General features: G+C 37.3%; 1 long non-coding RNA gene across 1 annotated transcript; it reads left to right on the plus strand.

Moving 5' to 3' along the window:
• The first annotated feature begins 25,976 nt into the window (after window positions 1–25,976).
• Window positions 25,977–52,258, plus strand: LOC110482352 (uncharacterized). Its single transcript, XR_002467403.1, has 4 exons — window positions 25,977–25,993; window positions 44,489–44,536; window positions 45,304–45,398; window positions 52,247–52,258. It is a non-coding gene; the product is annotated as an uncharacterized LOC110482352 (long non-coding RNA).
• The last annotated feature ends 19,831 nt before the right edge of the window (window positions 52,259–72,089 follow it).

Raw genomic sequence — 72,089 nt, forward strand, 5'->3', positions numbered from 1 at the left:
GATGCCCTGCCAAGAGGGGAGAAAACAACAGTTCAGTTTTATCACTGTTTGGGACCACAGTCCCCCCATTTTCCCCTGGGGCCGAGGGTCCAAGAACAGAGATCTTCTTCTCTTCTCCTTCTTTTGAAGACAGGGGGCACCACCACAAACCCCCTACCTTTTTCTCTGTCCACTCCACTTCTGTCTTTTCCCAGCTGAAGCAGGTCTCTTGACTCACTGGCATCCTCCCAAAATACAGTCTCTATTAGAGGAGAAGATTGGTTCAGTTCGTGGCCAACATGGAAAAGTCCAGCCAAAAGCCACTCTTTGTCCCCCTCCCATCTAGAATTTCTCCTTCTAACATCCCAGGGTCCAAGGTGTCCCTCTTTCTCTCTTTCCACCCGAGGAGGGGAAAAAGAAATTCACAAAGCTTTCATTTCTCATGGAAGGGTTAAAAGTCCGAACTCCCAGGATGGCTTGATTCCCAGACTCCAGCTCCCACGCACTGGGCACCTTGCGGCCCCCACCCAGCTCCTCCTTCCCCACGGTGGAATTGCCGCTGTCTCTTTCTCTCTCGGGAGAGAAACTCTGGTGGGGGGGCGGGAACAGAGACATCCCAGATTTCTCCACCCTTCCATCTGCAGGGGGTTCCAGTCCCTCCACCCTTGGGCCCACCTCAGTCAGGCCATGGGCCTTCCCCTCCCCACCCAGCCATGGCCGGGCAGGGGAGAGGCTGCACTGCGGCTGAGCGGAACCAAAAAGAGCGAGTTCTCCTGGGAATTCTGCTTTTAACCCCTCTGTGTTCTCAGAGGCGTGTCCACATTCAATTGGTCAATATCCAAATTGACCTCTTCCTTCTGGAAAAAATTCTTTTTCCGTGTCAAACCACAACACTGCACCAGAGAAGATGGTAGAAAACAATGTTAAAAAAGTAAACATATCCTTTAATATGAAGCACTCATTAGATATAAATGTTTTGCATAACATGAGCTATTTATTAAATTCAGATTAAAGTTCATATTGGCACAAGTTGAGATGTATCTGTATATTTCAATGTCAGAAGCCAATTTGTTTCAATGTCAGAAGTCAGTGTCAGAAGCAAATTTATTTCCCTAAAACTGATATTCTACTTTGCTTAATGAGAATGCTCTTGTGGATAACTGCTGACAAGCTGGGCTAATTTAAAAATTCTTTAATGTATATCTATCTCAATGAAAGCTTACTACAAGATTTTCATCACAGAAACTATTGTACAGACAGCTGATAACTTAGATCACTTAGATCACCTCAGGTAATTTCTTCATTTTAACACAAAAATTAAAGGAAAATTAAATATATTTATCAACCTATTGCTTTTACTACAATCACAGATTTCTATCTAGTATTTTTCTTAGCAATAAAAACTTTGAAATTGATTTTTTTACTGTCATAGTAGAGCAACTATTTTCTGCATTTGAACTGAATTTTTGCACTGGTGCACTTGACACTGAAGGAAATTTTGAGGAGAGTAGAGATTCTTTTAGATATCTTTTTCAGTAATCAAATCCTAAAGATATCGTTAATCTGACTAAATCAAAATAATTTTGATTTCATTTTTCATCAAGTATGCATAATGTGGCAGCTATCCAGGAAATGAAAATTTGTTTGGAGTATATCTATGTGTAATATAGCTGTGAATAGCATCAGTTTTCCTAGGTAATGAGAGAAGGGGACTCCTATTGTAAACTGAAAATTGAAAAGAAACTTAAAAACCTAGTTATAAACAATTTGTTTGCCATGGGGAGATTTTTGTTGTTATTCTTCCTGTTTGTGCCTTACAAACCAACTATATCCAGCTTTTATATATTGACTGAAAATTTAAGCAGCTGGTCTTAAAAATATTAGGATGGAAAGTTGTTGTATTCCTATTTACTTCATCTTTTGACCAATTAGTCTGAATGATTCCTGTTGCTTGTAGAAATAAAATTTAAGAATCAGCATTCTAACAACTTACTTTTCTCAAGCAGCTGTGTTTCACCTGTTGTGCTACTGTCTCAGAAGGCTTTTACAAATGAATGTAAACAAAACTGCAAGCCAACAGTCTATTAATGGCTGTTTCATCAAAGACAGTGTGAAAATTGACTTTGATTTAAGAGTGAATAATTAAGGAATGGAACAAGCAAAGATCAAACAAGTTACTTGCTTACAGACTAGTGGACCCAGAACAGCAAAGCAATCACAGAACACAAAGATCTCTGACCTGCATCTTCATGCAACATTTTAATTTCTAAAGTTTTCAGCCCTAAGCTCTTACACCTGAAAAAAAAGACTCCGGTCACATGTATTATTTTAGTCTGGTGCTCATGAAAACAAGTTTTTAAGATTGCTTTATTTTTAATGCTACTAGATGCAAATTGGAGATAAATTTAAAATTGCCTGCTGAAACCAGGAATGCCAACTATGTGATATGAGCATTTTAAAAAGTGTAACTGCTCTGAAATGCATGACTCAAGTCCTGCTGAAGTTTTGGTCATCAGTTCTTGCTACTCCCAGCCATTAAGATGTTTGATTGGTTAAAAAAACTCCTATGTCCCACAGTCCAGTTCGCTAATAATCATTCTGCCATTCTGTGATGGTTGAAGAGCCTAGTCAAGACCATAGAAATCATAGACAGTCCATAAACTTCCTGAAGTTTTGGGGGTTTTATGGTGTGGCAAACTCTATGGCAGTCTAAGCAGTAACTGAAGGAATGATTTAATGCAAGTTCAGGGATCACAGAATAACAGAATATGCTGAGTTGGAAGGGATGACAAAGATCACAGAGTTCAACTCCTGCACAGCACCATCCCCATGTGCCTGAGAGTACTGAGACCTCACATACAAAAAAGAAACACAAGGGAAAGGGTAGAGATGTTGACCAGGTGGGCTCCTGCCTGGGAACCTATATGGCTGTAGTGGTGAGACTTCTAAGGTATGAAGGTATGTCAGCTGTCATCTGACCTTACTAAAACGTTCAAGAGAGTAATTTCCGCCTCATAGTGTAAAAGCAGATTTCTTTGAGAGATGTTACATTTCTGTTTTAGAAATGCCTACTCTTGCCCTGTGCCGCATCGTGAAACTTCCTCTAATTTTCGCAAGGCAAGGGAATAGTTGGTTTCTTATCTGAAGCACTAAGTTACTTACATTTTTCCTCTGTGATGGGTAATAAAAGAAAACAGGGACTATTCCACACACTGCTAAAAGTTGTTGAATTGAAACACTGTTTGAAAGAATGTAATTAACTGCTTGAAATCTTGTACTGAGTAAGTAGGGAATTTTTCATCATTAATACATTAAATTTTCATTCAAATTGAGCATATTTTCTTTTCTTTAATAGTTTTATAGAACATGTGATAACAAATGGTTATTTACAAAAAAATGTAAAATTTCTTTAATAAAATGTTTGGATTTTTATTTTTTTTTAGATGATATTTTACCTAATTCCATGTCTCTAATCACATTACACAACCCAGCTCATTCATTTTCTCAGGATTATTCCAGTATACTATGAACTGGTCTTATTTTGCCTCCAAAATAATCTTGTGGAAAAAAAATTAAGTCCTGGAATGCCATAAGAAATCAAGCAGGCATAATCAGCCTGATTGAAAACAGAATGGAATATCCACTTATTTACAATTCGCATTGAGCAATGCACCCTATAGACCTTCTAGTGAAATTAAACATTTACATAGCTCAGATGATTTTTTCATTAGAACTGGGGAGTAGTTTTGGATGACTCAGTGTACCATGACTACCCACTGGAGGGCAGAAGCCTGAGAAGTTTCTTTCTGAAATAAGAGTAAAATAGCTCTCAACTAAGGCTGTGCATAGTTCAATATTATTAATGTCTAGCAACATAATCCTGCAGAGTATGGATGAGGGTTTGGTCATGGAAATTTAAATTAATTTAGGCTTTGAACACTGAGCTATTTTCCTTGCTCTATGTATTAGTGTTTGGAAAAACACATAATCGTGGGATATGATTATATGCAGGTGCTTTTATTAAGAGCTCTGGGAATCAGGGGTACAGACCCAAATCTGACTCCAACATGGCTTTCGAGCTGAACGTATTTTATATTCTATCGTTACACAACTCACATATTAATTATTAAACTTACATTGTTCTGTTGTATACATTGACATGAGTTTCTTGTGATCTTTCTTAGGTCACTGACCAGAGTTTCTCATGATTATTCTTATGATTAAACAGTAATTATATTTAATTACTAAACAATCATCAATTATCATGTACTAGCTACACCGTGCAGTTCTAGCAAGTACGAGTTCTCTATGTACTTAGAGTGTTTGTTTTTCCAGGGCCTACTAAGCTTATTTTTCCTTTTAACCCTTAATCCCCATGATTTTAAAACCCTTTTACTATCATATGGGTAGATATATCATAGAGATGCTTGGCAGGTGTCCTATATTTCATCACTCTGGTCAGGATCTTGGTGAAGTCAGAATGTACAAGACACTAGAATCTATATGTGCAGGCACACACATTCAAGCTGGGCACCACAGAACAAAGGTGAGACCAGTTCCTGCCCAAAGAACTGGCAATATAATTTCAATATAATTAAGATAAATTAAGATAGATCATACAATGAATTCTTGGTGTCATAAATATTCTTATTTATTGACTTCCTCCCCAACTATGTAAATTTGATTCATGATCCTAACCATGAAAATACAATTTTATACATCAATAGTAGCAGGATAGCAATCTGGATAAAGGAGAGAGGAATATGAGTTGCATCCCCACTGCAGATTACAATCCAGAGAAGCTAACACAGAAAAAAAAGGTATTCAATGCAGATTATTTTGTCATACCATGGAGATACAGTCTAACAAATGAATAAAATTTTATTGTGAAGCCGTTCTTACAAAGTGAATTTTCCTCAGCCTTTCATAACATTTAGTTTTAGGCAGTAAAGATGTTTTTAAGGGTCATTACACTAGCTTCTGGGCATGTGAGAGACTTCGCTGTAACAATGAAGAGAAATAAACGCAGATCACTGAGGTTCAGACAACATGTCCTTGACAAAGTCAACATTCAAAGTAAAAACAAACTGCTGTAACCCAGCTTTTCTTGGAGTACTCCATAGTTCCAACACCACTGTAGTGGGTTTTCTTGTATTAATCCACACAGCTATTCAAAAGCAACAGTGCCTCCAAGCCGGTTTTTGACACTGTTGAATTTACTTTAGTAATGTACAGCAGAGGAAAATTATGTATTACAACAATTTATTTAATTTTTTTAAATTAAGTAACTCAGTGAGTGAAACTCTTTTTTAAGCATCTGCAAGCTTTTTTATTTGAGTGAGATGGGGCTATAGTCTTCAGCTGCACAGAGCCCTGCGTGACTCAACTCTGCTTGCACAAATTGTCAGATACAAAATTATGTCTCTTGTTTGTTTTCTTATCATGCACAGAGATGTTTACTGCTTCATATTTGTTTTTCCTAAAAAACTAATATACATAATATCAGCTGTGCTACCAACAAATGTTTCACCAAAAACTATAGTTAAAACAAAACTAACACACAATATTTAAACTGTGTTTTTATATATTTACATTTTCTAGCAAGATGTTTTTGAAACATTTTGTGCAAGTTAGATGTAAATGAGAAATAAGTCTTCTTGTGAAGAAATATCTCCTATGACACATGCATTTTCTCAATTGTGAAAACATTTGCTTACTGAGAACAGCTCACATTTGCCAACTTCTGTAAAATTATAGATTATCCATATCAAGCCAAATCCCGGACTCTCATTCACTGGTCTACACTTTTCATTTACAGTGGTAAAAATCTAGGGAAATTCCTTTATAGAAATTTACTCTGATGACAGCTTTACAGTGCTTTACTGTGAGAAAGATTTTTAAAACTTTCAAGCCTCTCTTCTAACCTCATTTCCAAAGCATTGCCAGGATTCTGTTGCCCTTAGAGAGAGAAGAGTATAAAATTATAACAAATTGTAACATTCCACATAAAGATATCAAGCCCACTTATCCCAAAAGCTTGTGTGAAACAAACAGAGTTAGAATGACTTACCTAGAAGATGCCATTATTGACTAATATACTTTCCCATTATGCTGGACAAAATGAAATACCACACATTATTGATTTGTCTGTCTCTTTTTTTAAGGAAGACAAGCTGGCATTTTTCACAAGCAACCTGAAGTGTTTTGACCAGCAATCTAAATGCAACACAAAATGGTTTTCATACCTAGACACAGGTAAATATTTGAATCTTACAGGTAATACTTAGAAAGCAAAAAGATGTTGAGCTGTTGGCATGAAATGACAAAGTATTAGCACTAAGAAGAAAGCAAAATCCTGATTTAAAGGGAAGTCAGTGGTTAACACTAGTTGTAATGGGCCAAATCCCTCTATCTTGACTTTCACTGGCATCCCAGATCTGCCTCAGGTTCCCTGTGATCCTGACATTGCTTGGCATTTGTGATGGCCAAAGAGAGGACAGACTGGGCCAGTACCATGACCTCATCATGGTCCACTCAGTACACTGGGGACCATAGCACAAGAGAGACTGTCGTGGCCAAATTCTCCATTTTTTGACAACTCTTTGTAATGGGCTCTAAAGCCTATTTTCATGTCTCTTCAGTTCTGGCTGTAGTTTTAGGCACCAGTTTGGGCTGGTGGCTGACTTAACTAAGTTTCAATGGAGACAGCAAAGTTAAGTCTAGATTGCAGGGGCAATTTGATTGCAGTCAGCCCACAGGTGCCAAAGGCATTCCCTAGTTGCCAATGAAGAGAAGAGAAAGATCAGCCTGCTGGAGAATTGCAGGTGTTTGTTGTCACTGTGAATTTTCAAGAAAGCTCTGAGGAGTTGAAATGTCAGCACACATCCTTTCTCCATATTCTGCTTTTTTCTGTTGAACAAACTCTTAGATTTCTTAAATAACAAGGTTTTGTACCAGGAGGGAAGGTCAGTGATGCTATTTGAGCACTGCAGACATTTGCCATTTAAGGGGAAAGAGCACAAATTAGAACATGACAGAAACAGAGACATAAAAAAAGGTGAGATTATCGCAAGGACAGGACAGACACACTGAAAGGACAATACCAGCTGTAGAGGGCAACTGTCAACCATGCAGATATGAGTAAGGAAAAAGCAGGAAAGATTGGCAAGGTAGTGAGGAGTAAGGGGAACTTTGAAGCTAATACAGAAAGCAATAAACAAGAAAGCTGAGAGATTCTTGTTGTTATTCTTTGGTTAAGAAAAAAAAAAGAGAGAGAAAACAATGGTACGACATTTATATGTGTGCATTTGTTTACACTTAAACAAATTCACATAGACAAGACCCTGCACAATCAAATCTTGGTCTGGGCTGCCACAAATAACCACAATTTTATCCTGGCTTTTAGATTTTCTGCACACAGCTCCTAAGAGAAAGCAGACTTTCTCCTGTCAGTTTTTGTGACCTGCAGTTAGCTTAACTGTAGGCATTATTAGTTCAGATGAATTTATCTTGTATAACATTTGTTACTTAGCATTAACAGTTTTTCTTTCTTCTTAATTTATTTCTCCTCCTTTCCTCCCAGCCCTTTGTGTATATGCACACAGGTAAAGATCCCACATTATCTTTTAGCTGGCTAAACAGGCCAATTTATTTTCAGGCTTTTCTCAAAAGACTGACCTTATTCACCTTGAGGGATTCAGGGCTTCCTCCTATTCCCATTTGAGCTTATCTCTTCTGAACACAAATGTCCTTCAAATTAGGAGCTTTATTAGATCCCTGTGACAAAAGTGAGTTTCCCTGACATTACTTGTATGTGATCACTTCAAAGTGAGAGTGAAAACTTTTTATTAAACTGTGACTTTAAAAACTGTCTCTTGGGTCTCAGTCTAGAGCTTCAGCCCAGGTAGTTATGCCAAATGTACAGTTATGATCTCACCATGCCCAAGAAGTACCTGCAGATACTCATGACAAGCCAGAGGCATTAAAAAAAATGAGTGAGATTGTAGTCAGAAAAGCAGCAACTACTTTAGCTGTGAAGAGCCATCTCATAATGTCTATAATCTATACTTTTGGAGTAAGATCAGCACATATTTGTAGGCAGTTTAGTGGCAGCTTATCTGGTAGCATAGGACAACCCATTCCTCTTTTGGCTTACATTTTGAGATATTTTATTGTGAGTCATCAGCTGGGATGTAATATAAGACTGAACAACTATATTTTATAATCATTTGCACATTATTCCCATCTCCCAGAGGTTTAAAATTATGTCTGTTTCCCAAAGGGAAAAAAAAAAAAAAAAAAAAAGAGACATCACTTGCCAATGAAAGGAGTGTCTGAATCAGGGGTCAGAAGCATACATTACAACTAGTAGTTCTCTAATGGTTGTGAAGATTCTCCTTGGAAGAACTGACTTGGAGCAGGCTTCTGGTTTAGTTCACATGAAAACTAGTGAGTGAGGTTTCTTAGCAAAATTTCCTTTGTTCCTCACAGCTAGAAAAGAGTCAGAAAAATGATCAGTTCAGAAGTTGCTTATGAAAATGATTGTTAGGATCAAATCTAGCTTTACAGAACAGTAAATGAATTAAAGCAAATTGAGTTATATGACTAAAGACCTGTAACAAATTACCTGACAAAGATCTCAGACAAGCAGAAATATGAGCAGTTCCAAGAAATTTTGAAGAAAGAGAAGGATAGGGAAAAGGATGATTCAGGCAATTAGCTAATTGAAACCTGTGTTTGTGGCTGGTGTAGAGTGTACAAATTACAGAGTCTGTATTTTACATTGTTCTCATTTAAGTTGGCTCATCATTTTTGCTAAGTGTTTTCCTTCTTTCATATTAATTTGACTATGATTTCCCAATCAGGTGTGAAAAAACTCTCCCCCTTATTGAAGGTGCTTCAGTAAAAGGGTTCAAGCTGGGCTGGAAGAAGAGTGTTAGAAGGAGTAAGGGAGATGTAGGGCAACTTTAATTGTTATCTGGCATTTCTGTCACTTTAAGACCACAAATGTATGTAAGCCAATTAATAAAATTATTGATTATTCTTATTGATTAAAATAGTTTGATTCTAATTATAATCAAAGACAGAAGATAATTTCATGCCCTTGCTTGGCTGAGCTTCTGTGACTTCAAGGTCAGAGACAGATAGAAAATACTCAGTGTATTCAAGTGAAAAATATCTAGTTCCAATGCATGAATTTTCCCGAGATTTAGTAGTTTTAAATTTTAATAAGGGAAGGATTTTTATCACTTTGAGGACTACTTCCACGGCACTTTTAACGGTACATCATATAAGGACTGTCTTCATAAGGAAATAAGCCAGCAAAAATCTAGTGGGAAAAGCATATCACACAGCTATGGTGACGTAAATCCCTATGCAGGCACTTTCTGCATACGTACCAGTGCTTTCAGTACAGTTAGACACTTTACCAAGTAATACTGAAATTCTGCTGGCCTTGCTGTTGCAATACAGTAATACCTCTGGAGTTCTGCTGCCAATCTAGCCTTAAAAATAAGACCAAAATTCTTCTACCTTTTTGGTGATGCAGTTACACTGGGGAACCTGATTTTGGCATCACTTCTACTAATCTACAATACAGAAATCAGTATAATGAAGCTAATGAAGCCACTCTACATGCAGGATCCCAACAACTCTCCTGCTACTTCCCTTATTTTTATAAATAATTTTTGTTATGTATGTTTAAATATAGATGCTTAGGAAACCAAACTGTGCTTAAAGTAATTAGCATCTTCATGGGTTAAAATAACTCAGCAGAGGAATAATCCATACTTCAGTCAGGTGCTCAAAAACCTGTCATTAAGCAATGAAGCAAGATGAGATACAAAAGTATACATTCACAGAAATAACAAGAATTACTAAGATTTTCAAAGAGTAAGTGGTATTGTGAAGTTACAGTGTATGCTGGTGAAGGCAAATAATGAATATATGAATTAATTCAAAAGAAAACAGTTTAAATACATTTTGAGAATGTCTAAAAAAGTAAGTAGAAATGTATAAGATGGACAGCAGGAAAAGAATAGTTGATCAAGTTACCAAAGCAAAAGGAGAAGTGATAGTTCTGGACTTAGGGAGAATGAAAGCTGTCTCCTGCTGGGAGCCACGGAAAGAGGGCAGAAGTGGGAACTTTACTACAAATAGAAATGGAATCAATGTGACAGCTCTTCGGGCAACAAGAAACAGAAATTAATTTCTGCTTTAAAAACAAAAAACTGGAGAAATTTGAAGAATAAATCAGGGGGGAAAAGCAGAGGAAAAAAGCTATTGATAAAGTGAGCAAAGGATTGAAAGCGTGATAGAAGAAGCAACTGAAGAAGGGAATCACATGAGTAATGCTCATTCTTGGAAAAGGCTAATTAACTCCAGAAAATGGATCAAGCTACATTTGCTTCTTCAATAAAATTGACAGAACTGTGGCATTACTTCCTAGAACTGAAGAAACAATAGAAAAAACAAGTTGTCCCTCACCGACAGATTCTGATTGTCCTGTAGAACTTAACTACCACATAAATTAGCTAAAATCTGGGCAGTCACAGTAGCATCCTTTGAATCTGCTAACTATTTGTACTGTTCATGGGAAGTGTACTCCATTGGGTGCAATTATGATTGTTTATTGAATAATTGCTGTCCTTGTCAAATGTTTTCTTGAATATTTGCCTGCACTGTATAACATTTTCACTGAGTAACTGTCTGCTGTGGATAATAGCTTCACTCAGTAATTGCCTACTCTGTTTTCACTGAATCATTTCTCATTCAATGTAATGTTTTACGGCATGATTTTCTTTTCTGAGTCATGTTAATGTAAGTTAGTTGCTGAATTACATATTAAGTTACAGTTGGATCAAATCCAAGTTTGTCTAAGTGCAGTGCATTTTGATAATTTCAAAGCCTGTGGTGGTGATGGTGTTATTTCCCTTTTAGGTAAGGTAGAAAGCGGTAGCAGCTGGAATTTACTGTTAGAGAGGCTGGAGATACAATGTGCTAAGACAAGGAGATTGCCTTCAAAGAAAGGGGGGGGGGTGGGGTGGGAGAAAGAGCAAAAGTGGGCAAAAACAGTAAGAACTTAGGGGAGATAACTGAACTCAGAGAAAGGAATTCTAGGATAAAGGAGAAACAGACAAAAGAAAGAAATTAAGACAGTCTGTAAATGAGTAGGCTAAGAACCAACCCGAGGGAACAGTAAAAAGCAGAATTAAATGAAAGTAATACATACCAATGATGCAGACCTAATGGTCAGCCTGATGTTCTCTCACTTAGCCTCTGCACTAGAGTAACCTTATAAAATTAGCAGCTAATACTTTGCAGTGGAGAGAAGAATAAAGGTGTTAAACACATCCTAAGGTACAAATGCCAGTGTTCTCATCACAAGGTTCATTCCTCCCTTTTTCTTTACTCAGCCTTGGGTTCTACTTCTGCAACATAAAGAAACTGGACTGGAAAACAATTGGGCTCCTGTGGAAATAGTTAACCTGCTGCTGTGGAAATAGTTAACCTGCTGAGGAAATTTTCTCTCAGCTTGGGAACACTGGGCTCTGACTTGCTCCTGTACATGTTGGTGGTTAGATTGGAGCCAAACAAGAACAGATGTTAGCATCTGAATATCCCTCCACTTAGGCTGATGTGTGCTTACATGAAACTTCTGTAAAGCTAACTCATTACACTTCATGTGTTTGCACATGTGTTTGCACATTTATTCCCTTCTTTGCCTGTAATTTTTCAGTAGAGTGGACTGAGTCAGCTTCCATAAATATGTTATTCTTTCCTGTTCTTTTCAAAGAGTGGAAGAATATTCCCTTCTTATATATAAGCATGCATTTTTAGCCCTTATTAGTTGGGCTATTCCTACTATAGGTCAATTGACCTTACACGACCTTACATGAGATCAAAAATAAATTTGTTCATTTCCTACTCTGAACTCTCTTGCATATGCTTTTGTAAATGAAGGCTACTTCTTTCTTTGTTTCCTGTCAGGGATGATATTGCTTTGCTTAGTTTTCTGATGTCTTGAAGCTATATTGTAAAATCACATGAAGAAATAACTAATATCTGAATGTCATTTTGACAAACAGTCTAATAATTATTCTCTTCTTTAGTTTCCATGTCTACACACTTTTATTATGGGTGTTCTGTAAACATTTTCACACAAGAGAATACTTCCATTGTATTGCAGAATTTAAAGATGATGGCTGTATAAAAGACTGAGATTTGGAGGTACCCAGGATGTCCAGTTCTTCCTCCATTGTTATCATATTGCTTTATAAATCACTGCCATAACCCATATGAAAAGAGAACAATGGCAATGTGTCTGATGACAAAGGAGTTGCATTGATATTAGAACTCCTGCCCATTTCTACCTAATTCACATTTTACAGCATAAGTTAAATATGCTTATTATTTTTGAATGACATTAATAATTTGTGAAAGCAGGTATAACAAGACAAGCTCTGAGAGCTTTGAAACAGTAATATTTAAGACAGAATATGCAATAAGTACCTCAGCATTTCCCACTTAACTATATGAGAACACCTGGAGCTGTATTCAATAAAAAGAAATTACATCAGTCTTCTGTACATTGGTCTTCTGTGCCAAGGGGCACAAGAAACCTTCTTAAAGATACATCATGAAGTTTATTATGATTTTGGTCTTCCTTAAAACTGTTGAATACACATCAGTAAATATAAGAAAAAATGGTGCAAATTTCTCTGACTTTTCTCTGCTTCCATCTCTTTGGAATATCTCACTGGAAGTCGATCAGGTTTGTATGCCGAGCTTTCAACTGAATATTTCTTTGTGCTATGTAATTTTTAATAAATAATGATAGCCATTGAACATTACCTTTATAAGCCATGACTTAATAGCAAAACTGAATGTTTAAAAACTTGTCATTTAAAATCATGACAAAACTTGAACATGACAAATCATGAACTTGACCAGAGGTCTGTGGTGGGTGGACATCACACGCCCACTAGGGAGCTTTATCTCTCCCCTCCCCAAATTGCACAGGGGAGAGGAAAAAAGATGGAAAATTACTCACAGGTTGAGATAAGGATTTTTACTGAAGCACAGTGTTCCTTGTACCACAGTAGGCTCAATACAATAGTGAAAATTGATGTACAGTGCTTCTCCAGCAAGGTTTGATCTCCACAGAGGAATAACATTAAAATAACATTTTACATTGTTGAAAGGCAAGAACAGAAATAGAAAATGCCAGAATATTCCTTAAAATACGATATAGTTCTCTACCTCTCACCTCATCCTCTATGAAGTAAAGACATTAAATGAACTTTTTGCAGTGTTAAAAGGCAAGAATGGAAACAGAAATTCTCCAATGCTCCTTCAGGTCTGCTACAAGTCCCACCCCTCATGCCATGCCCACATAATAGTTCCTACTGGAGTAATTCAATGCACAATTTCTTTTCTCCCAAAAATAGTGTTTCATTCTACCGAGAAAGCAGACCCTTTGGGGGATAGCCACCACTTCAACCTTAAGTTATAAAAAGCAAGGAAAATTTTTACATTTAGCCTAATTATACATTTTTTCAGAGCACCAAATAACCTCAAAGGTTATGTTTAGGACACAGAGACAACTGTGTGTGTAAGGGCATAGGACAGAAGAGGCATCACCTCTGCCTTGTGCATAAAGGCTTTACTTCTAGCTCAGGAAGTCCTTGACACACAAGTCACTACAGACTAGAAAGCAATCCCAGGCAAAGAACCACTGTATAGGTTTCTTAACTCCTGTTTGCTTAAATTGTATTTGGCTTGGTAAAACTAGTCTAGCTAAACACTTTCAGTCCTTCTTGAAGGACCAGAAAAGTACCACATTAAGGTCCTACCCACATAGTAGGACCACCACTAATTCCTGCCACAGGAATTGGTTTCAATTATATGCCAGATATGTTTGATTTGCACTTGTACAGGTAGTCTGAGTGTCCTAGATCTATAGAAATCAACTGTTCACAGACTTACTTCCCTGTTCATTTGTTGTTTGTTTTGTTTTTTTAAAATTTGAATTAATAGTTGTTGGATACCTAGGTTGCATCCTGCAGAATAGAGAGTAATTTAAAGGACCCTACAGAGCAGTGTTAGGTACTTTCTTCCTTTATTTTGCTTTCTTCTTTGGCATTCAAGCTTTTAACATCTGGCTAACGAATGAGACTTTTCTAAAAGTGTTGGTACCAAAAACTCAAATTCCCATTTTCGGAGTCTACAGAACTGAAGTGAAGTGTAAGTACTTTCCTTTCCTTCTTTCTGTAGAATATTTTCTGTTTTCCTGGAGATACAGGTATGGTGCAATCAGCTTTTCTTCCACATGATTTCAGTGTCCTTTTGGTTCCAGTTAGAATTTGTGTATGAGTGAACAAAATAAGGAAACTTGGCGCTGATAGGATAGCTACATATTCTAAACTTTAAATCTTCAGGCTTTTTTTTTTTTTTTTTTTTTTTTTTCTGAACCTGCCGATCCCTTAAGTTACTTATGAAAATAGGTTCCATTTGACACTTAGGATGTGTCCTATGACACAAGTGACTGTATGGATAATTAATGTACAATGCGGCAATGACACTTTTGGGAAATTGCTTGCAAAACACCTCTTTGTTGACAGAGAGTACAAATTGAAGTGCTTGGTGTGTTCACTTAAAATCATTCTACAGTGGAACTTCAAGAATAGGTAAAGAATTAGCCAGACTGAATTGCCAGGTGATCATATAGCTATGGCATTGGCAAGTGTGTTAGCATGTGCAGTCATACAGCCACCCATCCCGGCAGTGCCTGGATTCAGCTTTGCATAGGCCTAAAGAGAAAAAAAAAAAATTAAAAAAAATGAGAGCTTTGTAGCCTTGGCCACCATTTCTTCTTTGATACCATTGCTCCACGAGTTACTTTCACAGTTGTTTTGAAATATTCTCTTCCTAAAATTATATGCCACTCAGAAGTTCCTTTCTGATAAAAATAGATGGCAATTATTGTCAGTAGGCAAGTTCTGACTTTTATCACCATCTGTTATATTAAAACAACAGCAAAACAAACAACAAAAAAAGAGTCCTACAGAGAAGTTCCCTGCTTTTATTTTGGAGATTCAAGACCAGTTTTCTCACCAGCCTTGGAGGCCTGCTGTGTCACTCTAATAGTACAAGGAAACCACGGAGCTAGTGAATCCAGCTGGCAAAGGATTTTTCAATCTAAGGAAATCTCTTATTGGCTGTCAGCCAGTGTACAAAGAGCAGAAAGCAGCACTGAACAGAGAATGGTAGATTCACAAAGGATTTTGGTATCTTGTGGCATTTCTGATTTTTAGTGCAAAACAGTACGAAATTCTCTGCCAAAGAAAAGAGTGCCCTGGATCTAAGGCAGCCCATCAGGATTGCAGGAGGGGAGCTGGCCAAGTGCCTGATGATGTTTGACTGGAACACTATCAAGATTGCACCATCTCATTTCAAGTTTGATAAATCAACTTGATAAGTCTAGATAAGTCTACTAAAAGGAAGTTATGCTTGACTCTGCCAAATACAGCAAATGTAGAGCTTCCTCTTCCTTTGGCAGAGTGGGAGTAGGGAGTCAGATTGTTATTTGGTATTTTGAGCATCTTTTACACAGAGTTATTAGGATGCATCCTGTCAAACCTTAGTTGAAATGCTCAGTGTCCATTGACAGTGTCTTGCTAATAAGTCTTTTTAAGGTTAAGACTATCCATGAGGTATTACCTTTGTCTCAGTCAAGACCTTCTCCTTTTTATCCATTAACTTGGACTCATATATAGAATGTATTAGTTTCACAACCTCGTCCACAATCTGTCCTCAAGGGAAATGTCTCCACTTCAGAGAAGACAGATTCAGCAGCAGATGGTTAAGTGTTATTGCCATCCAGCAAAATCACAGCCATGCAACCCCGCCGAGAACTGAGAGCTGAACCAAGGCTCTTTCCTAGGATACAGCTGACCTCTGTATTGACATGTCTGTGGCAGTAACCAGCTTTCCTGTGTATTCAAATAATCTCTAGCTTGACCAGCTACTGATCCTGCCTGGAACATCTCTAATCCTATTAGTAATATGTAGTGGGAATTTGAAATTATTTGGATTCAATTAATTTGAAATTATATGGATTCAATTAAGGGGGAAAATAGTAGATTTCTGACTCCACATATCTACCCACATGTTCTAGGTAGAAAATTAAAGCATGTTAGTTTCTCCTGCAAAATTTAGTATCAATCAAATCAAAATTTTCTCTATGGCTCCTTGTTGTTCATCAGTAAGAAAATTGAGCTGGTATTACACCACTACTTGAGGATAAAACATATTGCAAATGGTCATCACTTTATTATAAGTCACAATAATGATGTTTCCTTGGTAAAGAAGATCTGCATTTAAATATGGAGGAATTTGTGTCTCCTAAGGATATATTTAAATCTGAGTAGTCTCAAACAACTAAAGTAGTTATCAAACTGACTACATGACCATTTTTCTTAGAGATTAAAATGTCATATTGATGATGATTACTGTAATCTCATTTTAAGTACCTCATAAAATGCTTGAGAGGTTTGAAGCAATCTTGAGTTCAGAAGTTTTCTTCTAATTATAAGCCCTGTATACAATTTGCCAAAGATGATCTACTGCCATTTCACTCTGCCCAGAGAAGAGCAATGTAAAGTAAGAAGGGTAAAGGAGGAACATTCACAGGCAGACCTGGATTCAGAAACAGAGAACTAATATTCATCTTTTACAGAATCTGAATATGAATAAGAGTAAAATTGACCACTTTTCTAAGGTCTGGACAGCTCTTCCAAGATCGGTGGTCCAAGTCCCTTCTAAAGCTGTCTATGATTCCTTCATTTAGTGAAATATACTTGAATAGAATTCAATAGAATTCAATAGAATTCACTGGCCAGCTTCCTTGCCAGACATGGTGATTGTCACCATTTTTCCTTAGACTATATGTTTTAGCAAACTGCTGCTCCATGACAGTTACCACTGGTTTTCCCTTATCCTTTAATTTCTGCAAGATAAGAAGCTGTTCATATAAGTGGGTCTATTTTTCTTGATGGGCAGAAACTCTGGGAATGTGCATGGCCTGAAGAACAGAAGATATAGCAGAGGCTAAGCAGCACAGATGAAAGTTCACCCTGGTCTTTGCATATAAGGAGTGTACCAATAAAGAGTTTTTGGACTTGTTCTTATATGGTTAAATTCAGAGAAGTTCAAATCGAGCAATTTCTTCTTCATCCCCTGCCCCCCACAAGATGATCATTTGGTAATATGAAAGTCCCCTTTTGGATTCAGTAAAATGGAGTATGTGATAAGACATATGATAACATTCCCTAGATAAAGGACTAACACTGATTTAGAATAGTATGGCTGTCCAATTCTATTAAAAGAATAAATTTGAATTCCTCCTGCCAGCTTACATTTCCAATGCTTTGAATAAAAACATGTAAGAGTGTGCTGTCAGTCTCCAAATCAGTTTTGCTACATCTATTCTTCTTGCAAACTATCAGTTTTTCATATTTTTTTTCAGTTTCATTTTGGGGTAGTGGGGGATGGATGTCCTATCTCATAACCACATTTTAATTTTCTAATTCCCAAATTACAAGTTCTTTCTGTTCGGGAAATATTTCTTTGAAATGGATCTAATGGAGACTTATAAACAAACAATAATGGGACTACAGGTTTGATAAAAATATTTATTCTAGACATGTTAGACCTTATAGCTTGTATTACTCTCAACTTAAACTCTTCCTTTTTATTTCTGCTGTTAAACTTGATCCTTTTCCAATTAAGGTTTGCTTTCAAATATATGAGTAGGGGGAGTTTTGTTTGTTTTCAGTGGTCAGACTGTGTATGATTCACTTGTGTTTTTTCTAAAACAGTTGTTTTGAGAGAGATAGCAGATTTACAGACAGCAGGTCATATGAAGACAGTCCAGATATGGGTGGCATAGTTTCCAAGTCCTTTTGATTTATGATGGAATAGAGTTTTAGACTGCCTAATTTTAGGATGAACTATGGGTCTATCATAGCACAGAGGCATAGCCTTGGCTAACAGCAGCATTGCAAGTATGATGACTTTAATTTTACTTGTCCAAATTGAATTGAGAAAAAAGAGAACCAATTGGAATTATTATAAACATTGAAAATAGTATTCCTTTTATCCAGTTAGCTGTTGGGTTGGTCTATCCAGTTGAAAATTCTCCTGTTCCAGCTTGTGCCTGTTGTGTCTTGTCCTCCCACCACACACCACTGTGAAGACACCAGCTCCAAAACCCCACTGCAGGTACCAAGGGCTGCTGGATGTCCCCAAAGTCATCTTGTCTCCAGGCAAAGCCAGTCCTGGAACCACAGCCTCCCCTTACAGAGCAGCTGCTCAAGCCCTGACTGAACTGCTGTCCCTCCACTTAACTTGCTACAGTTTACTGATAGCTTTCCCATATTTTGTGTCCCAAATCTGGGCGTGGTACTTCAAATGCAGTTTAATGAATCTATAAAGATGTGAAAAATTTCACGCATCAAGAAAAAAAGCAGATGAGAATGAGGGAATGTCAGTCTGTTCATTTATATGATTACAATACCATTATCTCTATAGTTATTGCTGCACCCAGACCCTACTATGACTGCAATCATTTTCTATATTCATCTCAGAATAATGCCTTGATCAAGAAGTTACCATATTAGGATCAAAGACAAAAAAATCTTTAATTTAAAAATCCCTTCAAAATATTTCTCAATAGTAAAAACAAGTTCTAGAAGTATTATGATATGAAATTTTGACCCTTTTCTTTCCTATCTTGTGTCAGATTTTCAGATGACCTTGTGGGGATCATCTCTGCAGGATAGATAGCAGGCTTTTCAGCTATACAGGTCATATTTCTCTAGAGCATTACATGGTTTCCAGGCTTGATGTCAAATCTTTGGAATTTTTGCACTTCTACTTTAATGAAAACAACAATTATTTTGTCTGATGAAACTCTAAATTCATGCAATGTATTTAAATTGTAAATAAACTGAATTCTGTTTTGACATTGCTGCATTGTAAAAAATTTCATTAGCTGTACATTTTCCTTGACTGATAGCTTTAGAAAAGTTTTTTGACATTTTGAGAGGTTTTCTCTTTTTATACATACAGCTTCATTACTTGGGAAAAAAAAAAAACAAACACAAAAACAACAACAACCAAAAAAAAAAAAAAAAAAGAAAAAGCCAAGGTCATAAATATCTCTCTAAAATCAATAAAAGTAGAAGTAATAAATTATTCTGGACCTTCATTCATACTAACATGATACTGTTTTCTAAAGAAAAAAGTTTTAAGTTCCATTGGAATCCTGGTATGAAAGCTGCAGCATCATGGACAGTATTAGAATAGTGTAGAAAAGCTGAGAAAATTAACTGCAGGATATTTATTCAGCTTTTTGAATTATCCATTCAAGAGCTAGATATAGAGTATTAACTCCTGCTGGGGAACCTCCTTAGTGCAAGCTGTCTCCATGACTTCAGTAAGACCCTACTTCTATAGCTTTCTTTGTAACTCTCATGAATGGAAAGTTACATTGCAGCTCCTATTACATTTCTTCAAAACCACAATTTTTTTAAAGTGGTAAAATCTCATGAACACAGTATTTTGAAAGATAAGACATGTCATGAGTCAGCTGATGTGAATTTCCCTCTAAACTGGGCTCTGGGCGCTCTGTAAACCTTCTGCCATTCAGCTTTAAGCTCTGTTTCTTTGGTGTTTGCAGATTAACTAGTGATGCCCACCTTCCAGATTTTCCCCAACCATCCCAAAATAATAGTGGTTTCTCCAACCACTGTTAGAGGGAGATATGTATCTGAAATTTATGTATACGCAGTTGAACTGTGTCCTCTATGTGAAGACAAAGTTGTTAAAAGTACAGAGACTCAGGCATGGACATTGAACATAGATGATGAATTCAGTTGAAGTCATGGATGACTTCACAGCATACCTGTTGTGTTGTGAAGTCATCTGGCAAGTAGTTCTGAAAAGCCCAGGGACTTTAAAATTCCTTAGCCAGTGCAAAGAAAAGTTAAAAATATTAATCTTATGTAAATATGTTATCAAAAGCCTGGCCGTGGATACATTACATTCCTACACAGTCTGATGTATAGACCTTAAAGGGATTGTTTAACATGGAGCCTAAAAGCTGAGTGGAAATTCCCCTGTCACTCTTGAGAATGAGAATGGAACTGAGAACAGAGAATGCAAAATATCTTACAGGATTGATATTCTAAACCCGCTTCCCTGAGAAGACTTTAAGATACACCATATGTTATTCTTTGCTTGACCACTTTTGAATATCTCTCTAATATCCCCAACAACAGCCAAGAGGATTTGCCACTTCTCAAAGTTATAGGAGGATTTTATAAACTAAACCCTGTGCTGGTAGCTGCTAAAAAAGCTCCCAAGAAGAAAAATACCTGCCTTATCCAATATCTTCTTGCTTCTTTGTGGGTTTTGGTTTGGTGTGGGTTTTTGTTTGGTTTTGGTTGGTTGGCTTTGGGTGGGTTGTTTTCTTTGGTTTGTTTTGTTTATGCTCAGCTGCATGAGCTATCTGAATTGTGCATAAATCTGAAAGGTAATATAGGTGGATTTATGAATATGAACATTTTGTATGGAGAAGCAAAAACATATGAGGAAAAGATTCTCAAAAATCTTACAATCTGAGGAAAGGACAATGAAAGATAATAACTCTCAAGGGCAGTCGGGGTTGGCAAGGAAGATGAATGCAAGGTTAGGCTGACTTAAAATCTGATCCATGGAAAGTCAGGTGAATTTAACAATAATTTTTTTTTGCTTTTGTTTTAAAAAATGGAACAATATAGCAATGGCCCACCCAAGATTGTATAAACATATAATTTAGAACAGCATCTCTGTGATCAAGTTCATCATCAATTCATCAGTCTAATGTGTACCAAAATCCTTCCTGTTAAGATTCACCTCAATTAAATGATCCTGTTAAAAGTTAAAAATTCAATTTAAAATTATTAACTGTAGATTCACCCCTAAAGGGACTAGAGGAGCACTGGGGAGTGCAGCTGTGAAGGTGATGAGAGAGACAAGAAAGCAATTCAAATCTCCTTCTTATACTCGAAAATCAGAGAGAAGACTATATCCCAGCTATCTACAGTCATGGGAGTGTTCAGAGTTGTATCAGTAAAGAGAAAGGTAAAATTAAATAGGTGTCGAAGAAATACAGTTTCCTTCCACCAAATTTGCACCTAAACAGCTATTCTGGAAACCAAGCCATAACTAATTGCTTATCTGTGTGGGGAGATTTTAAAGGAGACAGAGAGGATATTAGTCAGTAACACATGGTGCGGGTGGGGGAGTGGGATTCTGAGGTATTGTATATGAGGGTGCAAGCACAGAGCCCTGCATTAGTCCCAGGGGTGGATACAGTGAAATGGCCTAAGAAGGTGAGGAGGGCAGCAGTGAACTGGGAGACAACTTTTACCTTTGCGTTTTTTCTTTCAGGAGAGGGATGCTTTTTTGACACCCATAGTTTCTGAATCATTCAAGATATTCTGACAGTGAGAGAAAGAGAAACAGAACAGGATATGCCAATCACAACAAAAAAATGTCATTTTCTGTATTGTTTGCATGGTGTTGGTGCTCACTCTTGCCATTTTATATCTTTGTTAGAAGATGAAGAACAGTTCTAAGGAGTGTCAATAGATTGATCAATTATACGCCTAAAGATAGACTGATTTCTGTCTGTACTGTCTCCAGTCATGAGTTAGGAAGGCACTGTTGCTAGGAAGCCAGGAGCAGTGAGATTTCAGCTGCAGCAGGAAAACCTGGACACACTGTGCTTCAGTCTCTAAATCTCTTTTTAAGTTCACAAAGAAAGCACATTTGATTGTCCAATCTGTGTATTTGTCTTTTTTTCTGACAGATATACAGAAAATCACCAAGGTTAATGCATGATCTTATAATATAATCTCTCAGCTTCAATTTTTAAAAAATAAATAATCTTCTTCTGAAAAGAGCACTTGTACCCTTGTTCCAAAGGTGTGGTGAATCTTTTCAGCACTACATCTGGCAATTATTTTAATAAGCTGATACCAGAAAGAAGAGAATAACCTGGGGTCTTAAAACTACACTTATGAACTAAATAGGGGTCTAAATAAGCAGCTGTACTATAGGTCAAAGAAAGAGCTCTGAAAATGAAACCATTCATGACAGTACTTAATACAAATTTGAAAGTCAATGCAATGTTTGAAAGTCAATGCAATGTTTGAAAGTCAATGATAAGAATATTTTAAGTACTTTTAGCCTTAAATATTTAACCTTCAGCTCCTTCCAGATATGACCTGTTTCTCTACAGGTCCTGTCAGAGAGAGGTTGTTTTTTCAGAGTTTCTGAGTGATCTGGTTGGCCATGCTTTAATTCATGGACAGCCAGCTTTCCTCAGCAGGCCAAAAGTGCCTCAGATCAGTGTCACAGAAGGACGCACTTATCCTGAGTTTTAAGAGGTTTTTACATTGACTTAGAAATTGTGATTTTTCTTTTGGCTGTGATACCTCTGCTTCAGCATTGCTGTAGCAATAAGTAGAACATGATAATACCTGAAGAGGATATGAAGTCTGGCAGAGGAACCTGGACAAGGCTGCAAAGGTGCAGTACAGGTCCCACAGGGCAAAGCAGTAATTTCCTGCAGGAGACATAGATTCTGGCCATTTCCAAAACCCATTTTCCATTGCAAAAACATTTTCAAAGGCAAATATTGACCAGTCATAAAATATATTCCCAATCATTCCTTCCCAAATGTCTTCAGTGTATTCACTGTCATTGCTTAAAAACTCCCGCAGATCATCTTTCACTTCTATTATCAAACTCTTAGCTGGAAATCCTCTATAATCTATAGTATTCTGCAAATCATCTTGGAAAACATTAATCTACATGTTAATTTGCTCAGAGGATCTAAATATCACAATTGAAAGAAAAAAAGAAAGTGGCCAAGCAAATTAATTGTCACATTTGTTTTTATAAGAATAGTAAAGAAGTGGAAAGAAAGGACAGTTTGATTAAAGCATAATTTCAATGGTATATTAATGTAGGAAAAAATTTAAAACTATGCAAACATGTACAATTTGCTTTGAATCACCTTTAGGAGAAAGTGCTATTGAATTTCTTTTCTTTATAAAAAAATATTTATAAATCTTCGAATCATGCTCCAAAACTAACAGAGAATGTCTAGATGTCCCTTTTTATAGTTTCTCTGTGAAAGTTTGAATGTTATTACTGCATCATTTTTTTGAACAAAATTATGAGAAACTAAAGCTAAGCCAAAACAAATCATGTGTGACCTCTACAAAAGTTAATTGGTGTCTGTACATTTCTTTTTAAATTATATTTTGTTGGTTCCTGTGATCCAGATAGGCCATAGGCCAAGCTGAATCCCTCAACCTTAACTGAAGCCCAATTAACTAAGATAAATTGTCAAATCACTCTGCAGAGGTGATCAGCATTATTTAATCTTCAAAGTTGGAGCTGTTGGCCAAAATAGGTGTTGCATTGAGTATCATAGATCATGTGCTATCAAATCCAACACTTCTTTAGCTGAAGTATTTTGTGTCGCGGATATATCTCTAAAAATTGGGAAACTTCAAAAAGTTCCTAATGTTTCAGACCAAAGCAAAACAACCTGTGATGGCTCTCTATACAACATGCCCCATTTTTTTTCTCTGAGGACTTATTCTTTCCAGCTAATTTCTAATCTTTCTTAGATATATTTAACAAAGAACTCAGTCCTGCAGCATTCTTTTTCCAGCCATTTGCCTCAGCTGCATCAGTGGAGCTATACAGAGCTGGGGAAAACAGTGTTTTTATTTACTTTTCCATGCATAGTTTTTGATTTTTCCAGGCTGAGGTGTTAGACACAGGCATTTTGTCAACTGCATCTCTGCCCCTGCAAGAGCAACTTTGAACCCAACTTTCTTGCCCAACCCAGCTGAGCTACAGGGAACTGTGGGACTCCCTCAAACTTCACCCTTCAGACCTCGATGGGCACTGAGGCACAGGCATTGCCCATCTCCCATGGTACACTAGGGTATGTCCAATGTAAGTCACTTTTAATGGAAGTATTTTAACTCTCCCCATGTCTGTGCCTCTGGCTGCATCACTTTTAAATATAAAATATTCCTAGCTAATTGTGAATAGAAGTACAAATTTCTCTTATGTTGCTTCTAGAAATCAAAGAATTAAATTCCAGCTTCTCAAAAGACTGAGAAAGTTTAAAGATGGTTTATCTTTGGAATTGTATCTCTGACTATACCACCTCCCTTTTAATTGTAGTTTTGTCTCATATTTCTATTATAAACTCATGAAGCTATGAATGGAGAAAAAAAACCCTGTCAAGTTATGAAACAGTTCTGTTAATTTAGTAATATTTACTTTATATGGAGAAGGTGATAAATGACAGCTGAAGTACTAACATTAATATTGATTTGGATGTGCCCTGGTAGACTAGAAGAAATTCTGAAGACAAAACAAAGTGTCAGCCTAGGTTAATAGTTATAATTAAGTGAAATGTTTCCTTTTTCCCTTTTTTTTTTTTTTCTGCTGCAGCAATGGGATTCTTTTCACCTAGTTTTGCTTACTAGGAAGTAAACAGCTCAACAACTTCTGATTGAAGCCGTTTCATTCATTGGAGAAACCATGGCACAGTATCCTTCATTGCCATACATTTAGGATAGAGTCATCATCTTCTGTCTTTAATGACCACAGATGAAGGTTAGACAAATGGCTTAATCTACAGTGAGTTGAATCTTATTTTCAGTGTATAAATACCACAGCCCAATATCTGAAGTCTAGAACTGTCACTGGGAGCAGAATAAGTTGCACATGTCTTAGCACTTCTGATCACGAGGTTGTGGTGTTCAGATTAATTTATTTTTCTGAGAAGTAAGCATATACACCTGTTTTGAGAGTCTAGTTCACCATATGATACAAATAAAATGTCTAAAAGCAAGAATAAAAATGTGTCAAAAAATTATTTTTCAAGAACGTCACCAGTAAAAATTATACATTAAATTTTCATGAGAAAATTAAAACTTAAATTTAAGGAAAAAATAGTGTTGTATTTAAAGAGAAGAATTTAAAAGATCATAAGGTCATAAAGTCAGTGTAAAGAAGGAAGGCATTCAAGGCAACAAGCCAGAAGAAAAGATAGCTAAGTATTGAAAGGGCAATCAAGTTCTTTGAGTTAACAGAGTAGTTACGTGGACACATTTAGGAAAAGACTGGTAAAAAGAAGAGAGTGATTCAGAGAACATAAACTGTGGTGTAGGTAATTTGAAAGATCTGGGGAAGGGCAAATCATAAAAGATGATAATCAGGATGAAATATGTAAGAGAGCAAACGTTGTATAATGCAGTACACTATTAGAGAGTTTTAAAATTCAAAATGTCTCACCTTAATTACTATTATATTAATAAGGAAACACATATCTTAAACTGGTATATGATGTGGTAAAGGAAAGAGCTGCTTCATTTAATATGACTTGCTCTTTGAGAAGAACAAAAGCCTTTTGCCTTTATGATTAAATACTCTCTTTTTGACAAAAGCAGCCAATTAATTGCACTTATGTGGTATCCTACTGACAAAACCCAAATAGCAAATGCTCTCTGGGCAGACACTTTATGTAAGAGGAATAAAGGGTCTCTTAAATATGTAAAGACAAATTACTTCAGTGTCAGCTTCAATTCAAAGCAACTCTTCCAGAGATTGAAGACAATCATGACTCAGGGAATGGAAGGATCCAAACCCCAGCAAAGGATCTTATTTGTCAAATGAGTGATGCAATATAAATCTCTGGAATTGAAACAAAAGACATCAGTGAATCCTGCCTTTTAAAAAGTAAGTATCATAAAAATCTTTTAAATAACAAGTATAATTTTTTCTGTTTTCCAGATTTTACATTAACAAGGTAAGCTAACTCCCTGCCAGAATTATGAAAGTCCACCCCTGCTTTCTTCTGGACCTCATGTGGGTGAGTACTGATTCAACTACTGAGACTAGCAAAAGGATGGTTTTAATTAGCTCTTTTCTGCACCTTTTCAGGACATAATTTTTATTAAATTTATACACATTATTTATAGTCTATTGTAGAAAAAAACCCTAAAATCTGACTGAAATCTAAGAGGGAAGAGAATGGCATTTTCCCATGCCAGATTTGAATGATATGGAAGGCAATGCTATTCAAAATGCCAGCAGCATATGCCAGCTTCAATTAGAACATGAAAGAAAAATCTGTTGCTAAAATATAACAACACACTTTGAGGACCTTACATTGCTTATTGAGAACTTATAACGTTGAATATCTTTTAAAAATTCTAAATTTTGACATTTTGTTGAAGGTCTTGTTAAGTATTGGTCTTACTGCAGGAGTCTCTGAATGAAATACTGTGTCCTGTGCTTTGCAGAATTTCAGAATAGATTATTGGGCCTGAGAACCTTTCAGAATAGTCTGAGAAACTATTCATTAAAGATATTGCGTCTTGTCCTTCCATGTCACATTTCCCAGATAATTGTCTACAGTAGGAAAGAGCTGCTTTCCAGGTGGTTGTATCTGTAGGCTACTGTGCTCCCTCACATGCTGGATGGACAGTGAAGTGGAAAGAACTTTGTTCCAGAAAGCATGAGATGAATTCACATGCCATGGCCCAAACTATATTAGGCAAAAAAAGGTTTTCCCCTTTAGTTTCCTGTACTGCTGGACAGTCCCCATAGTGTTTCTAAAACAGCCACACAACACTGTATAATCCTGTCATGGTTCAACCCCAACCAGCTAGCAAGCACCAGGCAGACCATTCATTCATTCCCCTCCTCACCCCCTTGGTAGGGACAACAATTGGAAAAAAAAGGTAAAATTCTTGGGTTGAGATCAGAACTGTTTAATGAATCAAATTGAAATGAAATGAAATGAAATGAAATGAAATGAAATGAAATGAAATGAAATGAAATGATAAAATAAAATGAAAAAAAAATGTAATGAAGAGGAGAGAGAGCGAGAGAGATGACTAAAACCCAAGAGAAACCAATGATGCACAATATGATCACTCATCACTGACTAATATTTAGCCCATCCCTGATCATCAATCAGCAGCTCCTGGCCAAGTCATGAGTTCTATGATATGGAATATCCCTTTGGCTGGTTGTGTCAGCTGTCCAGGCTGGGTTACCCCCCAGCTTCCTGTGCAGCTTCTCACTGGCAGAGCATGGGAAACTGAAAAGTCCCTGACTTAGAGTAAGAACTATTTAGCAAGAACTAAACCATCAGTGTGTTATTTTTAGTCTTATGCTAAATTCAAAACACAGCACTGTACCAACAACTAAGATAAAAATTAACCCTATCCCAGATAAAACAAGGACAAATCCACAATTTAAACTGATGTATGACAATCTCATGTGAAACCCTCAAGCTGCCTTTTAAGCCAGGAACAGCTCAGGAATCCTTGTTCCAGTGATCTGGCACTCCCTTTGATGGCTTACTGCATTTCTTGGAATTGGTCAGGAGCCACAACCCATGTCTTTGAACATTTATTGTCTTAGACACCAAAAGTGTCTGGAATAGGCTCAGACTTCATATCTAGGATCAGTACCTCCTATCTAGGATATTTTCTAGGAAAAACTTTGGCTGATCTGCAGCTTTCAGAAAGTTTTTTTTAAAAGAGCTGACAGCTGTCATGGACTGTGGCTTAGTTCAAGCAGTCTAGTCCATAACAGAGTTTATAATACAAGTGCATCTTAACTACAGATATTTTTTATTTTTATGTAAAATACACACTGGACACTCTCTGTAGTGCACAAATGTTTTGTGATGGTAAACTGTCATTTTTTTCTAAAAGGTCCCAAAGTAGTCAAGGTTGTCATAGTTGGCCCCTTCCTGGTATTATAGGAAAATTTTCATATATTTAACATTAATTACTTTTAATAGTCAAAAAATCTAGAACAAAAAAAAAATCATATATGAAGTAATTCATTACATAATTTTTCTTCCGAATAAGTTTTTTAATGTGTCAAGGGACAGAAAAATTATTTCTAAGACTTTGGTTTAACATGACATTGCAGATGACCTTCTGGCCTTAATAGGCAGAGCCTTATTCTTGTCTGCTAATCTCCCAAGCACTCCTTTTCAGACTTGTTGGACAGTAAATATGAAGAAATACTAGTGGGAATATAAATAGAAACTAGGTATTTCTGTCTGAATATACACCAGAATACTTTTAGTCAACATTTAGATAAAATAAGCTGATTAAAAGATTTAGATTTTAAAATAAAGCAACCTAGTTTCCAGATCTCTGGCAGACAAGACTTTTAAAATATTTACCCTTTCACATACATGGGAGCATAACACCCCTTGCGCAGAAGCTGTCTGAACTGCTCTGTAATTGAAAAATATGTGTTGTCTTTCTCAATCTCTTTCTCTATGTAGCATTAGCAATGGTCCTCTCCCCCCACCCCCCATTCAGTGGTATATTCTGTTTGCCTGGTTTTATTATATTTTCTCATTTGCAAGATGTGTGTGTCATGCTAAGAATGCAAAGCTCCTGCTTTTACATCAGTGACACCAAATACAAAAATTATAAATGAGGCTAATCAAAAATCATTCAGAAGTCCTTTGCCTTCCCCAAAGAAAAAGGAGTTTTGAATATAATGGTCTGTAGAATCTGACTAATGTTGCCATTTTTCTTCTTTCCAATAGAAATAAAGAAAAATTAAGAATATCATTTGTGGGAGCATATTACCACCAAAATCTTATTTAAAATATAACTCCTGTGTGATATTGAGCTATCCAAATTGTTCATGGTCAGAATGCAGTACTCAGTTCCTGATTTAGGATTCTGGCCTTGTAGCTCACTTTCTCATTACCGTATCCTGAGTGTGTCTGCTTGGGCAGTCTCAATATTCTGTTCCCCAAACCTCTACAAGAACCCTTAGAAGAAAAGAAACAAGTTGAAACTTCAACCAGAAGATCAGGAAGTCTGAAACTTCAACTACATGTGGGCTCCAGCCATCAAGTTCAAATACAAAGTACCACCAGTCAGGAAACAAGAGCCCTGTTTTGGTGAGCATACAGGGACGGCATGCAAATCTAAGAGCAGGTGATAACTCTGCTGCATCTTCTGTTTCAGAGACAGAAGAGAGCCAAAGAGATGAGGTTTATCATTTTAAGTAAAGCAGCTTATTCTGTAATCAGTTTGGAAGTAAATGACTGTCTGTTGCATACACGGTGAGGAGATGCCTCATGTGCAGAGGTGCAAAGACACAAAAAACCCCCAGAGAAACAAAGGGAAATGAACTTTAATATAGTCAAGCTTAATTAGCGTCCAGTGTAAAACACTCAGACAGGTCCCAGTCAGCAGAAGGATGGAGAGGATCCTGGCAGCAAGAAAACAGTGCCCTCTTCAAACTGCAGTAGCTCCATCACCAAGAGGGTCTCCTCTCCAAATACAGGGCTCATGCCCTGGGAAGGCAGCCAATAGCAGATGGAGAAGTTACCCCAGTGTCATTGATCAAATGTTGCATCTTTCTGCAAGAAAATGCAAAATTTTTAATACTTAAGAAAACCAATCCAAAAGTAGACAATCAGGGAGGTGTTAGGGAGTTTTACAATCAGAATTTTGTTCAGAAGCAAACATTTTGAGTCATAAATTGGGATACCACAAGAACATAAGATTTTTTTGGTTTTGAGGGTTTTATGTAGACATCAACAATGCCCTATCTCATGTTTCTACATCCATGCTGCCCAGGGTTTAGGATGATTATTTTTGTTCTGAATATGTGAGATTGTTCTGTAGCCAAGAGACATTATGTTGGGGAAATGTTGAAAATGGACATCAATAAGCCAACACAGCATGCATGTGTGTCACGCTATGTCCTAACACCACCAAATATTATGCCAAAATTAGATGCAATTAGAACAGGAATTCTGTAAGGGCAGAAGACAGCACACTGAAGCAGTGTTGTGAAAATTTTCAGATATCTTTGTATTTGTTTCGCGTGAATTGTAGTTGTTAGTCCTTTCCTTTTCAGGAACTTCCTATTTCCCCAGGAGAAAAAAAAAAAGATATTGACAAGAAACAGTCAGTCCTTTAATAAGGAGTACTGAGCTGCCTTGTCAGGAGGCTGCAATGACTTATTCTTTTCCAGAAGAAAAATATGTGAGATGAATTAAGACACTCCCTTGCTTCCAGGACAGAGCAGTTTCATGTAATTAATACTGAATATCAAGATGAAAACTTGTCCTACTCTTGTTGTCTTCCTTTTAATCTGTGGGAAAATTGCATAGTGTTCTTAGCTACTAGAACCAAAACAAGGAATCTGGGAACGCTCAATGAAGATTGCCCTAAAACATCAGAATTCTCTCTATATTTTCTCTATTCAGGGCAGGGAATAAACCTGGTAGTTCATTACCAGGCTTAATACTGGGAAGAGGAAAGTGATGGAGCCCATAGACAGAAATAGTACAAATAGCCACAGAACAGATGTAAAAGAAGATATCAGCCCAATAGAGCCAGCTTGGGAAAAAAAAAAAGAGCTTAGATTTTGTGAAATATAACAGGAGATATTGGGATGGGGGGGGGGGGGGGGGGGGGGGGGAGGAGTACATATAGTTTTATTATTAAATTTTCAAATAATAAGATAATTTTGAAATACCAGAAAATGTATATGAATCACAGTTGATGGCCACAGCATAAATTTGATTCTGGAACTGGTATGAAAATAGCTTTCACTGTAATGAAACATTTTGAAATTTCAAGAAGAATTCATGATGAGTAGAAACAAAAAAAAATCAAAGACAAGAAATTACACTAAATCAACCTGAGTATTTTATTATAATAATAAATAAACAAAACATAATTTTATTCTCTTTGTATTTCTAAGCAAGAATACTTTAAAACAAAACAAAAAAAAAAACCTAGAAATTAAAAAAAAAATGTCATGATCAGACATTGAAATATCACCATATAAATATAGCTCTCATCTGTCACCAAACAGTTTGGTTCCACATGCAAATGAAATAATATGAATCAGCCATGGCCTGTTTTTTTACAGATCAGATTGCATCCTATGCCATGAAGTAGAGGTCCAGAATACTCCTAGTGGAACATCCTTGTATAACCAAAATTAGTTCCACAGATGGCACACTGAAATAGAAAAAGAGAAAGATGCTCTGTGAAGGTCATGGAGCATAATGCTAACTCTTCTGAGGATGACTTTTTTCAGTAGAGAATGGAACCGATCTGAGGGAACAGAGAAAACCTTGTGAAATAATTGTGCTGTAGTCCATTTCCATTGAAAGCATTCTACATCATAACATGTATTATAAGCTCCCCCCCCTCAAAATACAAGATGTATCTCAGAAATACTGAGACATCACATAAAAGAACCTTCTGCATTAATGAAATGGGTAAAATCAGATATGGCTAGAATGTGTATACAGAAAACAGACCAGTGGTGCCATTGATTTTTGGTGATCAAAGTAAAAATCAATGGATTAATGCATTTCAGTCTCAGTAAAAAACATTTTATGAGTCTTTCATTTAAAACATAGTGCTCTAAAATCCAATGGTCCCCTCTCTAAGTGGTCTTTTATTTCCATAGGACTAATTAAAAATGTGTTTCTGTATTGAAAAGGGCATTTGTCTGAATTCCAACTTGCTTGAGAGCATACTGGCACAAGATATCCTGCACAGCAAGTGTGGCGAAAAAAATATTAAGTGATCCATTTAGTTCTGCCTGTGTTCAGCCTCACATGTACAGAGTTACTGGAGGATATTCATGAGAACTGGAGACTATTTTATATGATCTAAGTGAAGAAGTCTTGTAAATATAGCCCAGCACTTTCATCATTCTACATTTCCTGAATCAGGAAAGAGATCCTTTCACCCATGTGATATGTTTTTCTAGTCATATTTCCTTTTATAAGCTTGTAAATCATAAAAACAGGAGCATGCAAAGGAAGCAGTTATTTTTAAGTAATGCTAAATACACTCATTGACAACTCTTGTTGGTATCTCTTTTTCTGTGCATCCTTGCTGGATCACAAATAGCACATAGAGTGCCTGATTTGGAAGATGCTTGAAAAAGGAAAAAAAGGAAAAGAGTACCATTGCATCAGTTTGGGCCTGATGACTGAAAAAAACCAATTACTGCATTGCTGATGTGTGCATCTAATATCACAGACTTTAGAGTGCTTTAAGACATACATTAAGGAAATATTTAGGGTAGGAAAGGACATCCAAACATAAGTATTAGGAGACCCAGCAGGATTTTGGAAGTAAACATTTTCTTCCTGTTCCAAAGAAATAATGTATCCTTCCAACTAAGACTCCCTGAGCTTAATTATATTACTCCTGAAATAATGGCACAAAGTACTGCAAGTAAATTCATAAAATTAACAGAATACTGAAGAGTAAAAACAAATAACCTTGTTTTATTTTAGATTATCTTCTCAGCTAAGAATCAGAAGAAAAATAAACCCTGTGCCTCACTAGAACCTGAAGTCAGTACCACATAAAGGTCCCTGACAAGAAAAGAGAGTGAAGCAGTAAAAAAAACCACGTAGAAAGATAGAACCAACAGTATTAAAATAATAAACCAGGTAATTTTCTCAGAATAGAAGGTCTTATTTGAACAGAACATCATTCCAGGTCTAGTGGAATCTAAGGAAAAAAAGTTAATTTCTTTTAATGGAGTGTTTCAGTGGTAAGGAGACATGTAGAAAATATTAAGACTGAAAAAAAGCTCATGAGTAGAGCAGGGCACAGAAATACAATGTGGTATATCCTGGGGAAAGCCCTGCTGCCATGATCCTTGCTTGAAGCACTGTGGAAGCTCATGATGACTGCAAAGTACCACAAAAGCACCAGCAAATGAACCAAGAGTTTGTTTGTCTCCCCTGAATTGTTAGTAAGAATTAAAGCAAACATTAAGTCCATGTAAATGAATTGAATAGTGCAGTGAAGGCTGGGAAGAGCACATGTGAGAGAAAGCAGAAGAAGGCAGCCTCCTGCAGTAAGTCCTCTAGCTACCTCCCTCAGCAGGGTCCTCCTTTCTCTGGGGATTTTGAACAATTTTATTTTCTCTTGATTTTGATTAGGTCAGTTTCTCCAACAGCACAGCAGTTCACTTGACAAAGAAAAAATACCTTCCTGTTCCACTGTCATTTTCATATATTTCAACTTTGTTCACCTTTTCATGCTGCTGTCTTCAAAACAGGAGCCAAAATGAACTTCTACCATGTTCTCATCTGGAACAAGGTTCCATTTTATCGTTCCCCTTGCACATAAAATGCCTTCTAATGGGAAGCTCAAATGGGAGTGTGCTGGATTGTGCTTTCACTCCTGCAGTAGAGGAGATTAAGAAAGAGCTGTTGGCTTCAGTCATTAAGGTGTACCATGGCCTTAAATAACCATCTGACTGAATGATCCATAGTTTTGACCACTGAAAACAAGAGTGAACATATCAATGAAAAATAGAGTTCCCAAAAATAGAAGGAGACAGTTATAATAATCTCTTCCTATCTTGGATTTCACCAAGGTTTTCTCTTCCAAACTGAAGTGGTGTGTAACTTCAACTTCTTTGAAGTTGAGATTTGGTGCAGACCTTCAGTTTTGATGAGAAAATTATCTTATTTTATGCCCTCTCATATTTAATGACTTAACAAATTTTATCACAGAAATAGTGGTGTAAATGATAGAGTACTTCAGTATGTCAATAATCCATGGATTTTGAAATACAACCTAGCACCAGATGGACTTTTAAAATTTACATCTGAAACAAAAAGTCCAGGAGTGTTGTGCAGAAAAATATATGTTTTTCTAGCAATTGAAACAATTTTATTTTACTGTTCAACTTTACAATGTTAACTTGTTATGAAAAAAACCCAGAATTTTAAAATGAAAAAAAGTTTTACCAAGCAAAAACTGAAAAACCTTCACCAAAAATGTCAAACTCAGTTATTTTCACATTGTTAAAACTTTGTCCCTGCTCTTTTAAAATGAAAGCCCAGCTAAAAATGCCTCATTTCATTAAATAATTGGATTTTAACAGAGTGGCATAATATGATAGAATATGCTTGTGTCTAAGTCTCTCAGCTTGTCTCCTAAGTTCAGACTAATAGGATTCTCAAAGCAAATACAGAGAAACACCTAACAACAACCCTATGCAATTATCTGATGGCCACTTTGAAATTTACCTTCCTTACACATGTAAATCCTTCCTTTAATTTGAAGATTAAAGGGTGAAGGGTTGGAAATTTGATATCTACATTGCTCAGTGATTTGAAATGGATATATTAAAATCTATCTGATTGCATTCTAGCAAGCTCTAGTGGCAACAGTGTGAAAAATCAATAAAGAGAAAACATAAATCCAAGATCTAAACAGTAATCTGAATTGTAAGATAACCCAATGATAATTTAATGCTCCCTGACACTACAGTAAGGAAGTGTTTTTTTCCAGGGGTAGCATTTAACATTTGAAATACCTTGTAGCTCATTTAAAAGCAGTGTATGGTACTGCACTTAAGTCCAAATTAAGATCTGCACTTACAACATCTGTGTTGCATTTTAGGAATTAAACATGGTCCTAAATTTGTCCCAGTAGATAAGGAAGAAGTCTATGTATAAACATGCAAATATGTATTACTGGTGTGTGTAGTGGAGTCTTTTTGATCATTTGCTTTTAATGTATTTTGCTTTATGGATCCTGGTCACCTGGTCCCAGCTCAATATGCCATGAACCTCCTATAAAAAGTCTCCTGGCTTTTCCTCTCTATCCTTCTTGTAAAGGTACAGATAGCAGGCATCTCCCCACAGCTGTGGCAGTTTTTAAAAACCATATTACATTTCAACACTGAAGCACAAAGCATGTCCTATCCCCCCTACCCTGTATTTTTTTTGTCCTGTTTCCATGCCAAGCACATTCCACAGGCAGTTACAGACCAAGATGTTCTCACAGCATCATTCCTCCCACTGTGTTGTATCCATTGCTAAAGTGAAGAGAGCACTCCTATGCACTGATGCTTTTAGGGTAGGTGTCTCCCGAGTGTAGATGAATTGAAAAAGGCTTTCCTACATAGCTGAGCCTGTCAACAAATGCCATGCTAGCCATGTAACTGAATTGCATTCAACCCCTCTCTGGCCTTTATTTACAAACTTTAATTATTGGTGCCTATTTGTGGTCTGTGTCTGTCAATGTACTACATCATCTGGCTTTTGGTACAATTAGATTTTGGAATTTCCTCTACTGAAAAGTTCTTCAAGAGAAACTGTTTTGTGTTTGTCACAAAAGGGAACCTGCACAGGACAGTTCATAAGAGCTTCATCAGTATCTGCTGAGAATTACGTTTTGGAGATTTTTGTGCTTTTTTGCTGTTACTTGCACTCACCAGAGCCTTCCACTGTGCTGCATTGCCCAACACAGCTTGAGTGGGATTACATTTTGGAGAGGGATGTATTAGAGAAGACTTTTCATCTTGTAAGACTGATCTATCCACACACATGCCTCCCCCCACCAAAAAAAGAACCAAATAAACCAAAGAAGCACAAAGAAGTGACGCTAGAAATCTCAAAGTTAATGGCAGCATTTTAACATATTGATATTTCTTTTTTCCTTGTTTTTTTTTACATTTCCTTTTTTTTTTTTAAATTAAAACTCAAAATTTCCCATGCAGAAAATAACCCAACATTTCTAACAAGCTATGGCATTTCAGTATAATTCTAAGAAGCTGGATAGAAATACAGTAGCCAAAACTATTGGCAGAAAAAGAAAACCTGCAGTAGAATTTGTTATAGATGTTGAATTACAGGAAACAGAGGTAAGATAAATTATTGTCTTGAGATGAATGTTACAATAGCTGTAGAATTCTTCAGTTTTCATATTTATTGGGAAAAAAAATTGTGTATGGAGGGTGATCTCTTCAAATTTAAAGTTTAAAAGATCACTCTGTTGTAACATTTGAAAAATATTAAAGGTAACAAAATTTTCAATTTTTCATGGGTTAGGAAAAGTTGGCAAAGAATAAGATAAATGGATGAATAGGTATTGAGGAATTTGGAAGTGACATTTACTGTGCTTTAGTGTGGGAAAAGTTCATGTTAATGCTAATCACCTTTGTGATTTTTTTCTGGGGAAACAATTAATTAGTATAATTTATTTCATTCAACTAAACTATGACACTAACATGCTAATAAATAAAAATTAATTAAAGTCTTCAGTAGGTCTTCTGAAACATGAAATTAAACTAACCTCTTGAAGTTAATACTTGAGCAGGCAATTCATAATTCAGCAGGCTTCCAGCACCTTAGGAGAAAAACAGTGAGTTCCTGCTATGCTTAGGAAAAACATGATCCTGTAAATGGCTAAGATTTCTCTTTGCTTCAGTCAGCCTGGGTCAACAGACTCAACAGTCAGTTTTCCCCTTTCACCAATACAGTCACTCTCTTGGTAATCCAATAAAGAAAACAGGAAGAAGAAAATATGGAAATAGTTCATGTTTTTCCCTGTCAGATTTAAATATTACTATTTTTAACTAAAAATATTAATATTAAACCAAATCTAGTACCCATAAATTACTGAAATCGTTCTAGAAATGCTATTGTCTCTTTCTGTAAATAAAGAACAGTTGGTTTGTGAATACCATTATTTTGGAATGGCCTTTTTAAGTATAGAAGCTGGTTTTTGGAAAAACAAATTTCTGTCAAGGATGCCTATCAAAGACTTGGTTTTTTTCAATAAAGGTGTTGAGAGTCAGTAATCAACCTTCAAAAAAACAGCAGAGCAAAGGATCTCAGAAGCTGTTGCCCCTGTGATGGATAGTGTCTTATTATGGATGATTCACTTTGTAAAATTGATAGCTTTTTTAAAGCCAATTCCTTGGAATATTTTGCAATTACTCTTGTAAAATACTGATGGTCATCATGGTAATGATGCATTTAATGTTATTATTATTTCTAGAAGAATAAGAAGATGCATTCAAGAAGATGCTTTTTCAATGCTTGAAAAAGCTGTCTAAAGACAGCATCCTGGGAAGCAGGAACAACTGGGTGTGATGGTCCTATCAGGGATCATGTTTTAATCCCAGCCATCAACCATGCCCCATGCAGCTGATCACTCACTCGCCAGTAGGACTGGGGAGAGAATTGGAAGGTAAAAGTTGGAAAATTCATGGTTTGAGATAAAGACAGTTTATAGGATAAGGAAAAGCCTCACAGGCAAACAACACAAAGCAAGGAATGAATTCACTGCTTCTCATGGATGGGCAGGTGTTCAGCTATCTCCAGGAGATCAGGACCCATCATGCATAACAGTGACTAGGGAAGACAAAAGCCATCACTCCAACAAAACCTCTTTCTCCTTGCCTCCATTTTATACACTGAGCATGGCCTGGAATATTCCTTTGGTTGGTTTGGGTCACCTGCTCCAGCTGTGCCTCCTCCCAGCCTCCCAGGCACTCCCAACTTCCTTGCCAGCATGGCAAAAGGCCTTGGCTTTCTGTAAGCCTTGCTCAGCTATGAACAAAAGCAAACAAAGTAAAACATCTCTGTGTTATTAATCCCTTTGCTAGACACTGTGAAAAAAAATTACCCTTGATCACCTTGAAGAAAATGATCTCTGGAACAATGAGAATGAAACACATAAAAACAAATTAAGCTCAACATGCTTCCATCAACATTATTCCATATTTAGAGAAATGCAATTAGGTATGTGAGGGATGAAGGGAATAGAAGTCACCAGCTTTCCATCCCAAAGCCCTTCAGAGTATTTTCTTATGACCAAAAAGCAACCTGAATGTGAAGTCATAGGTGAGCATCACTCTCCACAAAAATGAGGTAAACTGAAAGAATGCACTTAACTCCCAGTTTTATCTCTGTCATTATTACCTGGAAGATCTCATCTGCCTAATTCAATGCCTTTAAAGACTCTAAGGAAAAAAGAAAAAGTAGGTTGTTTCATAAACTTATCTTCATCTGCTAGTGCCTGCTGGGAACACCTTTCTGTATTGCCAGATTATATTGCCAGAAAACAAAATCTTTTAAGCCTATTGTATCTGACTTAATTTTCTCCTCAGTTATTGTCTTATAAATCAGAATTTATTATCAGGCATCTCATCTACAGAAATGCTAAAAATATGAGCCAGGCTTTAAAAAGTATTTCTTTCAGTGACTTTAGAAAGACAGATGGAAGTAGTTATTGGAGTGAAAGGCTTTTTGCTCATCCCTTCCCCTCCTTTGACACTGCAGAGTTCTGTGTCACAACCCACTTGCTGAGTGAACTTCCAGCCACCACAGCCCCCACCTTGACTGCTTGAAACAGCACATTTTCAGCATTTTCTTAAAGAATTTATTCCTCCTGCAACCATTAAGATATTTTCCTCTCATCAAGCATCTATTCTCACTGTTTTTTGGGTTTTTTTTGCTCTTTTTTACCTGCTTTAGCTATAAGCTTTTTCCTTTATGCTTCAACTGTCAGTATTCACATACACATGCACAGACATACATATACTTATATATATATACATATAATTATATACAGCTGTGTATCAACAGGTATATCTGAAAAACTGAAATGGCTTTTTATGGAGAGGAAGGGTAACAGAGTTTGGGTCTGCAAATTCAAATATCCCTCCCCAAGCCATACAGTCCATAATAATAATCCAGATGAGCAAACTTCATTTACAGGTTAAACCCAAATTCTGCCAAGGGAATCTGAAATATTCATGAATTATTATAAAGGGATGGTTGGGGAGGGGTGGAAATGCTGGGAATTAGGTCCCAGCATTGTAATTTGTTTATTATAATTTGTTTTCTATGAATATAATAATTTCATAGCAGTCTGCTGAATTCAGTAAGTCTACTGTTGTGTAAATAAAGTGTGCATTAGGTGAAAGGGGCACAGTTCATACCTCACTTAATCTTTAGCATGATTAAGATTTTGCCTTTACAAAACCTTAATGTATTAAGTTCACATCCTAACCATATGGACATTAAAAGTACAAATCACAATTTAAAAATTAAACCCCATGACAAAATACAGCTACAACAACGACAATAATGTCTTGATAGTTTATAGTAGGAATTTTTTTAAGCATCATTGCTATTTCTGCTATGCTCACAGATAAAGAAATAAATAAGTAAATATAATTTAGTCTGACCACTCCTAGGAACATTTTTCATCCATTGTATGGGTTGGAGTTGCATGTGCCAAGAACAGGACATCTATCCTTGTGTCCCATCCTTTTCCACCACAGGTAATTAATAGACATGGACCATATCTCTTGTTTACATTCTTTGGTTTAAGGTCCACATGAAAGAGCTGATAGTAAATTAATTAATTGCAAATGATTAATGAAATAGTCATTGTAATTAATATTTTATTCTGTCCTGTGATTTTCCTTTTAGATTTATAAACCAATGAAGACCAATTTGATTTCAAGTACCTTTCCTAAACTTAAAATGCAATCAAATAAGAAGAAAACTAGCAGCTGGTCCCCACTGATCAGTAATCAGTACATTAAAAATTAAGCTAAGCAATATTCCACTCCTGATATGAATATCAGTCATCTTCAGCTCCATTTCTTCCCCAAAATTCACTAAACAACCAGGTCCTGTAGCAAACAGTGATGTGAAATCCCATCAGATTAAAATGCAAAGAAAAATTCAAACACCTAAAGTTTAATTTACAAAAAGAAAACATGAACACATGTTTTTTCCTACAAAAGAAAACAAGACAAATAAACCATGAGGTAAACTGGCACTTTGCTCTGACTCATTTCTTTAATAAAGCTACCTAAAAAAAATTTATCTGGGCTTTGCTTTCCTCAGCACATTGAGGGGACCAAATGTCCCTGCTGGGTCCAAGCACTGACGACTAAGGGATCCTGTCACTAGTGTGACACATTGTCACCCATGACCCACTGACTGTCATCATCCAGGGATGCTGAATCTTGCATGGCCAGAAGCCAAGCTTCAGTGGTACTGCTCTGCCCTGACTTTGTGGCCAGTCTTTGCCTTCCCACCAAACTCATGACTTCCTTCCTCCTCCCATCAGCCTCCTTCCCTCGAAGTTACCATGTCCTCACTCCATGCTTCTGGCCCTTCTGAGCTGATCTTTTCCACCACATCACAGCACTGTCATTATTTCCCTTTACTGGTGCCACAATCCATGCACGAAGTCCCACATTATGCTGTTGCATACGGTTTTCATCAAGAGAGTCTAATTATTTTTTTTTAACATAATGTGAAATGTTTCTCTATGTTTAGCTATTTCATTATTGTGGATGTAACCCTTTGGCCTTTATACTTAGAACCTGTCATTCTCCAAAATAGGTAACAGACCTTATGTTCTTTGTACAGCTATTGGTTTCCTAGAATATACATATTTTTCCTCCATTTTCACAGCAGCCTCCAGTGTCCTGGGCAATGCTCTACATCTGTTATACACCATTTCTCTCAAAAACTGGTTGCATATAGACCAATTCAAATGTTGCCTCTAAAAGAGAGCCTGTTGTTGCTAATTCCATGCTATTTACACTCAGGTATCTGCTAGGAGGTTATTGTCATTTGGGGACTTGCCTATTGCTCTTCCTGGAGTGTGACGTTTTATAGTAAGTACAAGTTGGCTTTATTAATATCTTAAAAAATAATCTGTCAAAGAGAAAATGTCATACAGCAATCCATACAGTTTAAAAGTTAGTGAAATAAAGCTTTTTTGTATCAATTCTCTTATCATTCTTTTGACTCAGTTGTATAATTTCTAAAATTAAAACCATTGCTACTAATAATGTTTTAGGGATTTGCATTATGCCTTTTTCAACTATACTGATGATCTTTAACCACAATCAAAAGAACTGACTTGTACAAGCTTTCTTTCAGTTTACTTCTAGAATCTTAATGGATCACACCATAAAAGTGATATAATACCAATTTTGTTCTGTAAAGTTTCATGTGGAATATTTGTGACAATGAGAACACTCTGCAAGTTACTAATTCATGGTAGTGTCAAGGAAGAAATAGCTGCCAAAACCAGGCACCCTTAGTTTTTTTGTAAATATGGATCTCAACAAGATTCCCAAATAAAAGTAAAGGTTTTTTCTTATTATGCAAATCTAAATTTTTCATTGTAAATATTTCTTAGATCAAGTAAAAATTTCATCTACTATATTTGTTTACCAGCCATCTCTTTCCTGGTTCTTGTATCTGTAGTATGCAGATGAAACTCTGACCCAGGCAAAACTGAGTATGCGATCACTCCAGTGGCATATTTTCTATTAAATAATCAGCAGATATAGTACAGAATTAGTTTTGGGCTTTCCTTTTTCTGGCTGAGTGCCAGGTCAGAGGCATAATTCCTTCTGTTTATCCTCAAAAAAAAAAAATTGTACATAACCATCGAGAACAGTAAAGGGAAAGGCTATAGAAATGGTATAAATGCTGAAAATTTTAGGTGCAGAAAAAGATTAAACAGTGATTCTTCAGTCAGGAGAAAAGTAGCTAGGGTCCACAACACCTAGTTGCAGGAGAGTAATTTGTATTTCTCACTTCTATTAGAATTTTGGTAAATACGAGAGAAAGAGAAAAAATATTTTTCTCCTTCAGAGCCTTTCTGCTCTACTTCTTGCCAGAAAGTACCTTTGGGAATCTGTGCAATTGCTAGTGAGAAACAGCCCATGCCAGAGAATGGTCTTGGTAAACTCAGAACAACTGCATACACTCCTGGATCACCAGGTGTTCAACACAGTCCTCCATGTAAATTTGAGCCAGGAATATTCCAATGAAGACAATATTTTAGCTGGTACACTCAATCTGTAAATCAGGATTAGATTTTAGCAGTAGAAGGGAAAGCCATAGCCTGCTCTGTATTTGGCCACCACCTGTATAATTGCAGCAGTTCTTGTTTATTTTTAAAAGCTGTGAAAAGCCAATCTCTTTTAATCTGAGGATACAAGATCAACTGTTTTCCTGGCAGTTTTCTTGCTTGATTGAGAGAATACAATTTAATTTTGCTTGATGTTCTATAACTAATAATAAGACTCTTTTTGAATCACTAGATAATCAAGCAACACAGAAAATCAACATATTCAACATGAGAGTAATAGGCTTTCAGCCTAAGTAAATGTTCCAGCTCTGGTGTGTCCAATATCTGTTTTTTTCAGAAAAAAATCCAGCATTCTGCTCTGAAAAGGAGAATCCAAACTAGAAAACATGCAGAAATAGTTACAAAAATGGACATAAGAAAGAGAATCTCCCTTCAAATACAGAAACTTGGCTTTTTGAAAGAATATGACTGCATACTACATTGTATTAGGATTATGAATACAAGGAATAGGGAAGAACTGTTTGCACAAATAGGATAAATTATGTAGCAGTTTAATGATACTTATTTTCAACAATATGCTAGCAATATTAATGAAATACACCGAAAGTGTTGTCCATATCAGAAATGAGAAGAAATGAGAGAGACATAACCAATGAAAAGCATTCAGAATAAAATTTTGTTTGCAGGAGAAAAGTCAGAGATATATTTATTGAATTAATTTTGGGCAGTGAGATACATACTTACATGGGCTTCTGTTCTTTAAGGACTTAATGAGGGAAAAGGATTTTGTGCACAGGCAAAAATGTATTTTGAGAGAGTAACTTTGATAACAGTAAGGTATTTGCATCAGCAGTGCCCAGGACTGCATGTGAACTTGTTTCCAAGGGAGACAGGATGTTTTCCAAGAAGAATATCATCACACCTTGAAATAGCAATAGACTCCCCTTCCAGAATAAGAGAGAACAGCCAAGAACAGCTTGACCTTTATGGGGGCTGTTAGGTGATAAAGCTGCATTTATTTACCTCCTTGCTCTTGGTTGTGTAAGAGAAAGCGTGATCCTTTATTTGAAGAACTTTTCACAGACCCCAAATCACAGATACAAAACATCTGTTTGCCTTCAGACTTCAGCTATAAACTCCAGTAAAGACTTCTCTTTGCTAGAAAAGTGCTTTGGCTTTTGCAGCTGTTCTTTAAGAGTAGCAAACCTTACTGGTTGACAGCAGGCAGAGAAAGCACCGAGTGCTTTTTTGTGTGACTGCTGAGGGGAACACAGACTTTGCACCTGTCTTCTGATGGGGTTCCTATGGAGTGAGGGACCTCACAAAGCAGGTAGCACTCAGAGTGCAGCAGAGCAGATGCATCTTTACTTATCCTTAACAAAATCCATCTCTGAGACCCCAAGGAGTTATAATCAGATCTATCTAAATTAATTGTCTAATTGTCTTTCCTTTATGTACTTGTATATAAAATAAAAGTACAATAATGTGCTAAATGTAAGAATAACTTACAGTAGTGAATTGCAGCCCCTTTAAACCATGTATAAAATGGGGCAATGCATAAGCTACGGATTACACTGGTTTCTTCAGCCTCAGCAAATGAGGGCTGAGTTTTAAAAAAAGAGAGAGGGCAGCATTCTCCTTAAAAATTGTGGACTTAAAAAGAAACAGGGGCTCTGGGGCAAAGCAAGTACAATGAAATGTGGGAGGCAACTCAGTCTCTCTGTTCCAGGACAAAATGTGCTCTGTTCGTCCCTGGAAGAAATTTTTCTGACCTGGTTTAAAACTTCTCAAGGCAGGAGGTTTAGCATCTTCTGCAGGGAGCTTGTTTCAATGTTTCACCTCCTTAACAGATAAAAAGGTGTTTCTAGTCTGCAGCTCACTTCATGGTTGAAACAGACAACCAGAAACAGCATGAGAGGATAGATTCAATGACAGAAACTAAGCTTTTGTACAGAAAGGTTTTCACCATCTGAATTGGATGAATTACTCAGAGTAAGAGCAAAGTGAACTGATTTCTTCTTGTCCTGTCCCTCTTCTATGTACCCCCAAAGTCCACATCTCCCTCGTGATCTCTGATGGACCCTACACAGTATAAGAATGTGAGAATGAGCACATGGGGTCAGAGTTTCTTCCAGCTTTTATCCTCTCTGCATCACCTGCAGCACGCATTGTACGAGGACTATATGACCAAGGCAAGTGCACACTGATATGGTCCCCAAGGAATCATTTTATTTTCCATTGTGTTTTAGTGAACAAGGGTTTGGACCTATGGGGTTTTGTCACTGATTCATTTTTCTTCCATTAATTTAACTAACTGTTTTCAGAGTGCCTGTGCAACATCCTTGCAAAAATGAGTTTCACAGTTTCACTGCCCAGCAAGTAGATAAATATCACAAAATCACAGAATCATAGAATGGTTTGGATTGGAAGAGACCTCAATGATTATCTAGTTCCAACAACCTGCCACTGGCAGTGATGCCACTAGATCAGGTTGCTCAAGGCCACATCTAACCTGGTCTTGAACTTCTATGGATGGGGCATCCACAACTTCGCTGGACAACCTGTTTCAGTGTCTCACTACCCTCATAGTCTCCTTTTTGTTCTGATCTTGCTGCTTGTTTATTTCTTCCTTTCTCTTCCTTCCTACGGAGGAACTGCAGCTTCAGAAGTTTGGCAGAAGAGAAGGGCAGAGTCAAATCTAAAATAAGGTAGGTTTGTCTGTTTTCTTATGCTGAGTTATCCTACACAGAGACAATAATTCTCTTGTCATGCCACTTGCCCACATAAAAATTTCCGTTAGCCACCTATTTCCAAATAGAGGTATTTCCAACATGTTAAGATATCTTTTGAGGATATATGACTGGGATATTTTTCTTCTTCACTGTAACAACAAAAAGAAAACATTCATGGTGTCTTCTTCATTGCTGGCAGTCTAAGTCATGACTTCACAGTTTGGAAAGGCAAGGGCGTGTCTGAGAGACTTCTAAGCCAGTTTAGTCATGTCATTGCTGCAGCCCATACTTACAGTTTGTGGGAAGTGGCATGTAAAACTAGACTTGCAAAGCAGAGCGGGTGCAGCTAAAAATAATCTGCTGTGATTAATGGATGGACAAAGTTGTGACTGATCACTCAAAACCTGAAGAGTGTCTCCAGAAACATGTGTTTCAGAAGCCACAGTGATTCATTGCCCTGGAGGTCAACGAGAGTCTAAATATGTGGTAATCAGTTCTGCCTGTAAGATTGCCATGGAATGATAGAAAACTGCCCTTCCATCCAATTCACCTCTGACCATTACCAGAGAGGTTCAGCTAGAGACATAGACACCTCACTGTTGACTGTAGCAGCTGTTGTATGGTAGGGATCACACTTAAGCAGCTAACTTTAGCATTTTGAGGTTACAAGGGTTTTTTGATGTTTTCTTTCTTTTAATCAGAACTTGGAGCATCTAAAAGAGTTTTGTTCTTTCTATTTGCAGAAGAAATCAAGTTTTGTGTATTCTCTTTTGGCTGTAAACTCATTGGAAGCCTGAACTCATGAATAATTTAAAATTTGAATTGCATCTGCTTTACTGTAAGTCTTTCTCTCTATGCACTTTATGACCCCACCCAGAATTAAGCTTGCTATGTGCAAGAAATAAAAAGAAACATAATACAATTATGTAATTATCTCAAAAACTTTAAAGTTATAGATTTCTCATAAGTGCTTTGACATTTTCTATAATCATTAAAAATTCACAGGACTAACTTTATGGTTTTGAATTCTTCTTGAAATGCAATAGTACCTATTGTTATCTATCATTAAACAATTACCTTATGTTACAAGACACTTTTCTTCAGCAATGTATACATATCCTATTCCAATATGTCTACTCAGAGGCACAAGCACATAATTAGCCTTGCCTGGTAGGGACATTATGCTACTTTCATGCTTTTTAAAATTAAAGTTATACCATAAAATACATTTAAGTATAGCAGTCATCATCTGTGACATCAGGGAAAAAAATCAGTTTCTAGACTATAAAAGACTTTCTAAAAATGCATCACACAGATCTCATTAATTTTGAAGGGAACTAAACACCTCTATTTTTTTTTTTTAATTCAGCCATGAGTCAGTGCTTTCTGAAAGTCATTGCTGAATACTTCATGCAAGTTGAAGTTGTTCTCAGATCCTTCACTCTGCCTATTTACTCCACATAGGCTCTAAGTGTTCATTTAAATCACAGTAAGCTAAGTGACGAGCACACTCCTAGCACAAATTATCAGAAAAATAATTTCAGGCTTTTCATGATTTGCAAATATTTTTGGGACTAGAAAGAAAGTGGCCAACTACTACTTTTATGTGTATTTATCAGCAAAACAACTTATTTCATGGATTGACTGTCTCTTTTTTCTAAATAAATAAGTAAATACATACATAAGTGTATACTTACCAAAGATGTACAAGTACCAATCTGAATTCACATTTACTCTAAATTTAAGATCACATATAGTTTAGTGAAGTTCTACTCTTCTGTAAGGTAAGCCCCACTGCTGTAAAAGTGATATTTAATATCTCTATTTGCTCTAGGATTATCAATAGAACACAGAGTCACTCTGTCCTTCAAAATAATGTTGAGTAGTCCTTTCTGAAAATTCCTTCTGTTGTTTTCAATTAAAAATGTCTTTCTGCCCATCGTCACTGATATCATGCAACTTACCAGAAAGTAATCTTGACCATCTCAGGTAGAAACCAGTTCAAGCTAGTCTTGGGTGAATAAGAAAAAGTGAAAAATTAGAAAATACACCTGCTAGCTAAATTTCGTATGGAGATTGGTTATTCTGAAAGAATGTGTAAATTTGAGGTGCTCACTTTCATCACACATGAGGGATGTTAGATTTCAGTGTTCACAGTATCAATGGATAATTCTTTCTCCTGTTGTGGTCATTTAATAGAGCATGTATTTTCAGTTGTCATTAAGTCTAACAGTCCTGAGGCAATGCCCTCCTGACAATTCAAAATTATTTTTAAAAATGCAAATGACGTTCCTCTTGACATCATATTTTTAGAAACTTGAGAAACTTAGATCTGAGAAGTTACCAAATCCAGTGGCATTCTTCATTTTAACTGCAGAAAATAGGACAGACTAGCACATTCTCAAAGGAAAGATTTCAAAGAGTAATCATGATATAATTGAGTAGGTAGCAGTACCTACACACACTACATCACTTTCTTATTGTCCATGCCACTTGTACCCTGTACAAGTATTCCAGGTGGGAAACTGGAAAGGATAATTCCACAAGAGAAACACAGAAATGAGAGATGGCCTGGTACAAAGCTACATTAGGGAAACTGCTGTTCCTTGCTTGAGGTTGCTCTTGTATAAGAAGAGGCTGTAATTGTTGCTGAAGGTGTATTATCGTTGCCACCACTGCCCTGGGGAAGACAGTGGAGAGTAATGAAATCTAATTAAAAACAACAGACTTTTTTTTGTCTTGAATTAAAAAAAAATGTGGTGGGGGGAGGTAATTTGAAACAAGTGAGCAACAGCAGGTGTCATTGCCTCTTCCTCTGTTCCAGTTAAACCATCAGATCTTGGGATTCTCACATTTCCAGGGGCACAGCTGGCCATAGAGCTGGTGAAGGGAAAGTGGGTTCTGTCCCCAGGAACTCATTGTAATGCAGAGGAATTGCTCCAAGCGAGACAACACCACTACAGTTTTATGCAGGTTGTAATTCTGTATCCCCAACATGGTATATTTGGAGCCATTAAAGAAAAAAGAGCAAATTTGATGTAAGGAGTACAGCATGTCTATCAAGAAGGACAATTATCTGCACAAAGGCATACAGGCTTCTGAACATCCATAAATTAGGGGTGTTCCCTTTCAGGCCTGGAGCAGCCAGGGGAGAATTCACACAATACACCAGTGCCCCCAGCATGTGTGTCCATGAGTGTGTGTGTGGAGGGGATGGTTTCTTTTGCTGTCTCGAGAGAGAGCACCACTCTGCCAGCAGTGTGTTATGACATCTGTTTTTACAAACCCAATAACGCTCAGCATGCTGAGAAGCCAGGGCAGTTTTGATGGATGAACCCACTATAGCAGCACGATAACATTCTGCGAGCATGCACGAGGGATTAAGCAAGACACCAGCCCACTTCAGCGAGGTCAGGCTGCGCTCAGAATCTGAAAGGATGCAATATTAATGTCTATCTAATTGGTGAATTTGTCAATGCAGTGTTGCCATTAAACAGCCAGCCATCTGGACCCCAAGGTTTATGTGAGCCCAGCTGATTGTCAAAACAATGGCATTTCACTGACCTTAAGAAATTTAATTAAACTGTTGTATTTCTTTCCATGCAGTAAAGGTACACAAACTGAGAGCTAAGAATAAGGTTGTTGTAAGGGCTGCTGCTTCTTTTTTCTACAGTGTAAAATCATTTTTACATAGACACATATTCCTGGTAAATCTAAAATAACATATGCAGCTGCACTGACACTTTGAGCAAGTCATGTTTTCTTGCTGTGTGTTCTAATGAACACATAGCAACAGACAGAGGAGATTTTTCTAGAAACTAGTACTCTGCAATTCCATTCATCTTTTTTACTTAATAGCTTATTTAGGACATTCATTGTTCAAATAGCAGCTCAGAAGTTGTTATAGTATCAACTCAGTAACTCTTCCCCTGCTATTATTTTAACCAGTGTTTTATAGATTGTGACCAAAAAAAAAGCTTTTCTTTTCCACACATATGACCCCTAAGGTATAGAAATGTTGGACAAAAGAAGTTTCCTGGGTGACTTTCCTCCATATTGCATAGCTCTTTTCATAAACACTTTGAACACCATCTTAAAACAAGTTATTATTACTCCTAGCCAGACTGAGAGGTCAGTTGAGAACTTCAGTTTCTCATGGTTACAAGCCTTTCTTTAATTTCCATCTTAAAATTATTCATGGCTACCTTATACTCCTTTGTTCTTATGCCAACATTGCCTTTTAAACAGCTCATCCCTAGTGTTTACCCTCACTGTAAATTTATAGAGTGCAATCACTTTCTCTCAGTTTTCTTTCAGTTAGAATGAAACCCACTTTCTCAAATCTCTCAAAAAATATAGTGGCTGTTCTCCTGGACATGTTTGCTCCTTTGACATAATGAGTTCACGTTTCTTGAATGGGGGAAGCAGGGATGTAAGCAACATTCCACATTATCTCTAGCAGATGCCCTAAAGAATGACAATGACATTGTGTTTCTTTGCTAGAAATCTTCCATATAGACAACTTCTGCTTCTTCATAGCAGCTTCTCACAGCCATTTCCTCATCATGCTGGCCAGCTGGAACATAAACTCATTCTCTGTGGTCCAGTTTCTTTCTATGGAGGGCCTGTAGCCCTTAGCAGCTTTTATGAGATTTCCAGTGTCTATTTTTCTTTTTGCCAGTGACTTTCAAGTGGGGTCCTCACAAATTATACCAACAAATTCACCTGGCTTTGTGGAGGGCAGTTAGGAGTATAAGAGGGGCTTCTGTAACTTTCTTACAATATATTATCATGCTACCTGTTGTGTCTTCCCCTTGAGACCTCTTCTTACACAGCTTATATCTTTGCTAATGATTTTTCACACAATATCACATCAGCTATTTTGTTGAAGACAAATAAGATGTACTATTAATGGAGGTTTAGAAAATGAAATTTTTTATTAATTTAGAATTATAATTTATCTTTTTAGACTTTTTATTTTATTTTGCTTCCATGTCTTCCATAATTATTTCTTTCAAAATATATTTAAAAGCTTCACATGATACTGAAGTCTAAATAGCAGACTCAGTGTCTCATATTTTTGTTGGTTTTTGAGGAGGGGTTTTTTTTGACATAAAAATGATACAGTTACTATTCTTTGGTCACGTGGTGCTGCTCCACATTAGATAATTCATTTTTTAATATTGCATTATCTGGAGTTCAGTTCCTTCCCATTACTCTGCCACCTTTCAGGAAGCTTATAAGCTATTTCCCTTGAACTTGCTATATATGGCAAGTGCATACCAATGGGAAATGTTCAATCTGTACAAGAACAAATACATTGAATTACTCCATCATTTTCTGTTGTGTCAAGATGAGGTTAAAATAGCTAAAAGCAAGAAGTTTCTAAAGTAACTCAACTGTAGACTGCATGAAAATACAATAAATGAGCCCTCCAGCACATGGAGATGATACAGGTATTTATAAAATGTGTCAAAAACATAACCTCACTGAGGTGTTGTTTTTGCCATAGTGTGTAAGGTGGAGAAAAATGCTCACTGGGCAAAGCCTGTATGGCAGGCTTATTGTTCTGTCACTTGTGAATAAAGCACCAACTGCAACGTCTGGTGACATGTTTGTTCCACTGACAGCTCATCTTTTAGTAGCAGAAGCTTTTATAAAATGAAACTACCATCCTGTAGTTGCTACCATGTCGCTGCAATATTAGTGCTTAAATCTACTGCATGTGCATGAACATACCCTTCTTCAAACTGTACCATAGGACGTTAGTGAGCAAATGTTTGATGTTTTTATACCCTCTGCTAGATGCAAAGGACTGACATTGTTTCAGTCCAGTGGGTCGGTCCTGCACATTTGTAATGCGTCATTGGTAGAGTGTGACAAAGCGATTTGAAATAAGACACTGATTAAAATGCCTGATCACATACTGGGAATATTGTTAGCTAGTTAGAACAAAGTTTTCTCCGCTGTGAATCATTCTGCAAAGCTGACTGACTTGAAGGTTAGTTGTAGTACATTTTTTTAATCCCAGTCCACCAAAAATGAACTGCAGACACATTTCTCATCGGTGAATTAATTATCCTGTGGAGATCAGCCAGTGAGTGCTAGAACATGCTATTTAACCACCTCTGGAAAATTGTATCCTTTTTCAAATTCACATTGGCTCTTTATTAACATGGAGCTCGGTGGTGGGAAGATGGTTTGTGATAAAGGTCACAGCTGCTCATTAGAAAGCTAAATGAAATGTGGTAATGCAGTTCATTCCTCTAACATTGCAGCTTATGCAAATGAAAAAATACATAAACATATATCTACATGGTACTGTAAAAGGAGGGCAGTTGTACAGTAGCTTTATGTTACTCTCAAGTGCACATTATTAAAATACTTTGCAACAGCCCTTCCAATAATACCCAATTACTTCAGGTAGGAACTATTGCACAGGCTACTTGGATTTTTACCTCCAAGAAAAAATGTCCAAACTAAGTGTTTGAATCAGTACAAACAGATGGGAGAAGGTACTTTCTGCTCTCAGTGACAGAAGTAGAAAATCATTTGCTCCAAAACTTGTGTGCAGGACAAGATCAAGGTGGTATGCGGTTATGTCACATAAACACTGAATTTCTCAGCATCCGGGCTGTTGCAGCCCTGGAGGAAAGATAAATCACAACTCTCAGTGTCTTTAGCATTCACAGAAGTTAATATTGTCCTGTTATTGAGTCAGTAGTCCATGAGGATCCAGGTCTGCTTTATTTGCTTGCTGGCTGTCAATGTAGTTAGGAGTATCAGGTCTCTAGTAAGAGCTTGACATGCACTGTGGAGCCTGGATGGCTGCACAAGGGAGCTCAGATGCTTCTCAGAAAAACCTACTATAGCTTTTGTCACTCGATCTAATCTCTTACTGGTAAATATTGATGTTGGTACTGACACCAGTTTATCTGTTTCAAAGAACTTTTTTGAAGCAAGAGCCTTGATGAAGCACCATGTAAAGGCTGCTGGGGAGTAGCTACCCTCATGTTATCATCCCAACCCTCCTGTATCAGAAGCACAAATACTCTGGATAAAAATATGACTAAATAAATATAAAAATATTACAAATATGGAGGATGACAACAGAGAAAAACAATGTATTTCTGCTGTCATACTGGGCCAAATCCCTGGAAATGCTAATCATGGAAGTAGGTCCTACCTGGAGGACTGACAGGGCTGACTGCAGCAGAGCTACTCCCTGAGGAAGGTAAAATCACATCTGTGTGAGCTGTGAGAAAGAGTACGTTTACAAGGCTGATTCCAGTGCTTTATACCAACCCTTCACTGTCTCCCAATTTGTATCAGCGTTTGACAGCTTGTTGACAGCTCATTAGTTAAAAAAACCTCACATGTGACCAAAGCACTCGGTGCAAGCAGGGAAGCTGCTCTCTAATTGTGAACTGTATTGAACTCTGAACCAGATGTGACACTGCAAATCAGAAACCAGCCCAATTAGCATGTTTAGTAAAATATTTTAAAAATTATTTAAATTATTAGCTAGGATAAAACATAATAGCAGTAGCAGCTCTTGTGGGATTCTAAGTCGTAATAAGTGGCAAATCAAAGGAAACTCGAGAGGTTTTTTGATTTATTTGTCCTGAAAGAAGGTATGGTGCAATATCAATGGCATTAAACCGTGTCAGCTCTGTCATTGAACAGGAACCATTTGTGGGCAGGTGCCTTTGGTCTCAGTCCAGACTCCAGTCAGCACTGAATGAGAACTTCAGACTTACAGCAAAACCAGAGCTGTGGTAAGAACTGTAAAATTCAGCCATATTTTGCTCTTGAGATTTTTTTTCTTTTGACACTGGTTAAATTTAAATTAACCATTTTGGCTTATATTTCTGTGTTTAGATTGGCAATTCTGTTCATTAGGCACTGTTCTCAAAGAGAATTATTGAATTAAGGCTGTCAAGTTTTCCTAATATGCAGACACTACAAATCAAATGACTAGATTTGAAGCTTCTCTGAGGAATTGCTGCATTCTTAATCTGAAGGAAAGATTTCTGAATTTGTTTTTGGTGTCTGAGAACTGGAAAGACAGGCAGCTCTTCATACAATGAAAGGCACTTCTTTTTTTACTTTACATTATTTTTTAATTCAACACACTTCCTGAAATATCAAAGCAAACATCCAGGCTAGGAGGGATTCATTATATCCATGCAAACAAAGGCACATAGCTTAGGTCCATTAGGAAATATTTGTAACTTCTGCTGAGCAAAGACAAGCTGGCTGAATGTTTTTATGTACCCTTCTAGATTATGTGTTTATGTCATGGCAACAACAGTCAGGGGGTAAGATGCAGGTAGTATTTTCCAGCCCTGTGGTCGACAAAAAAAGAAATGCTTGCACAGGGCTGAACTAAATTACAACCTGTGCACACCATGGGGTACATTCTACTATCTATCTCCCCTACAAGCTTCCCTCAGAGTCCTAGTAATGGACTGACCATTTGTTTTTAGAAGTCTTTTAAATATTTTCAAAACACTTGGTGTAAGGCACGGGAATGTAGAATTTTCTGTTGGAATAAATTTAGAAGAAAAAGACCTCTGTAAATAATAGCTAGTGCTTTATCTAAGGACACTGAGGCCTTTAGAGTTATAAGAGTGGAAAAGCACATTTTGCAAAGCAAAATCTGTAGAAAAAGATTACAATGAAATAATGGCTTTCACTTTTAAATCCAAGAGAATGATAACCTGAATAAAGTCACTCAGAACAGTTATGTTCTGAGTATGTACATTAAATAAGATGCCATCAGGAGAATCATCTCACTAATAAAGTATAATTTCTTAAACAAAACAACTAACAGCTCTCTGCACACACTGTTAGTTTACTGAATCCAAAATAATACATTTGAAATTAGTGTTAATGTCCTCTGCACTGTGTTCCTTGAATCTTTTTACTAGTTCTTGAATATTATTTTCTTCTTGCTTTTAGAATGAGTGTAAATATTCTCATTTGTGTACTACAGCTAAATGAGCTACAAAAGCCTAGTTTTTTTGCTTCCTGGGTAATTGATCTGCATGATACATATTTCATAGAATGTATTTTTTAAATCCTGCAGCAATTGCATTTATGTGACTGTCCATGCATTTGGCAGAATAGGGAATTTTTGCACTTTATTGCTGGCACTGCAGGTTCAGCTTTTAATTCTGTAGATCTGTCCCTGTCTCTCTGTCTGCCTGCAATGAGAAGTGGTGTATTGTTTCCCAGCCACACACACTTGGTGGTGTTTTAATGTCTGGCGCTCTGAAGCTGGATCACTTGCAGAAAAAGCAAAACCAAACCCCAACCAAAACAACCCTTTGGCACCCTGGTTGCCAAAAGGGAAATACCCACTACATTTCACTGTCACTGAAGTGCTTTCTTTTTGGTTCCCTTTGGAAACATGGCAAAACCAACAATATAGGAATGACTCTCAGATTCCTGTCATCAAGAGAAGTTTCTGGAATCTCTGGGTCAAATTTGTCAGTTAGTACCTCACTCCTACCTCACAACTGCCTGAGCTTTTCTAGGTTTGTCAAGCCTTTCACTACCCCTGCTTTCCCTAAGGCACCATTCATCTACATTATGAGCATTGCCCCATCCTCTGTAAGATGACACTGAAGTGCTTCTATCACCAGCACTGTGCAAATGGAACAGTACAGAGGTATCTATCTCATACCTGCATAAAATTATTATAACCACACAAGAGAAAAAAAAAAGATGGATTCAAGATATTTGTCTGATCTAATGTTCTTTTTTTTTTTTTTTTAATCTGGCTAAAGATAGTTTTCTTCTCCTTCAGGAGAATAAATGAGAGAACATGGTTTCCTTTCTCGCTCTTGGAGGGTTTCAGCTGCCTTCTGGTTGTGGTCATTAGCAGTCAGCCTGTTAAGAAGAGCTCTTCATCACTTTATTCCATCAGTTGTAACAACTGCCTCACTGCTTACCCAATTATTTTCTGTCACTATGAAAATCTTAGTTTTATATTAATTACTTAATTTAATAACAACCTTCAGATGTGCTAAAATCATAGTTTGATAGGAACTGCAGGATATTTACTCTAATAGGAACTGCAGGGTATTAGACATCTTCAGGAAGTTGATTCAATCTCCTGATTTTAATGCTTTGAAAATGTGTTAAATTCTGTTCACTTCATTTTAGCAATTCCCATTTTACAACAGTTTTTCTGTTTTTAACTAGTTTCAGTCTGCCTTTCCCCACTATTTTTAATCCCAGTTTTCTGAAGTTTGTTCTAATATTATGCATATTGAGTCTCCCAAATCAACAAGAGACATTGTGTGCTGATCTGTAATCATCTATATTTAGATAAGAAGCATTATTACATGGTGGAATTTTATGATTTTCATAAAAGATTTTTCTTTTATGAAAATCATAGACCCAAAGATTTTTCTTCTTGCCACCATAATGTAAGGGTGCTCTTAGTCTGTGACTAACACTCATAAGGTGATGTCATAACCCTGGGTGGTTGCTCCTTCATTTCTTTTTTACATCCATAGCATTTTATGAAGGCATTTATACACAAACCCACAAAAGCACTTACACAATAAAATTGAAAAGTACCAATCAGATGTTGGTATTCACAAGCAATATTATGTATACATGCCCATATACTGCCTTCTATTGAAGAGACTTAAGAAAGACCTAAATCAGCACGATGAAGGCCACATGTTATATCCCCAGCTGCACTAAATCACAGGTCCAAAATCTTCCCTGTAAGAAAAACAACTCTGCTTAATTTGGGAGACAAGCTGAATTCCCAAGGACTCTATCTATCTTTTCCCAACACAAAGCTGTTGGGAAGGCGCTTAAATTTGCATTACATGTGTTTCATAGCATCCTCAATAAACACTTCCTTCCAGCTGGACAGTTGAGCTTTCTCCCTTTGAAGCCCTGTCCTACCACAGCTTCTTGGGACAGCTATTTGTGCTTCATTCAGTAGCTTGTACCTAAATTGCTGACTGCTTGAATGTTTGGGCTTGTTTGGGGTTTTTGTTTTGTTTGTTTGTGTTTTGTTTTGTTTTTAATCAGTGATGTTAAATCAAAGCACTTTGTTTGGACTTTACCTAGGAGAAACAAAAAAAAAAGTAATGGGCCTTCCTGAGACTTTAACAAGCATGTTGGAGAAGAGAGTGGAGGTGGAGCTGCTTGTAACCAGCATCTTCTCTTTGAAATGTTCATGCCCAGAAAGCACGTTCCAGACCATTTTAGTGACAGCGGGGGCGCTTTCACATTTCAGTGTGTTCAAAAGTTCAGTCAAAAACAATTTTGAAATTTGAATTGAAACTGAAAATAGAAAGGAGCCTAACTGCCCTCTGTTGATCACAGCAACAAGGAGGATAAAAGAGAAACATTGCCACTATGAAACAAAAACAAGCTCTGCAGGGATTTTCATAGAGGACCTTGCTGTTGATGCTAAGTAATTTTTTCAGTGATCTGTTCATATTGTCTAACAGGGAGTTTTAAAATTAAAATTCCCAGTATTTATTGGTGTTTCACCCTAACTTCAGACTGTGTGTAGGTGGATTTTATTCAGTAAATATCCAGAGGTCAGGTTGCCTATATCACCTGCATACACAGAATATTGGTGAAGGGTTGAAAAAGTGAGTAGCAAATCAAAATCCCTTCAAGTTATAAAGGAATATAGCACTGCCAATGGGAAGGCAAATGCTGCTTTATGAATGCAGCCAGGCTTTCAGCTCATAAAGGACATTCACTCTCATTACTCACTACAAGTTTCAGGTTTGCCAAGTGATCTTGAAACTGCTGCTCACAAGCATCAAAATTAAGGCCACTTGACTGGATTCCACTTCTGGGAAAGGATACCATGGCCACAAGCATGTGATCCACCACACACACTAAACTTTAAGTAAAGCAAGTCTATTAAGAGGTATTTCCTAAGAAAAAAAATCTAATTAAACAGCCCTGAAATCTTTAATACATCTCTGTTTTAGATGTGCTATTTTCAGTTCCTGTAAATATGTTACTAATTGGATAATAACAAATGTTTCGAAAGGAGAAGTCTTGATTATAACAGAATTTGTTAATGGAGTGTTGAAATCAAGAACATATTAAGGTTAATAAGAAATTTGTTGCAGTCATATATCAGACAAGATAAACGAATATCAAAATGTGTGTTGATTGGCACCAGCAGGTTATATATTTGATATGAATATAAGTACACTGACTCACAAAAATAAGCACCTTATTTAAGACTAATGTTAATTTTAAATACTAAACATTCATCTCATTTCTCTCATCCCATCTGTTGTAAACAGCAAAATATAAATTATGAATGACATTTTTTGCCTTTTATTCACTGCTTTGCAAATACAGCAGACGTTTCGTTGAAGAGTTTTGTGCCTTTGGTAGGTAAGGATCACTGTACATAACCAATTGTTTCACTTTTTTTTCTATCTTGGTGAAACAAAGCAAACTACGGGCAAAATTTCTTCCATTCTTTTTTTTTTTTTTTTCCTTTCTTTTTTTTTAATAACCCACAGACATTGCTTAACACTATTTAATATAACACTTCATTTACTCTCTGGAGCAAAAAGGAAATAATGTTTCCAATATGAAAAGTCACAATTCAAAACAGTCTGAACTGCAATGCTAGCAGGGCCAGAGGCCAGTTTTGATTTTTTTTGTATTTTTGGTGCTTACAGGGAATTGTGCCTGCAGACCCTTCCCTTGCCAGCAGGGACTTAACAGCAACACACTCAAGGAGAAGGGTGGGCACTGGACTAAGGGCAGCACTAACTGTGTGAATTGTTGTCTCCTCTCCACTCAGAGGAAAACAAAAAAAAGGCAAAAGTTTGACAGAAACTGGCATACATCAAGCACTGTCTGGTCAGCCAATGTTTTTTTCATGAGATCATGAAGAATGATGAGATACTCTCAAAGTCCCATAGTTCTTTTGAGGCATAGACCAGGATTTTAGCTGGATGAAAACTGCAGTGTGGTGATGTCCTGCACTCCTGAGTCAGTTGTTTCTCATCTGTTTGAAGAAATCTGAGCTCAGCTGTCTGAACTGAGCTCAGGTAAATCTCTTTCTTATTAGCTCCAAACACTGAGCCAGAATCAGTCAAGAGTTTGGTGGACCTCACAGCATAAATTCTGCACATGATGGACAGCATGGAAACTTTTTGTTAAATTTTCTGGTGTGCCTGCAAACTATTTAGCTGAAAAAATAACAAAGGTTAAGACTGGATCTGTTTAGACTGGATCCAGTTTTAGACTGGGTCTGTATTTGTTTGATATAACAGCTATGTGAGACAACAGGTCACAAAAGTGATATTATCTGTATTAGCCTTTTCTTATTTACCAGGTCAAATTAATTTTAATTAATAGGCTAACACACAAAACAAAGCAATTTGAAAGTACACTAATGCATATCAATAAATTGAGAGGATTTCAGAATACCTCCTAGGCTGCTTAGTGTTCTATGCTGTCTGCAACCTAGTAAGAAAATATATATTTTTACCTTCTGGCACCACATCTTACCAGTTCAGCCTGCTGCCTTACTGGAAGACCAGTGACAAACTTTCACATTCCATAATTTTGAATTACTGTGGGTTTTCTACCTCTTTGATTATTTTCACTGTGTGGGGTCAATCTCTGACTGTGCCTTCTGTGCTGACGTGAGGTGTGCTGCAAGAGTTTTCTGTCCCTTTCATCAGATCTGTTTGAGAGGAATGACAGCTGTAAACTGGCAACCTAATTTTCTGGCAACTGAAAAACATGTCATTCAATATGTCTCTCCAGTCAACTCAATACCACAAGTTTTTCTAGTCATTCATATTTGCTTTTTAATTAGCATAGGTATAGCATAATTGAAGAAAGATTAATATTTGTCTGTCAGTGCAGCATCCAACTCTGCCTGGTGCAGGCCTGCCTTATCATGTATCCCTGAAAATAAACAAAGATTTATTCCATACAGGGGTTTTATTTTATAGTTTTCTGACTCCAGGCCAAAACCACAGATGAAGGTTTTGCTGAATGACCCCTGAGATAACAGGGAAGCTTCCAAGCCCTGTTCCATCAGGAACGTGGAGCCTGACCCAAATACCTTCAGAATAAGCAGAGGCTTTCCAGCATTTCCAAGTCACTGAGAATCAAGTCTGCAAACTGCAAGATGCACTCCAGGGGCACAAGCACAGACTAAGTCAAGGTAGTATAGCTTCAATAAGTTTTTTTAATATTTGTAGAAAAGTACTATTTAAGTAACGTGCCCCAAAATTTGAAGCCAAAGGAAAGTACTCTTACTTTGTGGTTTTTCTTTTAAAAAACCCAACTAATTCCATTCCTGGTAATAAGATCAAGTAGTTGAGCCAAGAATATTTATGAGCATTTCAATGTCTTCATGCTTTGCAAAGGTAAAACACTGTATTATTTGGTGAAATCTGTATTCTGTTGTGATTTTAAATCAAATAAGCTTACATATGTAAAATGTCTTAATGCCATGATATGTCATTCATGGTGAATTTCTGAGAACAGGCAGGCCTAGAATATAGAGGGATGCAAGACATGTTTCAGTAAACTCAATACCTACACTATGGAGTACATATCTGCAAGATACATAGTTCAGCCTAACTCGGAAACAAGGAATTTCAGAGTCCAATTTTGAACATTTAATTAGATAACAGTCAGCATTTCAATTTCTAACTGTTATCAAGTTAAATTAGGTGAATGATTTTAGTTCAAATAAAATGGATTGGAAGCACTGCTTTTGTAGGATATATTTTCAATATTCTATATTGAATTTGTCCAAGACAGAATTTAAATGCTGTTTGAAAATCACAGGGATGTCTTCTCACATTTAAATCTTTATTTTTCTTTGACAAATGCTGATGGTAGAGCTCAGGAATAAAAGACCAGGGTACCGTTTTAATTCACACTGAGGATAGCAAAGGAATCTTGTTTTAGCTGTGGTAGTTTCTGATGCAATGATTCATGAGCAACACCAGATCAGAGCAATTTAATTTGGAAAAGCATTACACAGAAACACTGTTGTTGTTGTTTTTGTTGTTTTTGTTTTTGTTGTTGTTATTGTTATTGCCTTTTTAAATGTATTTCTATTTCCTTTTTTTCCTTATTCTCTGTGATATAATCTATGTATCACATTTATCTGCAGAATGTATGTTTTCTTTTCTGCATTATCTCCTCATCCCAAGCGATTACTGCATTGCTTGGTGTTTTTGAAAGTGTTAGTCATGTGAAATGGCACTGAAATAATTTTGGTTTTCCTGTCAAAGGAAATGAAAGCCAAAAGATTATTACTTTTCCAAGTTGCAAAACAGTATTGTTATTGACATGAAGCAAACTAAAGCAATAACTCCTGATGATGTGCTAATAAATAATATATGTTTATATACATTGGGCCTCTTTTTATACCACTTCAAGCCTGGAGTAACTTCACAATAGCCAACATATTTATAAATAAGAGAACACTCAGAGCCACTACGTGCCTATGAATTATGTATTAATGGCAAGAAAAAATTTAATTTATTGCATGCATGTCTTCACTGATGGGTGAAAATAAATAATGCTGAAATGCTATAAAGTGAGTAAATCTTAATCTTACAATAATGAAAGGTCATTTCCTGTGCCAGCCTGAACTCATACAGTCAGATCCTCCACTATCCCAGGCAGTGTTGATGCCAGGAAACTTTTGACAGCCATGCCAAACAAATTTTCTCATTTAAGAGACCTGTACAGCCCAGAAAAGTATCTAAATAGTCTTTCCTGCAAGTCTTTCTGAAGCTAGGTTGTTAATGACATACACATAATGAGGAGAGTTGTAGGGTAAAGCTGTGGTCCAGGACGGCTTTGATGAATGGAGACGAGAGATCTCTGAAGGCTGCTCTTAGGATATAAGGTTTATTAGGGATGGAGAAAGGTCTTGCTTGGAGCTGCCAGACACAGCACGTGGCAAGGCCTCAGGGGATGGGGGAGGGGAGAGACAAGGGGTAGAGAGGATGCTCTAGGAGAGGGTGGAAGCTACAAGAGGGTGGAGGTTCCAAGAGAGGGGAAGTTCCAAGAGAGGGGAAGTTCCAAAAGGGCATCTGGCCCTCAGAGACCCCTTATCAGGGTGCTTCAAGGTGGGCTGGAACAAGACTTGGGCCAATGGGATCACAGGGGAGGGTTACAGGTGTGGGATGAATCATACATTTTGGAGGTTGAGATAGAACAGTCCATTTGACTTTTGGACCTATCTGTAGGTAAGGGCAGTGTTCAACCAGTGCGGGGGATTGTTTTCATCCTGGCTGTACTATTGTAAATCTTTTGCCAGGCAATTATATTTATTCATCCTTCCCAACAGAGAGTATTATGAACAATAATAGGTTGAGATAATTTTGATTGCCTAGCCTGATGAAACCATCCATAGATATGTTACCTCAAATGCTGCTGGGTTCATGTTCAGAGTCAGGCTCAGACTTTCACTTCTGGTTTCATGGCAAAACACCACCATTGTTCCACCATGACATTAAGAAAAAGAAGTATCTGACTCCTCAAATCATGCTGCTTTTGAATGTTCCTCCTGGGTCGTTCAGGGTAAACAGAACGGCTCCAAACCTTGCAGCAGGCAGATCTAAATCTAGTCAACTGTTCTTGCTGCCTCAAGAGAAGCCACACAAATGCATCACCCCGGGATGAGTTCTGATGCTGGCTGATGGAGGCACAAAAGGAAGAGTGCTTGGGCTGAAGGGTGGCAATCCTGAGAAAAAAGAGGAAACACAAATCTTGTAAGAAACTTTGGCATACATACCAAAGTACCACCAGGTATTCAACATGCCCCAGAGGGACAGTGTATTTGTGCTAACCTGATAAAATGGCCAACCACAAGTTTAGCTGTTATTCTGGAGACAATCTGTGTTGTTATTCTGGAGACAATCTGTGTGTTTAACAGCAGAAAATTAAAAACAGCAAGAAAGGAAACACTATGTGACATGAACTACCTTCCATTCAGACCAAATGGACTTGTGAGCTGAACCCTATAGCAATTATGTCTTGGTTCGACAAGACAGGAGTCTGTGAAAGAGGGCAAAGCCTCTTGTGCAATGGAGAAGGCAAACCCCCCCCCCTCCCTCTGAATTACCAGGATCTTTAAATTAAAAGGCTCTCAGGCAAAGATATGGGAATGGGAGTAACAATTCTTTACTAGGAGAAAACTAGATAACAATTTAAAAAGGCAAATGCAATTGGTACAAACAAAAACTAGTGATAATGTCCACAACCTGAGGAGTCGGGGTGCTGGTAGTAGTCCGGTGGCAATGATAGCTGCTCCTCTTGCAGTGGCTGATGTATTGCAGCTGCAGTGGTGATCCTTTGAAGGGTATAGTTTTCCTCTGAAGATCTGGTGGCAGTGGGGCCGGTCTTCCTCTGCGCCGGGGTTGCCTCCGAGCTCCGCCGCCGCCACCTCCCTGTGCTCCGGCTGCTCCGCTGCGAGATCCCGCGAAGAGAGAGAGAGAGCTGCTTCTCTCCCCAAAAAGCTACTCCTTTAAACAATAATAGAGTGCTTGGCTTCCCCCTCTGGGTGGGACCCCTCACAATGGGATGGTGTTACATTTACCAGCCCGGCAGTGAGTCAGTCAATAGTGTATAAACAAACCATTGCCTCTACGGGGCAAACCATTGTCTTTGGGAGAGATAAAAAAACCTGCCCAACCTTTCGACAGATGGCAAATAGAATACAAGCTTATCTTACAACCCAGGACAAATTAACAAGGTAATACTCCTAGTTCTAATTTCATATTTCTTAAGACTTATTTACATGCAAAAGGTAACTTCTATTAAGGTAAAGTATGAACAGAAAAATACACCTGCGGTTGCTGCATTTCCATTAAGAGTATCTGTACATGGGCTTACAGACACATAGAGAACTCCAAAGATAAAAACCAGAGTAGAGGGAAATCAAATGGAAGAAAGATTACTTTTGATTTACTTGACTTTTCAATTTTGATATTAAGTAAGTTATATGTTATGCAATTACATGAAAGTCAAACCTTTGATTAACTTTCTTGCTTGTAGAGCATAGCAAAGAATGTACCTGCTATTCCACTATGAAACAGAATTATTTCAAGATATTTAAAACTCTTAATTTTGCCAGTTTTTCTAAGTCAGCTAATATGTATCCTGACCTTGTCTGAAATGTACCAGTGACCAGTGCAAGCTTATTTGTTAAATTAACATATGCTTGCAAGGGGGCAGTCTTACCAGGTTCCAGCTTGAGTTATGTTGCATAAATTTGGGCTTAATGCACCCTTTCAGATATTCTCCACATTTACATACATTTAAATGCATTTAGTCAGCTGCTGCCCTGATTGCAGCAAATATGGGTAACATTGGAACACGTGTGGATCCCCAGGAGTCCTCAGCAGTACAGGGTGTCCTCTGTTGCTTAGATCAACAAGTTCTGTGTTCATCTTGCCTCTGTCACAGGCTAGTCTTAAAACCTGAAATTTGAAACTTTCTTTCTTCAACAGTTTCTTCCTGTTTACAGAAACATATATTCACTCTCAGTCTCTCCTCAACAGCACTGAACAATTTTTGTGGTGACAGCTATAAGAGGAAATGTGCCCTGGCAGTCAGGATGTTCAAATGCTCATTGACTTTCTTCTTTGAAATAAGTAATTTCCTTAAGTTCCACGTTAACTCATATGTTCTGCTCATTAAAAGTTGTTCTATTTAGAAATGGATTTATTACTATGAACTTACATAAGATAAAATTTTCCAAGATATATAGTGTGAATTTCATCAGATCAGCACTTCCAGTTCCTCACAACATGAGCAGAACTCCACTTCTTGAATCCAATTAAGTGAATAAATATCTGGGAAGGAAAAAAATTCATTGCTTTTAACATGAAACAGATGACAGAATATGCACAGACAGATACAGAATTTCGTCCTTTCAGATGTTGCACATTCTGAACTTGCAAAAATCCGTCTGGGAAAATATATTTGTTGTGCATATAAATTTCACATTATCCATGAAAAGAGTTTAAAAAATATATAACTAGATTTTGGCAGCTTTCTATGGTCAAGACTGGAGTGTCACTATCTACCTGTTAGTCAGGTATTGATTTTACCTAACACAGACAGAGTTTTAAACAGACTGTTTAAGGTCCAGCACTATGATAACATGTAGTAAACAAAGAGGAAAACAAAGAGCAAAATCCTTTTTTAGAGTATGGATCAAATTTTGGATCATGCTATAAGCTATGTTTCATTTGTTACTAAGTAGCTCATAGCAGTTTTTACATGGAAATCTCATATGCCATGGATCATTCGGCACACCTACCAGAGGAGAAATACAGGGTGTTAAAGAACCACAGGTTGGACTGTAATATAATGGCAGGATCAATAACAGTGCTCAGATAGGGATGTAAAACAGGTGAGATCCTGTGGTACATTCATCCAATCTTCCAGGCAGGTTTTTCCCCCGTCACATATTTTAAGATCTAAAAAACCTAGAATATATTGTGTCTGCCAGCACTTGTGATATTATTGTAGCTCATACAATTTGGTCTTTTTTTTCTTAGAGTGTGGGCACCTCAAAAGATTCAAGTGACTTTCAGTTTATATCTCAGGAAAAAAAAGCTACAAACAACAAACAAATGAACAAGCAAAAAACAAACCAAACAAACAAAAAAACCCACCCAGGTCTGTGTGGCTGTCAAGATTCTCTGCTGCAATGACAAAATTGCAAATGCACTGGAATCAAATGTGGTTTAAAGTCTTGGAAGCCAGAATACAAAAGGAGCAGTATTGGCATTGGTAGGGGCAAAACTTTAAAGACAAGAAGCAAGAGACAAATTCAAAACTATTTTTGACTCTTAGACAAATCTCATTGCTTTGGCTGGCTTGAGTCATGGATTTCTGAAAAGTAGGAACTGATGACGTCACGAGTTTGCTTTTTGCTTTTATTTTTAAATGTAAGCTCGATGTTGTCGGGCCTGAAAGCAACATGACATGTGTCACCGGGCTGGTGGAACTCCCCTGAGTCGTGGCCAGGGCTGCTGTCCTCCCTCCCGGGCACAGTCCTGGACTGGCACACAGAGACACGCGGGGCTCTGCAGGCAGCCCGACTGGCAGAGGAGGCATTACAAGGTCCGGTGGGATGAGAAGAGAGAATGGAGAGGTTCGGTCATAATTCCTCCTCCCTGACCCCTCAAGCCATTCCTACTTGGTGCACAGAAGTCTTTTGTGCCGGTGTTTTGGTTTCCTTCTGTTTGATTTTTTCAAAGCCTGAGGATAGGAAACACACTCGCCTTTCAGAATAAGAGAATCTCCCTTGTGGGTTTTGCCAGCCCCTGACCTTTAGGGCTGCTCATTCTGGCTCAGAGCCACCCCAGGCAAGCGGCTTCAGAGACAAATGAACTCCACAGAATCGCCCAGAAAGAAATTTCCTCCCAACTAATTTAGCCAGTGGGTCCCTGCTCACATCCAAAGCTGCACAGCAGCCCAGCACCTGCCCTCTGCGCTGGCTGTGCCTAATAATCCCGGGAAAAACCAGATAACCTCATTAACTGTCCTTCAGCTTTGTCCCCAGGCAAAGTTCATTATCCCGGTTTTCATCATTTAAAAGAAACAGGCTCCTCCAAGGGAACTTGCAGGGCAAGAAGCAATGAGTGAGATGAGGCTGTGAATATGCTGCCAAATGAAAGGCTTTTCCTTCTTTGAGATTTTTCTCTTTCTAGCTGAATTTGCCAGAGCAGCTCCCATCACCTTAGTGACCAGTAGGTTTGTTAGTAACCTTTTCCAAGTGGCTGACAGGAATTCTTCCCGACGGAGGCTTCTCCCTCTGTAATTCAGAATATTCCTCTGTCGCTTCCTCTCAGCCACAGGTACACACTGCCACCACCAGATCAAATGGATCTGTATGACAAATTCAGGGGGCTTAGCTAGAACAAAACTGTCAGGTTCATCTGATTTTTAACAAAATTACAGTTTTTGGGATGCTGCACTCTGCTGCTTGCAAACCTTTAACTAAAGCTGATGGGAATTTTTCTATCAAATTACTTTTTGAGCAAAAATACAGATGTTCATGGCAAGTTTTAATTTTGCTGTTCCCTGAGTTTCTGCTGGGAAACAATTTAGATGGATTTTTGTTTACTTGCTTTTGTTATTGTTTTGTTAAGAATTTGAATTTTCATTTTTTTTTAATTTAGTAGACCCTATTTTAAATTCATTTTCATTGTATATGCAACTGTTTTCTTTTGCCAGAGTAAAGTGTTGTAGAAATTTGCTAGCACCTCTGTTTATAGCCAGTCTCTACTGAGGGAAATGTCTCTCCTAACACATCCTGGATTGTCATCTGCTCAGGCTGTAACAGTGCAACACCAAACACACAGTTCAGTCAGGACATCTGACTATAGTGCAGAAAATAATAATCAGATCTCTGAGAAACATCTGCTGATGCTTTTGATCAGGCTCTTACTGTTACCTAGAAGTCCATGTCTAGTGCTATCTTAGATATTCAAATTTTGGGTATCAGAAAACTATGAATTCCCTATAATCATCATGATTACTTACTGTCCTTACAAGTTACAGGAAGCAGAGAGTCTGCTCATGATCCAAGTTCAGGTGTACCCATTATTTGTGTACTTTAGCTGGCAGTTTGGGTTCTGTAAGAATCATGGCTGCAGATGTGGTCAAATTACTCAGTTAAACTATGACATACCCTGAAAAAAAAAAAAAAAAAAAAAAAAAAAAAGGTTCTTGCTCTTTCCAGGATGCAATTAGCATGGATCAGTAAAGAAAGCAGTGTTGGCTCAGAGCTTGCTGTCATTTTCTAAGTTACTCAGAATGTCAGATAGGCAGAATGAAAGCAGGGCAATTCATTAAAGGAATTCTTCTCTAGTTGCTAAAAATAGAATGCTCAAAACTTGGATATGGAACTGTGAAAATATGGAAGAAAATTAAACATAGCTGCCTCCAAAGAAGAAAAATTATACCATAGTGTTATCCAAACCATTTATGGTAGCAAATTAAATACTGTTGTTTTTCAACCTTCCACTGTAGTTACAATGGTAAGTCTTGACAGAATGAAAGAATTCTGTGTTGCAAAAAACTTACTAGTACTTCATTCATCTGAGAAAACAATTAAAGGCTTGTTTGAAATAGAGATTTTTTTCAAGCCACAGAAAGAACAAAATATTTCTCACACTTGTTAGCTGCTGTGCAGATGAAGACAGAATAATCTATCGTGTCCTTGATTATTTTCCAGAAAGCAAGAATACTGTAGGAATATTTAATAGTAAGTAACAGTGAAATTTTCTATAAAAAGAGTAAAATCTACTACATTTACATAGATTTTGCTTTATTAGTTAAGAAGTTCATATTCTTCTTAATGTAGCAATAATGATAAAAATTGTCTTTTTATTTTAAAGGCTATAACATGAACATTTTGATCCTTTTCTTCAGAATTATGGAGGATATTACACTGTGTCAGCCCCAAACAGTCAGCAGTGCTGAGTATACTCTATAAAACAGTACTGCTCAGGCTGACCCAGAAGAAATCTTTGACCATTTTTCAACTATTAGCATATCCTTTGTATGTTAGAATGGACACCTAGACAAAAAGTTTAAGTTCTTTAAGGTTGGGGATGATGAAGCCAGCCACTTGTCAATTACTGAATACTGTATATGTTTCACAATACACTAAAAGACATTTATGACAGTTTGTATGGAGTGAAGTGAATGACATAAAGCATTCACTGATGGATAAACTGCAACAAAGAATGGATGACAAATCATTTAGTCATAAATATGACTCTTATCTGAAAGCACACCTTAGCAAAGTAGAACAAACAGCAATGTCATTCAGCATTGTGTGCTTTAGTTCTCAAATACCTAAGTTCACATCACTTCTGCAAACAAAAATATTTCAGCCTGATTCAGACACTTCACAAATAAAAAAACATTAAATAAAAAAGTATGAGTTTTTTTAGAGTTCTAAGTCCTTTCTAATGAGATGGAATTTGACAAAAAGATTCTGCATATGAGCTACATAATATTGCACTTGGAGATTGACAGATTGAGTAGTAATTAAGCAGAAATTTAGTAAATTAGGTAAAGGAATGATTTAATACTTTGCTTTGAAGTCCTAGTTTTTTTGGTCTTTAGTTTTAGAAAATCCATGTCTTATCTTGCCTCCCACCAAATGGCTCCAAAAATAATGCTTTCTCTGTTTATACAGGACACCTCAACAGTTTGGCAGGATTGTACCAATTATTGCTTCTTCTAAGGCTGAAACTGAAGCTGAAGTCAATTCCAGTTTGACAACCTGGTCTATAACCATGAAGTCTTCTGCCCTCCAGAGCCAGTGGAACGTAAAAATTCATCTTTCTAATCTTCTGCTGATAGTAAGGCGCTAACTGGCCATAGAGTTTTTCACGTTCCCCTTCAGCAAACACTTCACACAATGGTGTCTGACATGCCAGGTATCAGAGTGCCCTCAGTCTCCCGTATTTGGCAGCATCCTGAGTCCGTGTTACAACATACTGGGATCTGGACAAGTACTTTTTTCCATTCTTAGCTTCTGCTGGAAGGCAAGCAGCTTGTCCCCAGTATTCCCACAGCCCTGGTGCAGCTAGCTGGGAGCCTCCATTGCACTGCACTAGCTCTGCACTGCTGACCTTTATGTACTGACACAGGACAATTTCTGGTTTCTGCTGCTAATATTTACTGCCTTAATTGTATAAAATTAGTACAAAACCTGTGCTCTGACCCTAGATATTATCATTAGTTTCAAATGCTAATGGATTTTTTTCTCATTTAGATTTTTGTATTTAAATCTCTGGCTTAATCAATGTGAGGAGAAAGCTGCGATTTCAAAGGCAAGCATTCCAGTGGTAGGAAATATTAGATTTAACGTTGTTTGTACAGCATCAATCTACAGCCTTGTGCATTCTGATACAGCCTTCAATTATATAATCATTTGCTTCATGCAGTGCTCTAAATGAACAGTGAGAAAAAAGGAAGAACTGCAGGTACGCTTGTTATGTTGGTACTCAGGAGGTTTGAGACTAAGAATCATTGCATGCTATTATATAAACTCTTATTAATTTGTCCAAAAGGCCAAGTCTGGGTGGCAGGGGCCATCTTCATTTGATGTTTTCTAACTTTTACATCATTTTTTTGTGCAAGACTTTTTTGGTTTTTGGCTGTGGTTTTAGAGGTTTTTTGGATGGGTGTTGAGATGTAATTTAAGTCTTTATTATACCTATTATAGCAGCATGCAGGAGGTTTATTGCCCTGGGCAATATGCAAATCAAGTTTGCAGCCATCAGTTACTTTTATCTATTATAGACAATGAGACAGGCCTATAAAGCTAATATTCTTTTCAATTTAGTTGCCCTTTCATTTTTTGTCTCTGTGCGTCTTCCCTTACAGCTTTATCACCTATTTTTCTTATTCTTCATTTTAACCAGATGTTTCCCTCTGACAGCAAATCCCAGAGTTTCTTTGTAGCCAGAACTACATTTATCATTGTTGTTGATCATTGCTATCTCTCTTAGGATTGATATGCACTTTTTTTTAAGTGAAACTACATGCTTTATGTTCCTCCCCAGTGAAATTTTTGATTGTAGTAGTTAAATTTGCTTGCCTGTCTCCAGTTTAATCATTATGCAAGTGGTTGGTTTGGAGTTTTTTTCCCTACAAGTTTCATATCTTTATTTATGTTTATGCTTTCTCTATTCTTTCCTATAGTTAGCTAAAAGTGATTATGGAATGTAAAGTCTGGAGTTCACTATTTGTCATAGGCTTTCCTTTGGAGACTAAGTGGAAACATCATTGAAATCTGCAGCATCCTCACAAGAGGAAACAGAGGGACAGCACTGATCTCTCTAGCGACAGGACTCAAAGAACAGGCTGAAGCTCTGCCAGGGGCAGGTTAGGTTGGCTCCCCAGGGAAGTGGTCACAGCACCATGCCTGACAGAGTTCAAGAAGAATCTGGAGAATTCTCTCAGGCACATAGTGTAGTGTAGGAACCGCTGTGCTCCAGGACGGCTTTGATGAATGGAGACGAGAGATCTCTGAAGGCTGCTCTTAGAATACAAGGTTTATTAGGGATGGTGAAAGGTCCTGCTTGGAGCTGCCAGATGCAGCACATGGCAAGGCCTGAGGGGATGGGGGAGGGGTAGAGAGGATGCTCTAGGAGAGGGTGGAAATTCCAAGAGGGGGGAAGATCTAAGAGGGCATCTGGCCCCTCGGAGACCCCTTATCAGGGGGCTTCAAGGTGGGCTGGAACAAGACTTAGGCCAATGGGGTCACAGACACTTGATGTTTCAGGGGAGGGTTACAGGTGTGGGATGAACCATACATTTTGGGGGTTGAGATGGAACAGTCCATTTGACTTTTGGACCTATCTGTAGGTAAGGGTATTGTCCAGCCAGTAGGGGGGATTGTTTTCATCCTGGCTGTACTATTGTGAATAATTATATTTATCCATCCTTCCCAACAGTGTAGTTCCTGGGGATGTTCTGTGCAGAGCCAGGAGTTGGACTTTAATGATCCTTATGGATCCTTCTAACTCAGGATATTCTATAATTCTTCCAAATATGTGCCAATACTTTATCTGTACCTGTTGCATGCCACAGATCCAGAGTTCATTGTCCTGCCTTTTTCCTTTTGAAAACTTATGATCAAGAGCATTTGTCTTGCAAAGGCTCTGGCTCACAAGACCATGATAGTTTCAGGCAATAGAATGGGATTGGTCTTCTGGCAATAGATGGACATTGATTCTACATTTGGGAACAGAAAAGAAGTAGAGAGATTACTGATTCTGTGCCCATTGTACAGGTTAATTGTTACTAGAGGGACAGCTTGGCAGGGGCAGGGTAAGTGTCCTATGGCACTTTTTTCTCATGCTTGTTCTAATGTCTGCTGGTAGTCCCAGGTCTGTTGGTGCTTGAAAGAGAGGGATGGGTTGCCTGCACTTAACTTACTGCCATATGGTTAGCTTGCACTTGCACTGAACTGCCTCCTGTGATTTGTAGGGCAAAACATGAAATGAGGAAAGCTGTCTCTGCATTTGTGCACAGCTGGTCCTACTGAACCTTTGATAAACTTGACCATTTCCAAAACCGAAATTCATAGAATTGTATTGTAAACCATATTCATATTTTGGGATCAGCAGATATTTACAGACTGGAAAAGATGTTCCAGGTAGTATTTAGTACTTACTAAATACTTACTGGCAGTATTTAGTATTTACTGTACCATTTACCACTGTGCATGGTAAACGGTACAGTAAATCGTTTACAAACAGTCATTACAATAGCAATCCTGCTACCTCATCCTGCTAGGAACAGCAGTCCCAGCACTCTGCAGGGCTCTCTCATGCCTGCTCTGAAGGGACAACAGCAGGAATGAACCAAGGGTCGTTGTTTGTGTGTGCAGGAGGAAGCAAATTTCTTAAAATAGCTGGACTCAGGACTTCCACTGCTTATGTCAAAAATCAGGAACATAAGCCGTGGGCTGCCTACATGAGCCCATGCTCCTAAATCACATTCCCTGATATCTTCTGATGTAGCAAGGCTTATTAGATCACTAACTTTGTCTCTTTTATATCACACTTGATATGTTGAGGCTGACACTGGAAAGGTAGCAATCATTTGACTCTAAATGGTGGACTGGAAGTTAATTTATCCTAGTTTTTTTTCACTGTCAAAACAGAAGACATTCAATATGAGTAGACTCATTATTTTGCAGTAGAAGCCGTTTCCCTGAGGATTTTCAGTGTCAGGATTTAATCCCCATTTGGCACTCTATGAGATAATAGAAACTTCTTACATGACTGCATAGTATACTTGAAAACCACTGACACCAGCATAGTTTCCAATCAACAGGGGTTTATCTGCACCTTTCTTGTCAGTGATAATGGGGTCCTCACCATTAAAAAATACCATTCAACAAATGAGAATACATCCCTGCACATCATCCTGCTCATTATAATTTCCAAGCTTAAGAAATAAGCTTGGAAAGAATAGCACAAAGGAAAAATCAGTCTCTCTTAGTCAATTCAAGTTGCCTGGCTTGGATTCCATGTGAAAAATGTTGCTACATTAACCTACACAGATAACACATTGGCTCCAGTATTTTCTTAATATCAGCAAAAAAGTAATTCTGCACAAGCTTAACACGGTTGTTTTTAGTTCCTATTTTCAAGTTTTACTAATACCTGTAAAAGATGTTGCAAGCTCTGAAGCATCCCTAAAGCTTTACTATGTCAATTTTCCTTGCAAATGTCTTTTACTTTTGATTCACTGTCCTTCCGACTGAACTATCAAATTGCTCCATTTCTACTGTGAGACTCATGACAAAAGACATTTTTAGATTCAATAATCCTTATGGGTCCCTTCAAACTTCATATATTCTATATTCAGTGATTTTTAAAATCTTTACAGTTGTTTGCCGTCACTTCTTTGGCTCTTGTTTCCATTGTTGGATTGGTTGTTCATAAAAAATCTCTTGGAGAAACAAGGCTCTTTG

This window comes from Lonchura striata, chromosome 1 (genome assembly GCF_046129695.1).
Source record: "Lonchura striata isolate bLonStr1 chromosome 1, bLonStr1.mat, whole genome shotgun sequence".
Lineage (NCBI taxonomy): Eukaryota > Metazoa > Chordata > Aves > Passeriformes > Estrildidae > Lonchura > Lonchura striata.